At 38.3% G+C, this 72,089-nt stretch overlaps 4 protein-coding genes and 1 pseudogene across 10 annotated transcripts in view; 4 read left to right on the top strand and 1 right to left on the bottom strand.

Annotated features, from left to right (window-relative positions):
* The window catches only part of gab3 (GRB2 associated binding protein 3), a 14,928-nt gene extending 11,864 nt beyond the window's left edge, over window positions 1-3,064 (top strand). For 3 of the 5 annotated variants that reach the window (XM_028594654.1, XM_028594653.1, XM_028594655.1), the window contains exons 8-12: window positions 26-275; window positions 584-674; window positions 919-1,003; window positions 1,288-1,407; window positions 2,121-3,064. In XM_028594654.1, coding sequence (XP_028450455.1) covers window positions 26-275; window positions 584-674; window positions 919-1,003; window positions 1,288-1,407; window positions 2,121-2,240 — 666 coding nt within the window. In that variant the 3' untranslated portion in view covers window positions 2,241-3,064. The remainder of the gene's footprint in view (window positions 1-25; window positions 276-583; window positions 675-918; window positions 1,004-1,287; window positions 1,408-2,120) is intronic. The other 2 variants (XM_028594657.1, XM_028594656.1) reach the window with 2 other exon arrangements.
* Window positions 3,065-3,689: 625 nt separating this feature from the next.
* LOC114566321 (APC membrane recruitment protein 1-like) lies at window positions 3,690-9,961 on the top strand. Of its 2 annotated transcripts, none has more exons than XM_028594649.1 (2): window positions 3,690-3,920; window positions 5,824-9,961. In XM_028594649.1, exon 2 carries the CDS (start codon window positions 5,925-5,927, stop codon window positions 9,036-9,038), a length of 3,114 nt encoding a protein of 1,037 aa, XP_028450450.1. In that variant the 5' UTR covers window positions 3,690-3,920; window positions 5,824-5,924; the 3' UTR covers window positions 9,039-9,961. The 2 variants fall into 2 exon arrangements, with proteins under 2 accessions (XP_028450450.1, XP_028450449.1); XM_028594648.1 differs by having other exon boundaries at window positions 3,690-4,156.
* A 1,679-nt stretch (window positions 9,962-11,640) lies between these two features.
* On the top strand, window positions 11,641-21,365 carry zc3h12b (zinc finger CCCH-type containing 12B). The gene is made up of 6 exons (XM_028595904.1): window positions 11,641-11,895; window positions 17,555-18,349; window positions 18,492-18,631; window positions 18,856-19,090; window positions 19,477-19,583; window positions 19,701-21,365. The coding sequence occupies exons 2-6, from the start codon at window positions 17,718-17,720 to the stop codon at window positions 21,119-21,121; spliced, it is 2,535 nt and encodes an 844-aa protein (XP_028451705.1). The 5' UTR covers window positions 11,641-11,895; window positions 17,555-17,717; the 3' UTR covers window positions 21,122-21,365.
* Window positions 21,366-33,931: 12,566 nt separating this feature from the next.
* Window positions 33,932-53,151, top strand: LOC114566733 (moesin). 2 transcript variants are annotated; one of them, XM_028595413.1, is made up of 13 exons: window positions 33,932-34,295; window positions 43,206-43,289; window positions 44,886-44,981; window positions 45,126-45,400; window positions 45,529-45,612; window positions 46,684-46,830; window positions 46,959-47,055; window positions 47,146-47,309; window positions 47,658-47,788; window positions 47,916-48,076; window positions 48,217-48,309; window positions 49,724-49,957; window positions 50,811-53,151. In XM_028595413.1, the coding sequence occupies exons 1-13, from the start codon at window positions 34,284-34,286 to the stop codon at window positions 50,973-50,975; spliced, it is 1,743 nt and encodes a 580-aa protein (XP_028451214.1). In that variant the 5' UTR covers window positions 33,932-34,283; the 3' UTR covers window positions 50,976-53,151. The 2 variants fall into 2 exon arrangements, with proteins under 2 accessions (XP_028451214.1, XP_028451215.1); XM_028595414.1 differs by lacking the exons at window positions 33,932-34,295; window positions 44,886-44,981; window positions 45,126-45,400 and having other exon boundaries at window positions 43,231-43,289.
* A 4,413-nt stretch (window positions 53,152-57,564) lies between these two features.
* LOC114567011 (N-acetyllactosaminide beta-1,3-N-acetylglucosaminyltransferase 3-like) lies at window positions 57,565-61,790 on the bottom strand (annotated as a pseudogene).
* Between the last annotated feature and the right edge of the window lie 10,299 nt (window positions 61,791-72,089).

Here is a 72,089-nt window from a genome sequence, read left to right as displayed (position 1 = left end):
GACCTCGTGATGCTTTTTTGTTCAGCAGCCTTGTTTAAATACCACACAAGTTCAAAGCTACCAGGATGAGTCATATGTCCCCATGGCTTCCCCGTCTCCCTCTGTTACCACCATTGAATGTGATGGCTACATCCCCATGAGCCCCGGGACATTCAGTTTCCACAATACAAACTGCAACTTTGAGTCCTCCACTACTCTCAGCACACCAATGCGTCAACCTGGAGATGTTGCGCCGCCTCCAATCCACCGGCATCTCAAGCCTCGCCTGAGGAGAGGTGAGAGTCATAACAGTCCAGATTGGTTCACGTGACATTTTTTGACATTGTGTAGAAAACTGAGCTTTTATTTCTACTCAGCTAATCAAGTCCGTGGCTGGGGGTCTTCATGATGTTTTTGAGTATGTGGTCTTTGTTATACTTTAAACAGGGTTTACAAATGTAACGTAAATAACAGGCTTCATGCAGATATCAGATTTTTCCACACAATGATCTTTACTACTTGTCACCGTTTGAAAGCTGGCCCTTCTGTGGCTCATTAGAGAATTACAGTCAGTCCAATAACTTTGCCCTTTCTGGGTCCACAGCTCGACCTCCACCTCTTGACTTGAGAGGCCTCTCTACAATAACAGAATGTCCCACTCATCTTCCTTTGAGCAGAGCAATGACTGAATCATGGTGAGGGAAAAAGTATTTATCCACAAAGTGTAATAGGAGGTTCCAGACAAGTGTTTTGGTTATGGGACTGCCATTTTGTTTACAACTAGATCTCATTATATCTTTACATTTCGACAGGATAAATCAAATTTTTTACCTTGGTTCTAAAAAGGCTCACACAGCTTAAGGCTAATGTCCTGTTTCTCTGTTGGTTGCTAATCTGACATAATTCTTCTATTTTTTTGTTTTTATTGTGTAATTGCAGCTTTGCAATGAACTGTTTACCTCTTGATAGAAGAATTGAAAACGTGGACAATCCACGAGATGAAGACACACAGTGCACTCCAATGGTAACTACTTACAGTCGTGAAAACACATTTTAAACAATACATATGTAGTGTTTAGACTGACTCAATGCAATTAATGCTATCACCATATCAGAGACTTGAAGAGGACTTTGACTGTGCATTTCTATGATTCTTTTCATGCACCAATAAGATACTGAGTAATGTGTCCCAATTTGGCTTTCCTGGCTAGAAAATTGATTAAATTTTCTTTAGTTAAACGCCATTATTAAACATTATTGGAACAGTGATGATTCAGCAAGGTCTTCATTTCTTTCTTTTTCTGACAGGAGTCAAGGCAACATTTCTGTGTCAACTTTGATGGAACGGTTCAACCCTGGGCGAGAAGATCAAACCTTGACTATTTGTCACTGGATTTCAATTCTGCATCCCCCTCTCCTGTGCAGAAGGTATGTTATGATCAGATAAATGTGATAGATCAGATACATCTCTAAGTACAGACTCAGTGTTTTGCACCATTGTGCAACTGTAGCCTCTGTGGACAGTAACAGACATGGATTGGCCAAGACTCTGACAGTGATTACGTTACTTTGCTATTGCTATTACTTTTTATGTCACCCTTCCTACCTTCACTACCTATAGGCTACAAGCTTTGGGTGTTGGTGAGGCATTCTGGGAAACAAATGAAGTCACTGAAGTGCAGAGAGAACAGCTAACACCACACATGAATGATTTTTGACATTGTAAAATTAATTTTCTTAAACTTTAAACACACACACTCAGCAGTATTATTATTATGACCCATGTTACTATTTAAATGACCAATAAGTGCTCACTGCACAGGTACAAAAAACACCAACAACTTGTCTGTAAGCAGTGACAAAAAAACCCACATCTTTCAAGACTTGTTACTTGTGATATGTTGAATAAGTTGACACAAGACTGCTACTATTATAGTACTCATGAATTTGATGTTGTACACATGCAATGAGAAATGCATGATCCAAGAGATTTGTACTTTAAGAGTTCAGCACACTCAGGAACATCACTAGTTCAAATACAATACGTGCAACATGATTGTTTGTTACAAGTAAAGCAGAACCATGTTAATTTTGGAAATATATCACTCACTGTCTCCTCGTCTCTCCCGCACTATGTCCAGCAGAAGTCCTTTCTGTCTGATGATCACAGAGTAGATTACGTGCAGGTGGATGAGAAGAAGACTCAGGCGCTGCAAAACACCAAAATGGAGTGGACAGATGTCAGGCAGTCAAAACCATAAATGGAACATACCTGCTGAAAAAAAATCACTTGGTTTCAAGAAATAACACCAGCGAGGAGGACAGAAGAGGACCAAAAACTATTTAAAAGCACTTTGAAAAACAGTATTAAAAGTACAAGAGTAAATAAGCATTTAGATGATTGTTTGCCTAGTGGAAACACAAAACTGCACTGTAAAACTTGCACTCTCAGTAGATCAATTTTGTAAATAATACAAGATTGTGCACTGTATCACAATGATCTTTACCGTAGCATAATGTCTTACCAAATTTTGAAAAGGGCATAATATTGTTTCATTGTAAAAAACGCATGTGAGATTTGCTGTAAATGTATGTAATAATTGTGATTGTAAATAAGACAACTATTTTAATGATAATAATTATTAAACATATTAAACATTATGATGTTTAAATGTCTTTCCCTAATTATGTATCATAGACCAAAATGATCCATCCTGATTATTCTCCTGCTCCTTCTGTGACCTTCATATTGAAGATGTTTTCACTTGTTTTGGTACTGTGATTACTCTAAGAGATTCTGGAAACATGTCATAGAAATTGTTTCCTGTACATCCACATAACCTCCCCTTGAGGTTTGAAAATGTTATCTTCTGGTTTTAAGAGAGAGGACTCAGAATATTTTTTGTGTGTGTGACAAACCTTATCTTGCTTCTAGCTAAACATCACAACCAGGACTAAAAATTCAATAGAAGCTAAATCTTTTTTTTATTTTTTTTTATTTATTGTGTTTTGTTTATTTATTTAATTATATGATGTATTTTGTCTCATGCACATGTCTTCCCCCACCAGCATTTTCTATCTTTTATGCTCCGATAAATATGTAACTATAAATAAAGTTTTTATATATATATTTTTTAAACTTTCTAAAGGTGTTTTCTTTAATTCACAAATGACACACCTGCATTTTTTCATTAAACCTGTCCTAAGCAAATAAAAAATATCCCACCTCATCAAGGTTCCCATAACTACACAGGAACATGTGTAATACAATGTGTACCATGGACCAAACAATTAGATCTATAGATAGAATGATAGCAGAGCATATAAATACAGGTATGGATATTTTGGCAATCATACGTTTTTTCAGATTAAATATTTTATTATTAGTATAATTATTATTATTATTTTTTAAACTTAATCTAAAGAACACACGCACATCAACAGTATGTAGCTACGTACACAAAACTGCCCATAACAGAGGGGCATAGGCCTATACAAAGAAAATATAATAATAAAACAAAAATGTATTATAAGTCCATGCGAAATTTATCAAACACAAAATAAATCTTTATTGACTTCTAATTGTTAAGGTCTCTTACTATTGCAATATTGATGAAGTTCGTGATAAGTATATTGTGTGAATGTGGAATTTTCGTAACAATAAAATAACACCTACACACATGTTGCGTCACTAGCATGCGCCCAGGAGGGTCACGAAAGGAGTTTTGGGTAAATTACCTGAGAAATCGGTCATCATCATCAAGCATTTAAACGCTGATCATCTGTAGCAAACTTCGTCCCATGCGTGGCTAAACTAGACTCATTAATCCAATACCTGTGTAGTTGGTCTGCGTATTTATACCACACTGTTTTGCTGTGATGTGGTTTAACGTTACCCACTGTTGGACTCACATTACAGCCACAAACTGCAGGACACGCTGGTGAGTGGGATTAACGCTGTTAGCAAGCACCCCTGTGCTAGCGATAGCTAACGGTGGCCGTAAACAAATGAAACCGTATCTGGTGAAAGCGATCACCGGGCCCAAGCCGACTGCAGTAACCCAAAGTTAAAGTAAGCATTAGCAGAAACCATGCATTGACACGTAACTTCGTCTCCTGGCCGAGAAAGCAACACCAGCTCCGTGCTGCAAGATTTTGGCTTTAGCTACGCTAGTTGGTAAGTTTGTTTACCTTGCGACTCAGTTAGCTCTATCGCTTGAATGTGCTAATGTCATTTAGTTTGGTTTTATATGTAAATATGAACACTTTTTAATAACTAGGTCTGTTAGTTGGATTGAATTCAACGATATCTACACGTCTATTATCTTTGCAACGGCTCTCATTTAAAGTACGTTTTGGAGATTATTTGACCCACCTTTCACCGCTGGTCTTTATAATCGTAGAGTGACTGTACAGCTGCAGCATAGTTGCATCTGTAGCCTGCTGCTTTATCACCTAGGCTTTTAGTTCCAAATTGAAGTCACCGGCTTACGTTTTTTATTTTATCTTTGATTGACCTTCAGTAAGTTATAGCTAAATGTGTAACTAAACATAAATGCACTCAATAGTTTAATCTTGGTCAGTCTTTCTCTGGCATGCATGCACGCACATTTAGATGTATAAGGTTGTATTTATTGGTTTAGTTTAGTTATATTCTCCCAAAAAACAATATACATAACATACTTGCAGAATATATATATATATATATATATATATATATATATATATATATATATATATATGAAACAAAACAGAAATATTAAATGCAAAGACAATAGATTCAGTATGAGTATAGATTTTTATTTTAATTGTTTTACACGTTTATTTCACACATCATCAATGTATCATTAAACACAATTTCATAAGGTACCTAAGTAGTTAAGTTCCTTAGGCCAGCCTTATTTCACTAGTCTGTAGTTTTGCAGTTGGGGCAATTTTTATTTTTGTTTTTCCCATTAACCAAAGTCCTAGCCAAAGTAGCCCCACAATAATATTGCAGACACATTCTTATATTTATTTACGTGACTTTCTTGACAAAAGATTGGCTCAAATGACTTAATGGAGAGTGGGCCCCTCTCGTTCTAAGTCAGCAACAAACAATGTAAAAAACAGAAGGAAAACAAATCTGCAAAATAACACAGGATATATGAGAACCAAAATAGGCCATAGCAGACAGACCCCATGGACCAGGGAATACACCAGATCAGGTGTATATGCAGAAGGTGCCTAGATAAAACATTACAACTTTTTTTTTTTTAAAGCAAGCAACTAACACAACAAGAAACCACAGAGGCATTACAATGGAAATTCAGGCAGGAAAGTCAGGGTTTGTGTTCACTTCAGGTGAAATGATTACAAGTCACCAGAAGGGAAGACAGGCACACATGGCCATACAAAGCCATAACCCACACACTGAAATGAGCCATACAGACGTCGAGTTCACATAGAGAGAATACAGGGGCAAAGAGTCTGGCTCATTCAAATCCAGACTAAATCTGAGAACATGTTTAAAAAATATGAAGTACAGATTTAATTTTTTTTTTGTATAGGGTTGAGTAATTTTAAATGACAAAAAAAGTGACTCATCCCCGGTAGGCTAAACCAATTGTACACACCTCAGGCAAAGACTTGTCTTCTCACATCTTGGTATGTCATAATACACTAGTAGATGGCAAAAATAAAAAAAGGCTGATGGTCACAGTGATATAGAGGACACTGGTGAGTTTTAGAAATTCTAACCATCTAATGGAGGTGATGTTCAAAGTCTGCAATGTGAATGTTTCATATCAGTGTGGCAGAAATTTGAATTGAACATTGATTTTGGTCTCAACTATCTCAATACAGGGCTCATACCAGATGAAGGACACATTCACTGCAGTGATCCTATCAGCTGAAAATTCAGCTGCCATGCCTTCCGTTGGACTGCTTTTGTAAAAGTGGTCGCCATGGCTTCTCGTAAGGTAGACGAGCTACCAAGTGACACCAAGGATTTGGCTTCAGTCTCAGCGCAGAGTTCCTGGCGCGGCCACGATGACATCACAGAAGAGCCTCAGCCAGATGCCATGAATGCTACAGTGAAATCCCAGAAATCTGGAAAATTTAGGAGGACTGCCCTGACATTTTTTGGAGTTCGGAAAGGTATCTGTATTTTACCTAGCTTCTTTGGAGGAAGGAGTAAAAATCCGAACAAGTGGTCTTCTAAGAAAGGAATCCACAAAAGCAGAACACATGATGGGCTAAGTAAGGTTAGTCATGATGACAATCTGAGAAGTGGGTACACCTCAGCAGGAGATTTTGAGTACCACGACCAGAGGGTCTCTGCTGGAGAGCTCCACAGCAGCTGTCACAATGAATGTAGTCCCCACACCGCTGACCAGAAATCACTGACTCTTACCCGGCAGAAAAGGGGTTTTAGGAGTCTTTTTCAAAGTTTTAAGTATCACAGAAACCATAGAAATGTTGCTTTGGATAAAACTGAAATGATTGCAATGTCCTCTCCTCGCTGCAAGGAAGAGGTGCCTGTTGTCCAGGACAACACCGTTCAGTATGTCACGGAGTGCCTGGGATCTGAACCTGATGTGCCTGATTTTGCAGATGTTATATGTGACATTTCCATTGGTCCTGAATGTATTGATGCTGATGAGGTGCCATCCGAGAAGAGTGTGGAGCAAGACAGCCCAAAGTCTGAGCTCAATGATGAGACATGTGATGAAGAAATGGAGGAAATGAAATTGATGGCCGTAGTTTCCAGTGAATTGAAGGAGAGTTCTAGAGGACGGAGCGAGCCTTGTCTGAAACTCGAGATGATGCCTGAGCCCATATTGAAGTCCGAAACACCTGCTGGCTCATCGGATCAGCTAAACCTGATTTATGGAGACGTTGCGTCATTAAAGAGCTTTGATTCACTCACTGGCTGTGGGGACATCATTGCAGATCAAGAAGACGAAAGCATCACAGAGAGCACAGTGTCTGGAGAAAGGAGCAGAAATGGAGGAAAGCGGGCCTCTTGTTACCTTACTTATCAGGGTGGCGGCGAAGAAATGGCCTCACCCGAAGATTTGGATGAGGAGTGTCTACATGATTTCTGGGGAAATAATGCGTCAGAGGAAATTTGCTGTACTTGCAGCCAAGATCACACTGATTTGACCGCTGACTTGACAAGTTCTCACAATATGGACTTACTGAACAGTAACAGTGCACAGCAAGCCAGTGGCATGGATGTTTCTTCAATTGCTGATGTGTTAACTCCTCAAAGTGAGCATCAAGAATCCGTTCCAAACAGTGACGAGGGCTACTATGATTCAACTACCCCGGGACCAGATGACGGACAAGAAAAAACTGACCGACTAAGGGCAGAGAGATTACCCAGGGACAGTTACAGCGGTGATGCCCTCTATGAGCTTTTTGCACCTGATGAGAGTCTCATCAGTCCACATTATGAAAACAAATCAAAACTGCCCAGTTCAAAACAGTGCAAGTATTTAAGCGAGCCAGTTGATGTGACAGATTCCGGCTTTGTTCCAGACATGAATCGGTTAAAACTAAGTGCTGAACTGTATAAAGTTCACGATGGCCGAGAGATGCTGAGCACATGCAGTAAGTCCTCGGAGTTGGCACAAAACACGGTTGGTCGTCAGGAAATCGCTATGAATAAAAACCGTAATTTGAATTCAAAAGCCCACGCATCGGTCAACAAGAATGATATAGAACCAGATGGATTTGATAAAAAGGGAGTTGCGCCTGCTTCAACTGAAAAAAGAACAAAATCCCTGAATGCTGACTCTGAGAAAAGGCACAGCAGCGTGTCATTCGGAAGCACATCTGACCCAGATTTTGAAACGTTTTGTGAACCCAAAGAGCAACATCTCGAGGAAAACAAGCCCGTAGCTTTACCATACAAAAATATCAATTCTCAGTCTCCAAATGATAACAATGACTTGGATGACGGGCAAACTGTGTGTTTCTCTCAAGCACTGGTGGACTACACAAAACACTCTCAGATGCTGAGTAACCTGCACAACAATGTGGATGATTTGGAGACAAACTCTGCCTTCACTCCAAATATGCAGGCCTTACCTACCATAGTCACATTTGATGTAGTGGATATGCATAATGAGGGTGAATATGATGAGCAGATTCACATGGAACTGGAGGAGGACATCTCATCGCCCTATCAGGAATTTGAAGAAAGCTACCTACAAAAAGATGCATTTGCTGAATGTGACTATCAAATGTTGGACCTGTATGAACAGAACCTGATCAGTAATACATGGGCAATTGCTAGTCTCCCACGGCACCTAGGCCTTACAAGAGTCAGTCAGTCCATGCCTAATCCGTTGTCTCAGGACAGGAGAAGTAGGTCTCTGGACACAAAAAGCCTTGAGTTGAAGATGCCTGACACATACAGAGAGAACAGAGCTGCTATCGTTTCTTGTCCTCAAACTGAAAAGGACTCTGAAAGAGATTCCTCACCGTATTACAAAAAGAATGTACTCGTGTCTGTGTCGGAGGTTAGAGACAGTAGCAGCATTATGGCCTTATCGTGGCAAACAAGGTCAGAAATGGCTTTAAGCCTTCCTCTGACAGATGGGCAATTCACTGAGAAAGTACAGAGTCTCAGTCAAACTCAAGTAAAACGCAAAATATTTTCTAGTTCATCCAGCAGTGATTGTCCTAACAGCACACTACAACTTTGCTCTGAGGTGTCCGACCGAGTGTCCTGTGATTTAATTTCACAGAACACAGAGCTGTACAACAGGCAGTATCGCCTTCCTTCGCAGTCTGATTCTTGTTTACCTCATAGCACCTTTGTTTATTCTGGAATGACGGATGATGAATCAGATGATGTTGATGAGGATGTTTTTTGTAAAGCTGCCACTAATTTGCAATCCTATAATCAGTGTGGTAAAAGCAGACCAGTGGCAGGTAGAGAAGGAATATCTCATACTGGGAGTCCCCTGAATGCAGGTGTGTCTAAAGATAAAATGGCCGTCCTCCGTGAAACAAGGACACCCAGGGATGTGTCCTGCAACACACTCCCCGATGCAACCTTTAATTGAAACGCTATGTTACATCCAAAGGAGTAATTGTTGCTTAATTTTTTTTTTACTTGCACAAGATATTCATTTGAAAACATGTTGCACACTGTGAGAGACAGGACATGAATTGAAATTTTAAATTCTGAAATGTGCCATCATGCTGCGTCAAGTACATGGCTATCTCATTGGGAAGTAAAAAGGGATTTTTCTGCATTTGCACAGTAACAGCTGTTTGTTTCACACAGGCCACATATGTCAGTCTATTCAAGGTGTTTAAGCAAGTTATAGTTTAATTTGCATTGCAAATGCTGACAGATTACAGATTCATCTCATTAAGCTATTGAATTTCACTAGAATGAGTATACCCATATGTAGCCTCAGTGTCTAGGTCTCAGTAGTAATGTTACACTGTTTAATGGGTATATATTAGCCTGGTCTCCATAGCACAGCTAAACAGGGCTAGCCAAGTCTTGCTTACCTTGCCAATTCCCCCGAAACATTTGTAGGCTTATGCTTTAACTGCCAGCTTATGTTTATGTTTAATGCTTTTTCATAGCCTCCCTTTACTCAAGTGAGCTTTATGTTGGCCTGTCATGATGCTCAAATTGACTGTTTTTAGGGTTTACCTCATTTCAGGACAGATTGGGTTTAGGAAACAACAAACAGAATATCTCAATTTGCGGAGAGGAGTAGCTCAATCCACAATGCAAAACATGTCTCTTGTTATGCTGTTATTGTATTTGGCTTAATCTCAAAACATCAGCTAGTTCATCCCCGAACAGGATAAGCACGTATAGGAAATGTCAGATGGAGTGATAGTTTTTGCAACGTAACTTCAGCTGCCACTTCACTTACATACTGTACATAGCTATGCAAGGCCTATCTACGACGTTGAAGAAACTGCCAGAGATAGATAGAGATAGATAGAGATAGATAGATATAGATAGATATAGATATAGATATAGATATAGATAGATATATATATAGATAGATAGATAGATAGATAGATATATATATATATATATATATATATATATATATATATATATATATATATATATATATATATATATATATAAATTAAAAAATGGTGGTGGGGAGAAAAAAAAAAAAAACAATTAGTACCTACAGGTCTCAAATTTACTGTTTGCATTTGGCCTTACTGTGGCTGTTTTTTGTTGTTTAGCTTGACCACCTGTGAAGTTTAAAAATCTTACTGAAATGATGAACTCCATTATTGCATTACTGTAAGCTTGTGGAAAGAAAACGTAGTTTGCTTTTGTTTGGATTTTAAAATATGTCAAAAGATAAACTTTTTTTATTATTTTTTTTTAACCTTGTATCATGTTCTTGTGCATTTTGTGTTTGATAGGTCAGGTTAAACGGTCAGATGATGTTTTTTTATAGTGTAATATTGAACAAATGTCAAATTTGTATTTATATTCTCAACTACTTGTACACTGCAACATTGTATTCAGAATGGTTATTACAAATTGGCACTAGTCTTTTTGTTTGAGTTTTCTTTTATAATTTTGGATTTTGTTTGTCAAATTACACCCATGTTACATGAGGGGATTCCTCTTGAAAATCTGTCAGTTTTTTTTTTGTCAGAGTGGAACACTGCCTTACACTAAAATAAACACAACAAGACATAACATTTTTCCATTTTTATTTTCTGTCACGTCCACATTTAGGGTCATGCAGGAGCTGAAGTTTATTCCAGCATCCATGGAGCCAAAGGCAGGGAAACCTTGGCAGATCTTTTGTATTGCTTACACATTGGCAAACCCATTCACGTGGACAGTTATAAGCAGTTTATTGTTTCAAGTTCACCTAAACACCTGAGTAGAACGTGTACACCAAAGCGCTCCTGTCTTGAGTATGCATGTACACCATATTCATAATTTATTTAAAAACATACATGACTGCTAGGATTTGCTAGATCAGTGTATCACAAATGGGTGTTCTTCAGAGTACAGCAGGTCTGTGTGAAAAAAAAAAAAAAAAAAAAAAAAGGAAATAAATATTTGTGCATATAAATTCCTAATATAATTATACTACATTCATTAATTTACTGATGCATTCTAAACATTTGACATTTAGCATTTAAGAGTTTTTTTTTAAGTTACAAGGTTGTTTTCAGTAAATCAGACACTGATGGCGCAGCGCTGGAATGTACCTCTTTATTAAAGCTTTTTTTTAATTTATTTTTTTATCCCAAAATTGTTCTGCGCTTGGCAAGGGGTACTTGGCTAAAAACATATTTTAGGGGCTACGTTATTGAAAAGCAGTATTGAAAAACCACTGTGTTAGATCACGCTTCTGTATTCAAACCATCAACCTGCTAGGGACTGCCAATGAAAATTAGCCTGCATGGCTAAATCTTGCACATTTACATGTTGGGCTCTGTGCTTATGTTGATTAATGTGCGTTGTCCCTTTTAAAATAAATAAATAATAATAAAAAAACTAGAACAGAGCAGGTTTAGCTACTGTGGACTCAAATAAAAGTAGTACATTTCATTAGAATATATATATTCCGATTTGAGTTCATGATAAAGTTACTCCCATTTCAACTACCCCCTGTTGGAATCTATGACAAATCTGTCCTTGCTCGTTTGCAATGCTCAGTGTTCTGGTAAATGTCCATACAAAAGCCACAAAGAAAGTATCACAAAAGCCCTGCCTTGATGAAACGTCTGACTAGGTAGCATGGGGCAGAAATCAAATTTGTAGCGGTGGAATGACCCCGGTGTCTTTACATCGCTTAGCTAGACTACTTGTTTCCCTTGCGTTATCTGGCAACCCTGACCAAACTGCGACAGCGCCAATGGCAGCAAAACATTACTGTTACAGGCGAGGAGGATGACAGCAACAAGGTAAGATGAGCACCGCCTGAAGTCAACGATAGCAGTGATATATGGGCAGATTATGTAGAGAATAGTGCTGTGTTGCTGTGGTTTTACCCCTGTTGAAAATGTTAAATGGTCGTCAACTTTATCTCAAGTTACAGTAGTCCGGCAAAAATCTTAGCACACGATAGGCACCTAAAGCTAATGTTAGCAACCAGACGTTTAAATTAGCCTGTGGAGCCACTGTGCGTTAGCTAACTAAACGGAGACCGGGTTGCCTGACAAGCTTGGTAGTTAGCGTTAGCTTGCAATAGCCATCTAATCGCTCTCTGGCCATGGACCAACAAGATAAACCAAAATAGGCCGGTTAGTTTATTTAGCTAAAATGTTGACTCTCCAGCTGGCCAAGTAACGGTAAACTAGCATGCTAGCGTCTGCTAACCGTAACTCGGGGCCTAGCAAAGGATGTCAAACCAGTTATCTCTAATCAAATTCAGTCACAAAGGTGGCGTCGTGTGCAGTAGTAATGTTGTAACGCTGTGTATTGTAAGTATAAGATCTTTCTTGCTGTCATATTGTTCCTCCCTTTCATCCCTCTCAACTCATGATGCTGCTGCCAATGATATCAAGCACTTCAGTTTTTCGATTGACGTGTCAACTATCGTTAGTTAGCTAATGAATGCGAAAATATAGTCCACCCAGTTTAATTCAACAGTTCGGGAGTTGTGGTCACTGTCATTGGGATCAATGCGGTGTTTGAATTTGGTTGCACATTCATGTAGTGTGCTCTAAAGTCAAAACTGGTTGAATATGAGAATTCAGTTCAACCCTCACTTTCTTTTTTCCTACTGTTAATACCCCCCCTGCTAAAGGGATAGTTTTTACTTTGAAATAATTATAGTTTCCAACGTATTTAAACATATTAATTGGATATGGCTCTGAAAGTCGAAATTATGTTTAAAAATCTAAACAAATTAAGGAGAAGAAAAACCTTAAATTGTTTAAGTAGAAGCTCAAATCAATAGAGGAAATGTAACATTACATACAATACACTTTAAAGAATGGGAAAGTATGAAGCAAGTTGTTGCCCAGAGTTATATTTATGATATGACAGACAGTGAGAGACAAAATAAGTCTAAAGTGAGATGGGATCATAGTGCCATCATATGATCAATGTAAATAAGGAATAGGATTATATTAGTTTTTCTGGGTTGCATTCCCTGGGTGAGAGTTTACTATGACTCGTGACCAGAAACTTACACTCTCTTAATTATGTTTGTGTGTGTGTCTGTTTGTGCTTTTAAGCTCAGAAAATCTTCAAATGCGTTAATGACGGAACAGTGATAAGGTGTGGCAGTAGCCACTGTTCAAGAGCATCTCAGTTTTGTAGTTTTGAATCGTATATGTCAGAAGAACTGTGTTCATGCAGAGTACTGGAAACCAATCTTGTTTTCCGTTTTTGTGCTATCACAGTTTTTTTGTTTTTCTTTACACTTACTTGCATTCTGTCATTGGTTGGTTTCATAAAATAAATGCTGGATTGTTTTTGTACAGTGGTGGCTGCACATAACCTTCAGTTTTTATTAATTATATCAAAATCAATTTGTATCAAGATATCTGACTAGCCAAGTGGTACATGTATCCAACACTGACTATAGTGCAGTATAATACTGCTTCATACTGGATATTATATAGGGTCAGCAATGCAAACGATGGCTTCAGGGACCTGTTTCACTTGTTGCTATGAAACCTAACCACACGAGCCTGTGCATGTGCAGAGAGAGTCTGGAGGCCTTGCTGAGTCTAAGCCTGTGTATCTGGAGGTGGAAGGGAAACGATTGGAAGAGCTCTGCTCCCCTAAACATGTATTGATATGGTCATACGTGTCTTGAATGGCAGTGGGATGTGTGATTTCCACAAAAGTGCCTCAACATCCTTCCGTTTTCAGCTAGTTGGTTAAAAAGTTCAAACCTTAGTATGTTCTCAATCCATGTCATACAAGTTGTGATCAGCAGTGAGACAGTGTCTGACAACAGACAACTGATGCTGCTACATAGGCTACACACTGCCATTAAAAGGTATGCATTTGTAGCCATAGTTTGACCCTCAAAATATCTTATCAACCTTCAGGGTCTTCCATAAATATCAGTCTTGTGTATTACCTGATGATGGTGCTGCCATTTACATTGTATTTTCTATGTCATGTCACTTTTTATTGCAAAATATACTGCCTCAAGAGTTTTAGTGTAGAGTTGTATTTTAGCTGTTCTGCGTTTACTGGCTGCCTGAAGAGAGATTCTGTGTTTGTGTTAGTCGTGACTGGTAAAAAGGAGTTAGCTGATGACAAGGCTGTGTTGCTAAGCAACGCACATCATGGGCTGTGCCTCTTGAAGCTCGAAGCTGGCTGTATTCTACTCTCTGCAAGACTGGGGGAAAGTGTAGTCTAGTGTTTCTGTTAATTAATGCACTTGTTGTAAAGATTATTTGATGACCAGTAACCATATGTAAAAATGTACAATTGGAGCTGTTAACAGTGTTGCATGATTATACTGCAGGCTCTCCTGAAGTCCTATTCTGCTTTACCATAAAACCGCTTTGTTCCCTAGGGACTTCTGTTCAATTCAGATGTGTCTGTTAGGGTTGGAGGCGCAGGGATACACTGTTCAGCCCACACTTTGTCTCAGGTTATGTTAACTCATGGGCTCACCCCATGTGTGTCTGGCTTGAATGTTGCTTGCTAGACCAGTAAGGCTTTTGTGCACATAGAAGCGAGGGTTGTTCTGCAGCACATTAACACATTTTGTGCAGGAAGACTGTGGTTTTCAGTTTAACACCGGTTAGCCAGGGACCAGGGAAGTTGGGCGGAGACTTTGCTGTCGGTTTCATCTATATTTTATTCCATATTGCACCTACAAGCAGGGCATCAGTGACAGTTCCTTTGTTTTGTATGTATTTATGTAATGTTAAAAAGTACCAAAGTGAATTTCTGTAATATTCAGATGCTGATGCTATTGCCACACAACTTTCCCTCTGCATACCTACTACAACTAGGGCAGACACGTTTCACAAATGCAACACTGCTGTAGATGCTTTGCTATAGTTTAAATGCGCAGTTGGTTCCAGCTTACAGCTTTGAGGGTTTTCCCTGCCTATCTAACTCAAAGCAGACCGGGCCTGGACGAAAGGCATACCTGCCTCTCCTAGTAGTATCGAAACATTTCAAATGATAACCAGCCTTAAAAAATAAACAGTTGTTTGTCACTGATGTCTAAAATTAGGCTATTCAATAACTTACCATTTTTATTTACAGAATTAAAATGAAGAGAAGTGTTCTTTAATAAAAAAGCCTGGGACAGAGGAGGAAAGAGAGAGGTGACCGGTTATAATTAGGCTATTTTAACATATTTAGACTAGGACAGTAACCCAGTATAGGGAAGTTTAATTCACTGTCAATGTCTTCTACAGTCTAGTCTATATCCTTGATGTTCCACTTCCGGGATTTCTCTGTTGCCTTGGGCTTCCATAGTGTTGACATTTTAAATGCCGGTCGATTCATGAGTAGGGTTGGGTACCGTTTGGATTTTTACGATTCCGATGCCAAACCGGTACTTTTAAAACGATTCCGATTCCTAAACGATTCTTAAACCGATTCTTGAAAAATGACAAAAAAAAGGCTTTTTTTTTTGAGTTTTTTTTTTTAAATTGAAAATTATTTCAATTTAACAATATATTAACGTTTAAATATTATAACTAAACCTAAGTCACCTAACACATAACTACAATAATTTAACAAATAACACTTACACTATTAACAAGTAACAACAAAATAAATGTTGAGTTGGTATGCCAACCAGTTTAAAACTTTAGCAGTTCTTTAGCAGAAAATGGGCCTTCTCTGGCAAGATAGGACACCTCTCCTGACTTATGGCATGTCCTGCACAGGAGAAAACTCTCTCGGATGGTGTCCAAGAGGTCTGTACACACCCAGGTAGGAGTTTAAAAGGGCAGACAATTTGAGCGGGCACACCACGAGCGGGCACGTGCGCCACACGGCAGAAAAGGGAGAAAGAAAAAAGAGTCTGCCGGAAGGGAAAATATTTCAGTCGGAACCGAAATTCGCGTTCTAATCCGGTCCGAATACTACCGTTTGCGTAGGAACCGGTACCATAGTGGAAACAGGTTTCGGTACCCAACCCTATTCATGAGGACTGTGGTTAACCCTTTCATAGATCCAAAAAGCTAGCTAGACTATCTGTCCAATCAGAGTTTTCTGTTGCATGACTAAAACAACTTTATACATGTTCCACCAAAACAAGTTCCTTCCGGGCCTATTTTGCAGCGGCACCACAGCTTTTCTCCGGCCAAGACAATTGTGATTGGTTTAAAGAAATGCCAATAAACCAGAGCACGTTTTCCTCCCATCCCGGAATGCTGTGTGGACTAGCCAGACTCTCCTCTAGCGCGCTTTGGAGGAGGGTCTGGCAAAGCGAGACTATCTACGGTCTTAACGCTTTCTAAATAAACCAGCCAGCCAGATGAGACATTTCAGGGTCAGTCTGGGACTCAAACCAGAGAAGGGTAAACGATGATTCAAGTTACTGGAATATTGAGGAATAGTCTAATAAGTAAAAATGTATTTCTGTTAATTTTCATATTTAACCGTCAGCACAGGAAATACAGAGCGAATGGCTTTGACCCAGCATGGCCGGAATCCAATAGCTGGCTGATGAACACACCTGATAGGATGTTGTGTGTCCTATGCTGAAAACACAGTCCCTCACGTCATGTTCATTTCGTAAAGCAACCGCTCTAAGGATGCACACACAAACTATACAGCTGTAGGGCAAATCTGCAATAAAAACACATGCACTTACACTCTGTAGCAATTTTTAAGAATCAGTGAGTTTGTAGGTGAGACACAACATTTCACTGAATAAGAGGAGCGTTAGTCAGACAAAACAAATAGCCTGCAGACATTGCAGACTATTTAACCAACCAGTTTCACCAAAAAATGAAAACTAAACAAAAGATCAAACTTGGTGTTTTTGAACCCCAAAACATCATATGTCCCAATTCAGATCCTTTTCCTGAGCTGCTGTGGTTCTTTTGGTAACTTGTTTATTTGGGCAGGTGACTAATATGACTAATTCTATCACTTGCCCAGATAGCAGTGTTTCCCACAGTTGAAGAATGTATTGGTCTACCACAAGTGGGGTGGAGGTTGAGGAGGCGAGGTAGCTGAAGACAGTAAGACTAAGTCTACATTAAGCTGATTTGCGTCCACACATTAGCATCAAATGCACAATATAGCCTGGTTGTTCTCATTTCAAATGTGTCTGTTTTTTTGTTGTATTAAATAGTTGTTTAATTGTGGCCCATAAACATTACATGTTAACCAGCAGTCATTCCCATGCTGCTGCGCAGTGGTGATAAAATCGGCGGTGAATGTGTAAAAAGTTTTTTATAATTTTCTTTAAAAGCTTCTTCTATCTATTCACTTTCAATCGCTTTTCCAGTCAGACTTGAATGTAGGAAATGGAATTACAAAATAATCCTTTTCAGCGGGCCAAACAAAATAAAGCGTATTTACTGGAACAGTGGGAAACAATTTCTTTTCAAAATTATTTTAAGGTTAATTTACTGTTAAACATTACTAATTGAAGCCTATCTTTGTGCTCTCTTTCAGGGTTTAATGGTTTGATTTTGCCTGCCCACATAAGGGAGAACGTGTTACTTTTGCTCTACACAAAGAGCCTGTTGCGCTAAAGTCCAGCATTCAGTATGGTTCCCTGGTTGCGGTGGAGGTGAGGAAACATGGGGCGGAAATCTGAGGTGTCAAGACGAACGTGATGACAGTATGGTCGATGGTGGAGAAGCTCAAAATGGAAAAACGCCCATGCAGGGAGGAGAACATTGACTCAAGCAAGGCCCAGCATGCCAGTGATGATTCTGAGGACGGAAGCAGCTCAGAAAGCGAATCCGAAGAGCAGCAACACCAGAGGGTTCAGGTGAACAACAGCAGGTGTAAGAAGAGGGAGCCCTTAGCTGTTGCAAAACCCCACCGACAGCTCTGTCGCTCTCCATGCCTTGACCGGCCCAGTTTTTCCCAGAGTAGCACTGCGCAAGATTGTCGTGAGGATGACCCCAGTGCGGGACCCGGGATCAAGCCTGCCAGTGGCAGAGAGTACCAGACTAAGATGGAATTTGCATTGAAGTTAGGCTATTCGGGAGAGCAGGTGGAGACAGTGCTCAACAAGCTTGGATCTGCTGCGCTTATTAACGACCTTCTAGCAGAGTTAGTAAGGCTTGGAAACAAAGTAGAGCCTGAAATTCAACCCTGCATCAGTACGGCCACATCAATATCACGGCCCCCCTGTGTTAAGGAGACGGTTAGTCCAGAGGTGTCGGTGGAAGACGACTCTGTGGATACCTTTGATAACCTCAGGCCCATCGTCATTGATGGCTCAAATGTGGCAATGAGGTAAGACACTAAACATACTCAACATTTAATTGGTCTTTGCTTCATGCAGAATGCACTAAGTCCCTGAAACATTTGCCTCTTACGGATGTCCATTTCATTATAGGTAAAAGTAGCCCTTAAACTACATTGTTTTGTTTTCTAGCCATGGAAACAAAGAAGTATTCTCTTGTCGTGGTATCCAACTTGCTGTTGAATGGTTCTTGGAGAAAGGACACAAAGACATCACCGTGTTTGTCCCAGCCTGGAGAAAGGAACAGTCCAGGCCTGACGCCCTCATCACAGGTAGTAAAGCTTTTTCAAGTTATACTTAGTTGATGGTAAGTTGTAGTTTGTTGTAGACCTTGTGGTGTGGTCATGGTCCACAAGAAAGGTGTGCTAGGACACTTCACACGTTTCTATTAATTGATAAATTACTATAATATAACCTATAATACATACAAAGTTTTCGATGGAATTATGACCAGCTGTTAATAAACACTACAACTTCCTTGAAATTTCTCCTTCAGATCAAGAAGTATTACGCAAACTGGAAAAAGAGAAGATCCTGGTTTTCACCCCATCTCGGAGGGTTCAAGGCAGGAGAGTGGTGTGCTATGATGATCGCTTCATAGTGAAGCTGTCTTATGATTCTGATGGAATTATTGTGTCAAATGACAACTACAGGGACTTGCAAAATGAGAAGCCGGAGTGGAAGAAGTTCATAGAAGAGCGTCTCCTAATGTACTCATTTGTCAATGACAAGTAAGAAACCGTGATTCATTCTTATGGCAGCATAATTATATAGGAGTGCACTCTAGGACTCTCTCAGCCCCTGAGTGTAGTCAGATTTTGAGGATTGTTTAAAAAAAGATAATATCTCTCCCCCACTACAATACAAACAAACTTTACATCAAAGTTTGCAGTATAAATAGTTATTTATTCACTACATTTTAAGACTGTTTAGGTGTGAATATTATACACTAATACTGTTTGCAAAATCGATTTAGTGATTGTTTTATGACCTTTTGCTAATTGGAAAAAAATGGGGAGACCAGTTATTAGGCCTATATTTTGTTTTGTGGCTTAATGCTGGAAATAAAAAAGCTGACATTTAATAATAACATTTTCTGAATGGCTATTTTGAATAGGTTTATGCCACCTGATGATCCATTGGGAAGACACGGTCCAAGTTTAGAAAATTTCCTCCGCAGGCGTCCTGTTGTTCCAGAGCACAAAAAACAACCATGCCCCTATGGTAAGGAACATATGAACTAAATGTCTTTTCAAATCAATGTCTGTTGCATGTTGCATTTTTTAAATAATTTAAGTGTGTACTTTTCTTGACATGCTCTACTCTTTCTTTACACACAAGGGAAAAAGTGCACATATGGACATAAGTGCAAGTACTATCATCCAGAGCGTGTCAACCAGCCACAGCGGTCAGTGGCTGATGAACTACGGGCTTTTGCCAAATTGTCTGCGGTGAAGACAATGAGTGAGGGGGCTTTAGCTAAATACGGTACTGGTCCAGCAACTGCAAAGGGGGACAGCAACTCTGAGGTCAAACATGTGGCACCAAAACGTCAATCTGACCCCAGTATTCGCTCAGTGGCCTGTGAACCTCCCGAGGCGCTGTCCGTTGCTAGGAAGTCTGAGACAAATTCAGTGCCTTCCCTTGTGTCTGCTCTCAGCGTGCCCACCATGCAGCCTGTCAAGAGCCACGCAGCTGGGGCCTTGAACACACGATCAGCCAGCAGCCCAGTGCCAGGTTCTTTGCAGTTCGCGCACAGTTCCATGTCTAGTGTACAGTACCCTCCTATTTTAGTTACTAATAGTCATGGCGCCTCTATTACGTACGGTGAACAGTTCCCAAAGTATGACTCGGTTAGCGACCATGGTTATTATTCACTGCACAGTGATTTTTCAAACATGAGCATGAGCAGCATGCATAATGTCGACAGTTTCTGTAGCATGGAGCACGAGCATGGTGTGTATCAGAGAAATCCCAGCCACTGCCCTGAATCCTGCCTCAGCCATTCAAACAGTGACTCCTTCTCCTCTTATGGGGACCTGTACCCGAGCTCCATGGACAGTAGCTTAGAGGAGAGCATGAAGGGGCAGCAGCAGCAGTCTCCTGCCCAGGGTAGGATGCAAGCTTTCTCCCATGGGTTTCGTCATGAAGCACTGACCAGAGTACAGAGTTATGGACCTGAGGAACCCAAGCAAGGCCCCCGTAAGCAGTCTGGATCTCATCTGGCACCACGTATCAAGCATGTGGCAGTGGGAGCCAGGTCCAGCTGTCCTGGAGACTATCCCCTCACTCAGAATGTCCTCCCACCTTTGTCCTCACAGCCCACACGGTCTCTTGGTATGACTCGTATGGACAGCATATCCGATTCAAGGCTGTATGATAGCAACCCAATGAGACAGAGGCGACCTCCACTGTGCCGTGAGCAGCATGCAAGCTGGGACCCTCTGCCATGTGGTAATGAGTCCTATGGCTATCATTCATATCCTTTGAGTAACAGCCTGATGCCGTGTTGCGAGCGGGTGATGGTCCGCAGCATGCCAGACAAAATGGAACAAATCTGGAACTCACCATGGGAGATGCCATCTGCAGCTGAACACCAGGAGCGGTATGTCATCCCAGACCACCAGTATCAAACATATCGGAACCTTTGTAACATCTTTCCTGCTTACGTAGTCCACTCGGTAATGGAGAAGAATCCTCATTTAACAGATCCACAACAACTTGCCGCCGTCATTGTTACAAAACTGAGGTCATGCCATTAGGCAGTTAATGTTATAAAATATTTCAAAAGTGATATGATAAGGGAAATACAGTTTTTGGTTGCAAGGATAGATTGCAAAGATAGGCACATGTTTAGTGTTGCTGCATGTGCAACATCTGCCCTCAGGAGTTTTTTTTTTTTTTTATGTCTCGGGTGGGATATCAGATTTTACATCACTAAGATGAAGTAGGGTTGGGTATCGTTTGGGTTTTTTCCGATACCGGTGCTAAAACGATACTTTTAAAATGGTGCCTGAACCAAATTTTTTTTATATATATATATATATATATATATATATATATATATATATATATATATATTTATAATGTATATAATATAAAATATAAAAAAGGAGCACAAAACGACAGTTGACAAAATTAAAGAACGGCTTGTTTATTGCTAAGGCCATATGGTCAAAATTAAATAATTGATTAATAATGTAATAACAATAACTTATAACAATGACTTATTTCACCAGTAAATTGCTGGTAAACGACAAAAACAAGCACCAGATGGGAAAAGGGTATTTTACATTAACTTAAAATGCACCTCAAGCCTAACGAGTTTCAAGTGAACACACCGTCTGTGTTGTTTTTCCGGCAGCTGCAGTCAGACTGTTACGTCTCGGTGTTGGAATCCTCTACAGGGAAATGCAGTCACACTTTACACCGCTTAACGTACGCTGTCAGCATTTTAACCATTGTTAAAACTAGTAGCTAACGGTAACTTAGCGTCCCATGCAGCAATGCTTCTGAAAAAAGAAAAAAAAAAGTCAGGCACAGACATTTTTGTTATTATTCGGTCTCATTACTGCCGTTTACGTCGGAACCGGTGCCCTATCGGCACAGCGTTTCGGTACCCAACCCCACATAGAAGTAATCCGCATAGAGGAAGGTTATCTCAAATTGTAAGATGTTTCACATTTGAAAGTTACGTTTTTATATGAAGTGTGGTGCAGTTGTTATAAAGTATCACCTCATTTAGAATTCTGGTTCATAACACATTCATACTACCTAAGCAGGAGCTGCATAGCAGTACCATACAGTACCTTTGTACCATATCCGTGATTAACTGAACTTTTGTTGAACATCATTCATTCTAGAAAATATATTTACATTCAAAATATACATTTGGCAGGACTGTTAAATGGCCCTTAGATCAAATCAGCGTTTCTGTTGATTTGATTGATTACGTTATATGAAAATTATGCATGTATCCCTAAAGTGTTAAATAAATAATCACAGGAATAAATTGTGTAAAATATATAAATGAAACAACAATCTGTGAAGTAATTTAGGAAATAATTTAAACTCTTATTTTCAATGTTTTGCTTAAGAGTTAATATTTATTTCATAGTAGACCTGTAGTTTTATTTTTTTCCTAAATTCAGTTTTTCAAAAATGATTTTTTTCTCCCAATGGCACTTTGTCTTGTAACTTTTTATTTCATGCCACATTTCACGACAGGGACTGGTGTTGTCACCGCCCTCTCACCTTTCAGCCAATCCCATGCCCCCTGCCTCTCTTAAACTAGCAAGCTCAACAACTGCTACCAGATTTAGCTAGCTACAACAATGTCAAAGTCAGGGTTGTGAGCATGGTTTATGATTTACCAATTAAAGTGAAAAGCCAGTGTTAACAGCAGCAGCTGTCACTGGTTAATTCAGAGTTACCTCAGCTGCTTTTAATTCTAAAGAGAGACACAACTCTGAAGAGCAAATAGACATGGAGCCTTATTCTGTTATTGCTCAAGCCAAAAGGAGCTAGCTACCACTGCTAACACTGGCTCTTTGACGCTGAGTAATAATCCAAGTTTACAAGCCAGCCTAGCTAGTTAGGCAGTTAGCATTAGCCATCTTGACAACTTTGGAGTTGTTGTTGTTCTAGGTAACAGGTGCTAACTGGCTAAATTTGGTAGCAGTTGTTGAGATTGGCTGAGAGGTGACAGGGCTGACAACACCACTGTCATGAAACATGACTGCATGAAATAAAATGTCTATCAAATAAAACTTGACGTGAAATAAAGGTGTCACTGGGGTAATACCATTGTGAAATAAAAACAGAGTTTTGAATAAGGCTGTCTTATAATAAAATAATAATGAAATAAAAATGATATCCAAAAACTGGAATAACATTTCATAATGAGTTGAATTTGAATACTTTTGTAAATTATCTCACAAATTGTTGGTTCATTTATATAAATTATTTTACAGTTTATTCACATTTATTTCACACTGTCTTTTTATTTAATTAATATTGATTACGTAATTATGATGGCCAGCTGGTTAACCAATCCTAATTTGAACCTAACTTTAAAGGGGCTGTACTCCCATTCAAAACATTAATATTGCAGCAAACAAATATTTGGTATAAAAAAATATAGTGAAGTAATGACGCAGGTGTAGGTTTTTCATGTATTGGGGAACGGTCCGTGAGAGCCGCGTGTACAGCAATCGCAGCCTGCTGTTTTCTTTTTTTCAGTATTTATCGTACAGCCCTTTCAACCATAATGTAATTCAAACTAAAGTAGCTAGCTAGTGTAATACGGAACCTTGTGACAATGTGAACTAAGTGGAACAATAAACAGGTTAGCTACATTGCAACGCTGTCAAGACATGAAGTAATAACATATTCTACAATCGCCTTATTAAATCTGACATAAGAGCACATCAACATTTGTACATCATGTAGCTTTTATGAAGATCTGGTTCAGGCCCTGTGAATGTGTTATGAAAGGCATTTTAAGTGTTTCTGGTGCAGTGGAACTATAAATAACCTTGCTTAGGTCTGACTTTTTTGTGCATTTATTTTGAAGATAAGTATGAGGGAGGTAGTAACATACCTCACAGCATGAACTATGACATTTAATGGCCTTATATCTGAATGACCTCACGCTTTAGTCATTGTCTGATTGGTTTCAATGAACGTCTTAGTCATTGAAGCCTCCTATTTTCAAATGTAAAGCACTATCTCAGTATCTAGAGATATATTTTCTCAGCCTCACTTAACAAAGCTACTATTTTGGTAGAATTTGACATTGCACAAAGCAAGCCAAAAAAGAGATTTGACTTGTATACATGTGCACCTATATATGTACATAGAATCACACAAAAGCCATTATTTCGAAGTCATTTATAAGCTGCTAAATAATGCCAAAAAAATATAGAATTTATATAGTGTCAGTATTCTACATAACTTAACATTTTGGTTCACAGAATCAATTGGATTACAGTATAAACTAACCTCTGTGTTTGGATAATTTCCTATGGTGTACTGTATAGTTACCTTTCTGATTTTATTGGATGCTACATCCAAGATTTATATATTTGTCAAATTTGTTGTGCTGATTTCTTTTCAATGTGAAAATATTCAAAGTATCTTTGTTTCAAACAGTAGCTCTAATGGACTTCTTCAAGTTGTCAGTCGAGCATTGTGTTTTCAGGAGCGGGTTCATTGTGTTTCAAAGACTACTTTTACATGCACTTAAGCGGTCTGATGCTTTTCAGCTTTTCTCAGTGACCTGATTCCTGATGCATACATGAGAAATGAGAAGCCTTTTATCAGTTTAAAGCATTAACAAAAACTTGGTTAACCCAGCTAGATTTCTGATGGAATTTGGCCGTTTATGCACTTTCTAAAGAGTTTTTTTAATTATCTTTTTTTACGTGTGCTTATATGCATGACAGAGATCCAGGACAGGGAAAGTATCATCACTGTGGCAGTAAACTAGCAGGATTAAAGGCAATATTCTCACAAATGCCCGTGCATCATTGCATCTAGAACACACAGTGTCAATTGCCCTATTCTAAAATGTAAATGCTTTAGTTTATTTAACTTTAGCTTTGTCTGTTTCCACAGGTGAACAGTAAAGAATTAGTTAAATGTAAACACATGCACACAGTCAAACATGCTATTCCATCCTCACTTTACTGTCAGTCCGAATGCTCCAATCAAAAAAATATCAATCCTATTACTTATCAAGTACTTATATAACATATTAGATACACTTAAAATGTGGAGGAGGGATGGGAATAATCTGCTTTCTGGCAAACTGTGTGTAAACTGTGGTTTTATAGGTATCAGACTATTGCAGTGCATCTAAACCAGTTGCCCAATTTCATGCCTTAACCGGATTTCTGGCAGTAACCTGGTTTCTTATGTGCATGTAAAACATAGTGGAACTTTGAGAACTCATTTCACTGGGCAGTTATGTGACTTCGGTAGGAACAAGTGGTAGAAAAGTACTTTTAGAGATGGAAACAGTGTTTACCATCACAGTTTAAATGTTTGCACAAGTATTTCTGCAACAGACTAAATATTTACCTGATGTTACATTTGTCAGATAAAATGATAAGAATCTGGCTGATACGGTCAGGCCGTGAGTTAAATATCGGACTCATTTTGTTATATCTTGTAGAGTGTGAGGTTTCAATAATTATATTTAAAAAAAAAAATGAAGTGAATGCTAAGAAAGCATGTTGAAGATGAACTTTAATGTATGGCTTTTTATGGGAAGCTGTCTTGCTCGAATACAGATGTACATACTGCGTACATGCAGCCAGTCTCCAAGGATCATGGAAGGGTTTGGCTGTGCCTTGCAGCACATTGCTCTCAGGATGCTTTCAATTTTCTAGTTTTCAGTCTCTCCCTGCCAAAAACCAGTGGTTACTGGCAAGAGTCTACTCTGATCTAGTAGTGATATATTTTGTGAAAATCCTACATGTAACATGTAATACCTTAAAGTTAGTTATGTACAGTTGAAATGTGGAGATGGCATTGCAAAACTTTGTACTTTTTGTGTATATTCTTGTTATGCACCTTGAGATCTAGAAAAGTGGGCTAAGAGGATGGCTTTACGTGATGCAGCTTTAGAAAGATGAAGTAATGTTGGTGTCCGTAAGGGTGCCCATGCAGCCAAAAACAAAAATGGCTGCTTTTTATTGTACGCTGATTGTCTGGCAGTTGTTTTACATTTTACCCGTGAGTGAGGGTCTAAAGATGCTAATGTTGGATGCTAATCATGACATCTGGTATGGCCTCCGGGTCATCTTATTCACAAGACATATTAACTAATATTAAGCACATTCATGCTCCCAAGAGGATTACCCCCCTCCCCCCCTGTTTTTAATGATCCATTGCCTTGTCTCTACTCCCACCCTCAGGACAAAATGCCACATGAAACATTCAGTCGACTAATTGAAGAGAGGTTGTAACATGTAAAGCCAATCCTAATAGCAAGATCATGCTTCAAATGCATTTAAAGGGAAATGCCACTTAATTTCAGGATTCAGGTATGGTACCCCTAGGCCTGCTATTGGATTGCATGAGCATTACAAATTTACAGTATAATATGTCATGCCAGTAAAAGAGAGGAGCTCCCCCCCCCGCCCCCCCCCAGGGGGAGTTTATTTGGTTGGTGTTTTATTATCTTAATAAATAATTAAAAACACGGGGAAGTGATGTTGAGCTTAAAGTCTAGAAAGTTGGGCTCCCATTTGTAGTAAATGGAGCAGCACGAGACGCCACAGACTCGTATATTTGTCCTTTTGATTTAGAAAAGTGTTCATGATTACAAAGAAAACTTGTCTGTACATTTTTTAAACTGAGTGGTATTACTCTTTAACAGGGCTAATTATGTGAGCCTGACTTTGTCTCTTTATAATGTTTAGGTACAACCATGGTTTATGAACAGACATAAAGAAAAAAAAAAAAAAAACATTTGAATGTGTATTGCCCAAATCAATTTTGGGCTTTGCTGACTTTGTTTTTTTCATGAAAAAAGACAACCTAAGGCCACCTAAGGCCGGCTGTCTGTTCATGAGAAGGTGAAACAAACTGCCTAAATGTTTCTTCATGTGAAACAATCAGATTGCAAGGCTGCTGTCAAGGTTGTTTCTGGCATTTGGCTAAAAGTTTGCGTGCCGTTCTTTTCCCTTGAGATAATTGAATTGTCATAGATTAAAACAAGATTTGTTTTTTGTTTTTTAAAAGTACTAGTAGTATGCTGTCACTGATAAAAGAAATAACTCTGAAACTATAAACATCAACAACAAGATTGCTGGCCAAATTACCATCACTAGTGTTTTGACTTTAATGGTAGTGGAATATGTTTCTTGGTGATCCTTCTTTAACCTTAAACACTGGAATAGTCAATTGCCCTGATGAGCTCCGAGTACATTTCCTGAGGTGTGTTAAGGAATTACTAACTGTAAGCCACTACACAAAATCTTAAAAAAAAAATCATTGAGTGATGTTCACAGACATCTCAGAATCATCTTTATTGGCCAGGTTTGCGCAAACAAACAAGGAATTTGACTCCAGTTAATCTATTCTAGCTGAAGCAGTTTATGACAAAGTAAGCTTTGTACAGCTACAGTATGCATGGGATTCCTGGGCTGTGATTTACAGTCCATGAAATGTCAAATCAATTTAAACGTGGATAGTTATTGTTTATAAATCCTTAAAACGTGATTAGTTTGTGGTTTGGAAAAGACATGCACACATGATTTAATTTGAACTGATTTTGCTCACAAGCTTGTGTGCTACTATTTCTGACACATTGCTTGCACGTCTCTGTCATTAGATAAAATGCACTCATGGACAATGTGGGCTTGACAGATATGTGCCCATAATGCTGACATATTATTGATCGTAGACTTCCATTGATTTTTCTTTATTTATTAGAGGTATCTCAGTTTTGTCCCTGTTCCTAACACCATTTCCAGAAATAATTGGTTTTCGTTGGACAATAGACTACTTCCAGTCTAAAAAAAAAAACTCCCTATCGCTACAAAAGCCTTAATGTACCAATTCAGTATTTTACTGCTTTGTTGAAAGGTTACACTAAAGGCCACAATGGTGTCCCCACCCTTCCTTTTGAAAGTGCCGCAAACAACTAAGCCACAAATGTCTAGAATTGACTTTTGCTTGTTGATACAAATTGTATCTATACCTTGAATGTAACAAAATATGAAATGTATAATATGAAAATAGTTTTATTTAAATAAAGGGGGGGGAAAAAATCAATGCCATAATGTTTGTGACACTGTGTGTCACTGGGAGTAGCCCATTGGTATGTACTAATTCTTAACTGGGTACAGTAGTTAATTTACAGGGACATCATTTATGTGCTATAACAGTGCACAGATACCCTGTGTGTGTGTGTGTGTGTGTGTGTGTGTGTGTGTGTGTGTGTGTGTGTGTGTGTGTGTGTGTGTGTGTGTGTGTGTGTGTGTGTAAATATATATAGAAAGCAATCTGTAAATGTAACAGTTACCTAAGTTGTTCAAATAATTTCTGTGTTGTAACCTGTGCACCCCAGTTAAGTGCATCTATTTCCTCTGAATTGACATGTCCGCTTTATGCTATTTTAATGGGAATTTCAATATTTTTGATTATATTTTGCCTAATAAAACATGCCAAAGTTATTCTTGGGTGGCTTTATCAAACATCATTTCTTTTTTCAATACACGGGTTGTAATGCACGAATTCTGTATTTCAGGGGACAAAGGATTTATTTTCCACACAATGTAAACTAAGGGTAACTTAACACCAAACACAAATCTGTGTCTAGCCTGGCAGTTAAATAATATATAAAATTGTCATTGGCTGGACAAGAAGCAGAGGGCAGTATTGGTAGCATACTGACACTGAGTGGTAAACCCTTCCAGCTTTTACTCAGGTTTGTGTTTGATGTTGAATGCTCTTTCGAGATACAGATCCTTTTTAAAATGGGAATTTATTGGAATGTTTGACAGTTGATTTAATGTCTAACCCTGTATGTTGACAAAGCAGATGTGTGTTGAATTGCGATTTATTTCTACTGTTGAATGATGCACCAATTGTAATTTCAGAATTTAGGTATCTTGAGGCCAGTTTGCATACTGTTGCCTGAAAGCAACAGTCTGTAGGTTTTCGCTGGCCCTCTGGAAATTAGACGAGTGCTGTTTTCAAGATGTTAAGGCTGATATTGTCAATGTAATATTAACTTAAGTTCAGAATCCGTTAATGGCTAAGATCAAGACCAAAGTGATTTTTGATGTGCAAACATTACACACCCGTTATAATTGGTTCAAACACACATACACAAACAGTTGTGGTCAAATAATTGGGAACCTCTTGACGGCTTTGGAGTTTCTGCTACCATATCATTTAAAATTTGAGTTGTTGGTGTACAAACAAGAAGAGGTACATATATTTGAACACGACTGTACATACATACACTGTAATACTCAGGTTAAGTCACACGTACATTTTAAATCACATACTTGGTTGTTTTCTAATATTGAGAAATGCAGTGGTCATGTTTCTGAAGTAGGTATCCTGTTTGAGTAGACCGATGTGTCTGCAATGTAACAAAGGAAAATATCGAGCAAGTTTTTTTTTTCTGTGTTGTGATGATCTGCAGTATTGTAATCCACTCTGACTGGATAGCATTGCTTTTATAGACCAAAATATACAAAAATAAACTATTTGGGTCCGTAGGCTCAAACAAAATGTAAGTCTTAATGACAAAATGTGTTTCTCTCCATAAATAAAGCAACGTTCTGTTCAAACTGTGTGTTATTGTTTTTAATGAGAGGAAAGAACAAAATTACATATTAAATTGTGATGTCTGATGTAAAGAAGGGTAAGAAAATATTTCCATTTGTTGGATATATCGGAGTGCATACTGATCCATATTTACAGCTCTCATCCTCCAGCAGTGTATGCATGAAACATTTCCAAGCCTTTTCTGTACGAACTACTCAATAACTGTTACACTTCATTAATAAGTTAGCATAGAACCGAACAAAGTTTAGTCATACTGAAATAATACCATCGTGCTTTATCCACGACAGCTGAATAGATGGCTTGAAACGGTTGCTCATTGTAAACAGTCTCCATTGTTTGTTAGAGGGAGGTACACATATGAGGAACAATGTATCCAAAGAATGTAATGTCTTATTTTAGAGTAATGGTCTCAAAGGTTTGATGGTGTGGCAAAGCCCTGTTGAATTAAAAGCAGTTAATCAAAACCAAACGGTAAACTTGGTACTGCTGTACATGTAGTCAAACATCACCAAAAGATGCAAGTGTTTGCCAAAATGAAAGCAGGGTGTGACATTTCTTTTCTTCTGTGTCCTTTTTGGGGGATGTATAGGCTAAATGCTTTCATACAGAATCTTTGAGGTAGATAAGATTCAAATCCATCTTGCGTTCGATTCAACTTGTATAGTTCTTCAGAAGTTAGACCCAAGCGAGGCTATGTTGTCACTTTTCTGTTTCTAATGCCTTCAACCCCTCTGTGTATGTACAGCAGCTGTAGTTGTGCAACAGGTTACAAAGCACGTGCACACTATCTGCTGGGCAAATGGTGTAATGGCTCAGGGCATGTCGTTAAGACAGACAGGCATGTAAAAAATGATTTTACATCAATTCCTTTCACAAACAAACACTAAAATGGCCTGTTTAACTAACGCTAACCAATGCAATAAAAAGGCTACAGCTGCTGAGACCTTTTGTCCCTAGCTGACTTCCAACAAATCATAAATATAAATGAGTGAATTAAAGCAGGACATCTGTTGCAGAAGGAAATCTTGAGTTCATCAGCTGTTGTTTTTACACCACCTACAGTAGGGCTGGGCGATATGGAGAAAATCAAATATCACAATATTTTTGATATATATATCGATATACCTCAATATCGATACCGCAACGATATTGTAGTGTTGACTATTGGTGCTTTCATAAAATATTTCCACAATGAGATTTTTGATAAATAATTATCAGTAATGTGGATATAATGTCTAAGTGGGTAAAGGCAAATAATATAACAGTTCCAACAGTCTGGTAAGTTCAGAAAATGACATCACTTTACTGTAATGCAGCCTTTAAAACCAGGAAAAGACACCACTTATGTCATAACACGATATTACGATATCTAAAATCTAAGATATCTAGTCTCATATCACGATATCGATATAAGATCGATATATTGCCCAGCTCTAACCTACAGCATAGTTTACTGTGAATAAAAGGCAGATTGTATAGACTGTGGTGCAACCCACAAACTAATCATGATGAAGGAGGATAAGACAGGTCTGTTCTCTTGGCCAGCTGAGTGGTTTTGACACAAAAAAAACACAGGTCTGGTCATCATTAACCTTGATTTTAGAGAACTACATGTCATCTTGCCTTTGATTTGGCTGCAGTGAGCAGCTCATTCAGTGAGTTGAGACTGTGGGAGGTCATCCTGCCCTGTGAGTGTAGGGATGAGTCAACATGCAAACGCAGTGACGTCTCTGCTGTGCTCTCCCTGGTAATGTTAAAGCACCAGCCAGCCTCCAGGGATTCCTTCATCTAGTCATAGCTTTTATTTCCAGGTCAGTCACTTTTAGAGCTTAAACCTTTGAAATGATCATTCAAATATGTAAATAAAAGAGTAAAGTAGCAAATAGATTTGTTGGAGGCCATGCTGAGAGTTGAGGTTAAAAAAAAAAGAAACATACATCAAGTACAAAAACAAGGATAGAAATGCTGGACAATTCCAGTCAGCTTAAGAGACATCAACTAAATACCTTGGTGACGTGGATGCATGTAGCAGCAGAAATGGACTAAAGAGAAGCTGAAAGAAAACAGGTTAGGGGCCGCTGTGGAGGAAAATGTGTGCTAGTGTAACGATTTGAGCTGCAAAGAAAAGAAGACTGACAACTCTGACAGTGTTGGCGACAAATTCTCAATCTGGTGTGACCAGGAAGTTTCATCCAGAGCAGCCACAGACAGATGCTATATATCAAGCGTGTATTACACACGAAAAAAGAAGGCGTATTTTGGTTTACTGAGCAGTGGGGAAAAGTGTGGTTTGATGAGTCATCGTGCTCTATTTGGCGCAAACCGAAAGACATAAAGTGGCATAAGGGCTGATAAAGCAGTCTGGACTCTCTGTTATGGTGAGGGAAACATTTTGTGACAGTGGAGTTCCCACGATGATATTTACGGTATCTCTCTACAGGGCAGAACGGACAATTTGATAACAACGGAAACAACTTTAACAACACACACTGTTACCCAGGTCACCACATCTAAGCCAGAAGTTTCTGTAGCGGTGCCTGGATGTTTTCCATCATTACAACACAATTAGTAATATGTGTGATAACGGTGATTGTCTCCCACACAGTTGTTCCGGTACAGATAGCCTGTATATATGTTACACATGGAGTTCAACAAAACAATGTAACCTTTCAGGGAAAAGGCCATTACTGCATGATTTAACTAAATTATTATTTCTGCTTCAACTTTGGTCATACAAGCTGAATACTAGTTAGGAACATAAGGCTGTGAATGTGCGACATCATTTGTTGGTCGTCGTTGATATTTTCATCAGTTTTAAGGCTTTATACCTCTTGACATTTCACTTTACTTTGTGGTTTGGGCACTGATGATTTGGTCTCTTGGAGCTCTGTTAGTTGTAACTACAGTAGTGACCTGTTTTCTAACTTTCATTCAACCCAATATAACCCAACTTTACAGAAGTGAAATTGGTATGCATACCTTAGAGCAGGGGTCGTTTTTTAGGCCAAGGACCCCTCAGTTGAAAAAGAGACGGAGCAGGGACCCCTTACTACATATATTGTATAAAAATATAAAATATAAATTGCATATTAAACTGGGCCTACAATAAAGTATAAGGCGTCCTAAAGCCTTCACATATACCTTTTTATGGTGCATAAAATACTAAGCTGTTAAAATAATAATTGTTGACATATTCATATATATCATGTTATAATGTTAAAATACGGCACAGTGAATCCTTAAGCTCTGTGAATGGCTACCTTAATGCTACCTACTGTACCTCTAGGCCAGTAAGCCTATCATCAATGTTGTGTAAATTAAAAAAATGTCAAATGTTTGATTGAAGTTTATTTGTTTAACTATGGAACAATTATTTGGTGGCCCCCCTGCAGCAACTCTGAGGACCCCCTGTTGAAGATCTCTGCCTTAGAGTGTAAGTCATATTCCATGCACCATTGTGTCTACCTCTTGTAATTACTTAAAAGTAACTGTCATTATTGATTCAAACCCTCTTTATCTGGATGCAGGTGGAGTATATCTTCACCGTCTCTACATGGCCTCCCTTGGCACCACCAGGACCACACTGCTCATTGCATTCACTTTCTTTTTTTGTGCAAAACTGAAAGAGAACACAGATCAGTGTCAAACACATAGACTATATAAAGAGATCAGACGCATGGAAACGGATGAATTGAAAAAGTAAATGTTGCCAACCAAACACACACTGACAATTAAGATGTTCATGGTACAGTACATGATCAGTAGTATACTGGGTGACCTAGACACTATCATTTTAAATAAAATCAAAATATTGATTTGAAATATGTTCTTATAAGCTGAAGCAAAGACCAAGAGATTTAAAAATAAGTAGTATTAGTTCAATCTGTGCGTAGCCTATAGCTTTTCAGCCCAGACGACCCCTCCTCTAAACCACAAAATGGAATTTCATGATTACTTATTCTCTATCATATTGTTTGTGTTGTTGGCACACTGCACAAACCCTTAAAAAAGTCTGGTACTCTGATGTTTTATTTAAAATGTATAAAAGTAATTGCACCTCTTGTAAGGCTGCTTTAATTGGTATTCATGTGATGTAGTCCACATTTCTATGTTCTTATACATGAGCAAGAGTTGCCTATGGATCTGTGTTAAACGTGTCTGAGAGTGAAAGTGCTGGTAAACTTTTTGGCTGGGCGTTGAGAGGCAGTAGCCTACACTGCAGCCATGATGATGCGGCTGCTGCAGGCGGAGTCTGCTGGCCTGAACCCTCTTTCTCTGTCTGTCTGGCTGCTGTCCTGTCATCGGCCTGGGTGTGGTCTTGCAGTCAGGGGTACCGTTAGCAGGAAATCAAGCTCCAGTCCATTTCACTTTAAGGCGAAACAAAGAAAATAATACTCTCACCGCGCTTGGGGCTGAAAATAGTTCTTCCTAGTCAAGCTAAAAGTCACGTTTGTGTCCTCGAGACGGGAAGGCGTTTGATTGCCGCCGTTGTTCTGATGGGAAAAAAGTTTTCTGCTGGTCTCGCTAACTAGCTAGTCGTCTGATTTAATAACTTCTTCTTCTTTTTTTTTTTTTTTATAAAACCTGAACCGGACGTTAAAGAAAGGAAAGATGCCGAAGACGGTAAGAATGAAAACTGCATTTCGTTATCATGTAAAGATTAGCGTATTTCTATTGTCTGCATGTCGACCTCTCTCCGGCATCCCTAAAAAATTACAAATGGAACTTATTATTTGAAACTGATATTTAATATTAACCTTAAAATAGCCCTAACTGCATCCCTGGTACACATTATGGCGTTTTAACATCCTTTAAATTAGCTACATCCCTTCAGAGTCACCCGGGGATTGCTGGGGTACTTTCCGTTATGTGTGTGTGTGCGCGTGCGCGCTCCCGCTTGTTTGTTCATTAAAACTAGCGCCTTTAATCAGATAATTCATTCAGCCATTCGGGTTTAGTACGGCACGTTATTACGTTACTATGAGCTTCTCTCCTCAAGTGAAGAGCCCGTAATCACATTTATAGAATCGGCTATCGGCGGAAGCGGCTGTGTGGCATGCAGTAGCAAACGAGCTATAGGCCTTCTTTTCACTCAGGTCTAACAAGGAGGGATTTGAACTGTCATTCAGGCCAGCTGTGCTGCCCAAATCTGGAGCAAATGGAGGCAAACTTTAAACAGGGAGGTGGGCATAAGGGGAGGCAGAAGACAAACTATTATGCCTTATTGTTACTGTTAAGAAAAGAGGCCAAAAATGTTGCTCTGCGCTGTGATACCAAATGAAGAAGCACCCAAAGCTTCATAGATGTGTGCTGGTGTAGCTCTGAACAAAGAAAAGGACGGCCACACACTCACACCCATAGAGTTGACTCTTTGTTTTATTCAAACAGCACTAGAATAGGCAAAGCCCAAGGTTTCAGCTCATGCCTTTAACCACCTTGCACAACCAGAAGTGAAAGTGGTGTCTAAACCATCTCTGCTGGCTTTGACTCAGCATAAGGCTTTTTGAATTAAGAAGATAGTATATAAACTGAAATCTGTGTGCAGTCCTTCTTATCCACAGTTAGTTCAGAGATGTGATACCCACATGCGCTCTCGGATAATAAAAGGAACATTATGATACAAAAAGAAGCACACATGACATGACCCATGGCATGAAGCTGATGCTAAGTACCAAGCCATTAAGATGTCACAGTGTAGATACTGTAAATCATTAAAGCACTATCTTGATTGTGCGTTAGTGTAATTGTAAAAAAAACTTGCATGCATGTATATTTTATCACTGCTGACTAGAGGTGTTGAAATTAATCAATAATCGATAATCGGCAGGCTCGTAATCGATTATTTCTGTTTACAATGTAATGTAGGCCTAACAACATTTCTGTTTACATATTCTGTAAACAGAAATGTGCCATGTGCTCAGTGCTGTAGTTTTATGTATCCAATTTATTTAGTATTAGAGCACTGCATAATGTTTTGTTTTTGAAGCTTGAACAGCTATGAATTAAATATCCTACATCCTACTTTAATAGAAAAATGTATTTGACGCATTTGACTGCTGACATATAAACCTTACTTGTAAACCCCCTGCCCTTTCAAATTACAAACAGAAGTACAAATGGTACCAAAGGTTGGAGCTGCTTTCTTCCTGCAGTATTGTTTCTGCTAGTACTCCCTCAATATTCTTTCTAGCAACCTGAAAAAATGCCATAGCATTCTGGCATTTGAAGTGCATACTTAAAGAGCGTTCACTACCCTCCTCTTCCCGAAAGGAATTCCTCTAATCACGTCAGCGTTTTAGAAAAAAACTTTACAGCCCCATTTTGTTTAAGCCAAATTGTGCAATTGGGGCAATTATCAATTCATGAATTAGTTATTAGCAAGGAATTGTCACATTTATTCATAAAATGTTGCTTTAAATTTTATGTGCAGAAGAAAAAACCCATTGTGACACATTATTGATCAGAATCATAGAAGGTCATTATCCTGTTTGTAGTAAATGGAGCTCAACAATATCTGCAGTTAAGGGGGACTTTCATGTGTTCTGTACTGCACCGAAGCTGATGAGCATTAACATTGTTTATATTTTCCACTGCAAGTGTTTACTATGCTTTTCATATGTATTTGTAGTTAGCCTCGACAACACCAGAGTAGTTGCCTGTAGTATGTGTAGCAGCTACTGAAGTAACAGCTGGGGACCTGAAGGACCTCTAAATAATCTGTTTGGCAGTCACGATCAGTTCACGAGCACACAGACACTGCAAGCTGCAGCTGTGTTGCAGAGACCTTCGCCTGTACATACTAAAAAGAGGAAACTAGTAGTGGACAGAATAGATGGTCAAGAGGAAGCAGCACGATTTCCTCAAAATAAACAGCGATAAAAAAAAACGATGACCAAATATTGTTGTGAGATATGCTAGACAATAATGCTTATATTCATTAATGAGCAGCCTATGATGTGTTTCCAACATTAAACATATAAACTAGGGGACCACTAAGAGAAGTTATAGTGCAGCAAAGCCTAAATACATCATGCTATATGCTGTCATCCCGTCCCAGGATCAATCATTGCACCTTCTGTTGGATTGTGATATCAGTGTTGATGAAGTGGTCTGCTTCCTTTAGTAAAGCTTGCAACGCCATGTGAAGATGCAGTAGACAAGGAAGCTGGGTGCACTGATTCAGCAAATGATCCAAGGTCTCACTGTGCACTTAGTGAAAGTTATTTCCCTGATTTGTAGTCACATCTACAACAAGCCAGCTCAGGGAGTAAAATCCGTGGCTTAAAAATTGTTTTTCCATTAACTGTTTTGGTGGTTTAATTTTAACTATAACAACTTTGACATTTCACAAAAGCAGTAATTATTGAGAAACTCTCCTCTTGGCAGTGCTTACGTTTCCCAAGGAAGTCATGTTGTGACTCAAGGTTTCTGCACTTACATCAGTTCTTCTCTGGTAATTTCCTTGCCTGCTGCCTTATAAGGACTTTCACATCACAGTCTGGCTGTTTTCTCCTCCCTGCTCTCCCCTAGCGTGGTCTTCAGATGCCATGCCCCACTTAAGATTGCATTACAGCAGTGCAACAAGTTCAGCACTTGCTGTAGGTCTTTGTTTATTAGTGTCCTTTTACATTTTAGTGGATGTAAGTTTTGCATCATCAATGGTTTAGATTAATTTGCTGTGACATGTAGTGCGGCTTATTTGCTTTTTTTAACGGAAACACTCCCAATTTACATAAACTTACGTTTTAAATAGGCCATTTCTTCTCAAGCACTAAAACAAAAATAATATGTTGTAACAAAAAAGTTACATAGTTAAATTTCCAGTTTACTGACTATATTGCTGAATGGTCCTTAACAACAGTTTGCTCTCTTGTTTTCCTACTTGCTGTTTGAACAATAGAACCATTTCAGTGTAAGTACAGCAGACAACCAGTTTTCGAATTTCACAACTGGTAAATAATGTTAATCATATTAACACTTAACACCTTTTTATCCACAAATACAGAAACCACCTGTTATTATTATTATTACACAAAACTTGAGCCTGACTTACCATTTTAGCCTGTTATGTAGAAATTACGACAGCTGCAGTTTTCTTGTTAGGTGGACCAAACTTTTAACAAGTGTGACCATGGAGAAATGGTAAATGGAAAGACCCAGCGGTATGCAAGCAGGGGATTAAATGAGTGTGTAGTGCACATTGCAGAGAAGATTAACAGTGTGTAGAGGTACTGAGGTGGTGGAAAAACTGCAATCAAAACTTTTTTACACAAATAGCCATTTCAATATTTTCTATTTGGAGGGTGTGAGAAAATCAAACTTCTGAAAGTAAGTAAGTCTTTGTTGTTATTCATTTATTATTTATACTTTTTATGTAGCATACTAGTTATCCTTGGTTTTTGTCTATTTCTAAAGCTGCTGTTGGAACAAAATAAACCATTTTCTGTTTAAATCATCTAATGTTTTTTAGTGGATATAACCTGCCATTACAGACATTAAATATTATTACAATTTGATTTTTCATTGACATGAGAGATGAATAAATTATGGTTATTTGGCCCTCCATTGTAATGGAAGTGTCTAGTACAACTTTCAAGCCAGACAAGTTCAAACTGTGTACATAATAAAATAACAGCATAAGCAAAGCACTACAGTAAGCATTAGTCCACATAATACTCCAAACACAAGAGCCTGTGGTTTGTATCAGTGGACATCTTGTGTTTATGTGGTAAACGTGTCCTTAATTATTACTACACACCAAACAAATAGAGCATGAGGCTACTCTACTCGACATTTGTCTGAGTGTCACCAGTGGAAGTCATACTGATTGGGCTGAAGGGATTTTGGCAACTTGTAGGGATTGAACTTTGCTTGAAAATGGAATTAGGTATATGAAAACATGTATAAGGTATGCTTTATAAAAATGTATATTGGAAAATATAGTAAGACAAGCATTAGCACCTCCATGTTTCGGCATAGCCTTTTTGTTGGTTTTACACATTTTTGTGTACATGGCTGCAACAATCTAACACAAGGAGTTTGAACCCAAAAACAGACTTGGCAGACAAAACCCAGTAGGGATAAAACAGTCCATACTTGGTCAGTAGGAGGCTTACAGTTGGCAGTATGATGGCTGGCACAAATGCAGGGGTCAAAAGGAAGGCAGTATGTCATCAGAATAACAGCAGCCCGAGCAGAACAAGTGCTTGAAAGCTCAGCAACATAGTCAATTTGGCAAGGAGTAGTAGCACCCGATATAAATAACAGGATTATTAATAATGGGGTTATGTGGGACAGGTGTGCAAGCTGGTCGCCATACATAGGTGAGCTAATAAGAGTCAGTCAGCAGGATGTAGCTGAATGGAAAGGATGAAGCATGCTAAACAGCTATTTCGCATATATTTGTTTCTATTTCGGTATTGTTAATTTATTATTAATGTTAAATGTTTGTGTATGTATGCACCATTCCCCATTGATTCTGATTCTGATTCAGCAGGCTCTACCATAATGGCTGTTTTATTAGAAAAAAAAAAAAAGAAAGCCATTTTATTATGGTTATAATGACATTTGATTCATTTAAACAAGTGGTCGTGGGAAACAGTTCTCAAAGACCCTTTGCCTTTGTGTTTACTGTCCCCTGCTTAGAGAGAAACCTCATCCTCTTCTCCATCCTCTTCCTGTCGCCAAGTTTGTTCCCCTTATCCTTAGGGTTTCTTCAGTGTAATGCTACGACGCACCCAGCACAGGACCACAGGCTAATCTGGATAGTAGACAGGATGAGAACAGATTACCAAAAGAAGAGTACTTCTGTTTTTACTTACTAAAATTGGAATTGTTTTTTTGTAGCTTAGATACTTTCCTGTTGGCTCACTGCAAACTCACTTCTGTAGTGGAGGGTAATATGTGTATATTGGCTTTAGAGGATATAAACATGCTTGTTGTTTTGCTCAAGTCTTTTTCACATGATTTCCCTTGTATTGTTGGCTTCAAGCAATAACATATCAAGGCTGTTATGCTCTGCTTCACACAGACTTGGTTATCACCGTCACATTTTCCCACATATTCAGCTTGGCATAAGAACTGTTAACTGTACTGTATGCTGATCGGAGTGACAAGGTTAAAGTGTAGATTTCCAATACTAACTGTACTCACATTTTATTATAACTGTTCCACCTGACTGGATGGAATCTGACCCCCATTTCAAATTTAGTTGCCTCTGACATCCGCAGTTTGTCTTTCTGATAGGCTGTGAATCAGGTAGTGTATGTCAGTAGTGCGGTTGCTGTGGTTACCAGGGTGGATCCACTGTTAAAGAGATGTGTAGCGTATAAGCTGAACTTGTGTGACTGTTGTGGACAGCATGACTTAGAAGTAGAGCTGGGCAATATATCGATATTATATCGATATCGTGATATGAGACTAGATATCGTCTTAGATTTTGGATATCGTAATATGGCATAAATGTTGTCTTTTCCTGGTTTTAAAGGCTGCATTACAGTAAAGTGATGTCATTTTCTCAATTTACCAGACTGCTGTAACTGTTCTATTATTTGCTTTTACCCACTTAGTTATTAGATCCACATTACTGATGAATATTTATCAAAAATCTCATTGTGTAAATATTTAAGTAATAGTCAACACTACAATATTGTTGTGGTATCAATATCGAGGTATTTGGTCCAAAATATCGTGATATTTGATATTTGATTTTCTCAATATCGCCCAGCCCTACTTAGAAGTACGACTCAGATTTAGCAACCGTCATGTGAAGTAGTTATGTTTATTGTATTTGTCACACGTAGGATGGTCTTTGGCCTGCCAGACACGTGCTGCTATGCTCACTTAATGCAAACATTTTTGTAGTCTGGATCAACGGAAGTACATTTCCAGGATAATTGCCCGGCGCGATGTCCCTCACCTTCCGCTCTCTGTATGTTGCCGTTCTCAAACTCCGTTCGCTTTGGTAAGCAACAAAAAACTTTGAGCTAGCAGGCTAAAAGCTGAAAATGGCAAGTTTTGAAGAAATATTTGGATTGTACAACAAGGCAGCCCTGCTTGGTTCTTTCAGGGAATGATTGTAAATATCCAGTAGAGCCAGCGTCGCTGCATCCAGAGCTTAGCACCACCCGAGACGATTGTGATTGATTCAAAGAAATGCAAACAACCCAGAGCGTTTTTTTTCTCCGTATCCCAGAATGTATCTGTGGTGTAGCCAGACCTTACTCTACAGCACTGTGGAGATAGGTCTGGCAATGCAAGACTAACATTTTTGTTCCCTCTTGCTCCTAAAACCACTTAGCGGTTGGTATCTTCTTTGTTGTCTCGGCTTTGGTTGGAAGGACTGAGGTTGTGAACAGCAGACAGAGATAACACTGGTGTAGGAATGTAATGGTGGTGACTGAATGCTGGGATGTCGAGGGTTCCCAGGGAACATTTTTACTATTAAATCTTCTTTCTGGAACGTCTATGATGATTCTTTTGTTATATGGGGATGTTCACATAATATATGTTTGTTTAAAGTACATCTCAGTGGAGAAAAAAAAGTATGCTAGACTGTGTGCTCTGGGCTATACTGCTTTAAATCACACTGTTCCAGTGTTATATTGGTATTGGAATTGGTCTTTCTAAATGTTTAGCTTCTTAGAAGTTGTTAATAGTGTTGGTGTGATAAAAACAGTTAAGAATAGGTCATGGAAACTTGACTCATGGGCCTGTGAGGGGTGTTTTTGAGCATGTGCTAATAATAGTGTGTTTAGTGGCCATGAGAGACACACCCTAACCGGGCAGAAAATGTGCGATTGCGGTTCCTTTTTTTCATGCAGATTTAGCTATTCTGACTCAGGAATTGAAACCCCGCAGGGTGGTCATGAACTGAACTCTTACCGACACACTAATGAAAAAGTGTCACATTAAAAAGCGGTATGTCTAGATGACTTGAGGCATCTGTGTTGGAGTGTAGGCCCATATTGTAGGTTTCACTGCAATTCTTTCTGCTGGTGATGACAGGAAGTGACAAGAGGGGCAAGTATCCTGAGCAGTAAATGGGGTCCTGCTGACATGAATGGGAAAGAACGCAACTCTAATCAGCCACGCAGCTGGGAAATAATACGTACCATTGTTGGTCAGGGCAGGCGTGGGCCTCAGCCTGCAGAGTTATTTCCCAATAGACATGTTTGCTGCTTTTTTCATCATCTTTTAGAGAACAGAGAAAATTAGAAATGCCTATATGGTTAGTTTGCTCTGTGCAGAATGAATTTATTCTCTGGGCAACCTCATTGAGGCTTTAAGGTTAAATAAATTCAGTCAACCCATGACATATAATTTTGCAAAACACAAACATTCCCATTCTCTTAAATAAGAAGAGCCTCACTGGCTAAATAAGCAGCTGTGTGTTACCTGAAGAGGATAAACCTACTTAACAAAGTCTGTTCTTGGTCCATTCTGCTACCGCGGATAGCTTAGCAGAAAGCTGACAGGTTGCTTGATACATGACAGGATGTAGGCAACTCTCATGAGAGCTCAGTGTTCAACAGCGGTGCCTCAGCCACCAGAGGATGTGGTTACTTCCTGTAGATAAGTTCTATACTGAGACAGAGCCAGATTGTCAGGTTTCTATACACACTGTTGGGCCACGAGACATGATCTTTCATGAATTCTACATATATCAAAATATGGTGTGGTGATAGTGTGGTTGGCTGATTGTTCACAGTAGGCCTGATCTGACTGTGGCGTTACCTTGTTCTCCAACAGACGCGGCTGGTGGAGTGTGTGCCCTGAGGGTTGTCGGTGCAGCTTTGCTGCTTGTGCACAGCCAGGTTTATTCAAAACCTGCCCTAAATTTAAAATCTGACAAACCACTGTATGTAGAATTATATGTCGGTATATAATCTTTTCATTGTTCTTGTGGCATTCTATTGATTGGATTTTCTAATACTACCACTGGGGGGAAACAGTGAGCAAATTCTACATATAGTAACTTTAAAGTGCTCATATTATGCTTTTTGGATTTTCCCCTTTACTTTATCGTGTTATATATCTTTTTTGTGCACGTAATAGGTTTACAAAGTGAAAAAGCCCAAAGTCTACCCCAAAGGGACTTACCATCTCCAACAGAAAACATGTAAACCTATTCTGATATAATCTCTAAATACAATTATGAACCTGAAAATGAGCATAATATGAGCACTTTAAGTAAAGTTTTTTTTTTTTTAATTTTCAAGCATCAAAGGGATAAGACAGCTGTACTTTAAGACAGCTTTCTTAAGCTGGATGTGAGTTGAGTCATTAAAAATGGGCTAAATGCTTAAAACAGAAGGAATACATTGATCAGTAAATTTTGACAGCTCAAAGAGGTAAACAATCAATTTCTTTGAGAGACAAAAGCCAATAATTTCCTGGTCATGCCAAGAATAATAATAAAGCTCTCATTTTATATATATAATTATATATATGTGAGATACATTGACTTTATCTAAAATGCGTTCTTTCTTTCTTTCAAAATCACTCATTTGTCCATTGTGCTCTCTTCCTCAGATTAGTGTCAGAGTCACTACAATGGATGCTGAACTGGAGTTCGCCATTCAGCCAAATACAACAGGAAAGCAACTCTTTGACCAGGTATGAAAAACTGATGACTTGTAACCAGTGTTATGTGCTTTCCACAGTAACAGAATTTTGAATCAAACATAATTTGGAAGCACAAGTTATGGATTGTGTTTCTTTTTGTGTGTAATATTCTTGGGAGTATTTTCAACCCCTAAATTACTGTAAAACAGTACATGACGCTACAAGCAGCATGCTTTATTTTGAAATACAGTGTAACTACCATACTAATTACTGCAATAGTTCTATAACTTAGTATTAGGTACATATCAATTGCCATTGTTAATGCAATATATTTTATTTTCCATTGTAAAAACACATTGGATATAATACTGATATATATATATATATATATATATACACTACCGGTCAAAAGTTTGGGGTCACTTAGAAATTTCCATTCCAGACAGAATACCAGCAGAGATCAGTTGCATTGTTTTTTTTAATCAGGGAAGCAGTTTTCAGATTACATTATGTGCTTACATAATTGCAAAATGGTTCTCGACTGTTGTAGACAGAAGTGGCTGAAGAAATGCTTGAAATTCCATGCTTTTTGGTCTAAACGTCATACCCAAATTAAAAGTGGTACAGCTCCCATATACTTTGACACTTAGGGGTGTGCCTGATATCCTTGGAAAGGAAACACTCAAGTTGTGTCAGGGTGATTCTAGGCCTTACTGACACAGAGTTACAGAGGCTAGAATGGAGATGCTTTATTTCTGTCCAAGTTATTAATCTGTAAAATTATTAAAATACACTGCTGTAAACACATCTGACAGGTGACAGACAACACAGCATTAGCCACGTCTCAGCTTACTACAGAAAAAAATTCAGAAGCTAAAAGACTCAAAAATGGATTTTATATGAATTCTTTTCTACAAATATGTCTGTGCGTTTTTTTATTTCTATTTGAAAAGTGCAAATAAAAAAGCCAAAAAACTACAAAATACAACACTTCTCAAATACACAAACAAACCCACATCAATCACCTTTCCAATGATATCATGCACACCCCTGAGTGTCAAAGTATATGGGAGCTGTACCACTTTTAATTTGGGTATGACGTTTAGACCAAAAAGCATGAATTTCAAGTGTTTCTTCAGCCACTTCTTTCTACAACAGTCGAGAACCCTTTTGCAATTATGTAAGCAAATAATGTAATCTGAAAACTGCTGCCCTGGTTAAAAAAAACAATACAACTGATCTCAGCTGGTATTGTGTCTGGAATGGAGTGGAATGGAAATTTCTGTGACCCCAAACTTTTGACCGATAGTGTATATATATATATTACTGTAGTGCAAGGAACCCATTCATGTTTACCAAACATAAATGGGGATGCAGTCAAATGTATTTATTTATGTTTTTATTTTTGTCACATGGAGTGAGTGTGTTTTTTGGTTCCAACAAAGCACTTTTTTAATGTCTCAGAATTATTAGTATTCGTGTTTTATGTTTGTAAGTGTGTATGAAACAAACATACATTAGCATGACAAACGGTAAATGGCACCTGTTGCCTGGGGCTCACTGTTCATAAACCTGTTATAGAGCAGAGTGTGCTAATGTTCTGGTGAGGAGGCACATTAATAATACTTCGGCTTTTATATTTTTCAGGTTGTTAAGACCATTGGGCTGCGAGAGGTTTGGTACTTTGGACTCCAATACCAGGATACCAAGGGTTTCTCTACATGGCTCAAGCTCAACAAGAAGGTGAGCTCCTTTGTATTTTGCTTCATTACAGTGTCTCATACACAGTTTTGCCTTTCTCTGTCAAAATTGAGCTACTCTGTTGAAGTCAAGTCTATTTACAGAAGTATAACCATTACCCCTCACCCGTGTCACGCCTTATTTTAGGTGACAGCCCAGGATGTGAGGAAGGAAAGCCCGCTGCTGTTTAAGTTCCGTGCCAAGTTCTTCCCCGAGGATGTGACTGAGGAGTTAATCCAGGATGCCACGCAGCGGCTGTTCTTCCTGCAGGTAAAGGAGGGAATCTTAAATGATGACATCTACTGCCCTCCAGAGACAGCGGTCCTCCTGGCCTCCTATGCAGTGCAGGCCAAGTATGCTGACTACAACAAGGAAGTCCACACACCAGGCTATCTGTCCAGTGAACAGCTGCTCCCTCAGAGGTAACACAGCTTTATATCACCGTTTCAACCTGGCGCTGAATGTCAGATAGATGTCACCTTTCAGCCAGCGTGTTTGTACGAGTTTCTCTCTGCATGACTTCTGACGCTCGGATGTCTCATGTTCTCAGAGTTCTGGACCAGCACAAACTCAACAAAGAACAGTGGGAGGAGAGGATTCAAGTGTGGCATGAAGAACATAAGAGCATGATGAGGTAACAGCTGAAACAAATGCTATTTCAAGAGAACCTTTTGCACTCTTACCCCAAAATACTGACTGAAGTGTGTATATTTGGGAGATTATTGCACCTGACTCCAGCTGACTGGAGTGTGTGTTAAACTATTTCTTAGTCTCCTCCTTAAGCGGGATTTATGCGTCTGTGTTAAATCCATGCTGTAGGTACATGTAGATAGGGACCCTACGCCGTAGCCTGACGTGCACCTCTCAAAAGATTTAACTACCCGTCGCGGCGACGCAGACCGCAACAACTATGATTGGTCTGCTTGACCGTGGCTTGGTAGCGTTGCATTTCCTCCTACTCATATCCATGGTCTCCTTCTTCAACATGAAATCAAGGAGAGGGTTAACTTTTCCTGCGATAGCTTTCCCACAGTGGTCAGAAAGCACTGGGGAGACACTTTGTTTCTCCTTCTACGCCCCCTGAGTCGGTACTCGCTCGGAAGGTAGTCCCCGTCACTCTCTCACTCGCTCTACCACACACCCACCAGCATGCACACATGCCGGGTCTGCTATTCTCTTAAATAGATACAGTAGAACGACGCAGACACCAGCGCACAAGTATAAACTTCAGGCCACTTACGTTGTTGGCCGCAAACAGGACACATTTGAAGCTGTGGTGAAGAGGAGGTCACTGAACAAACTGTTATAGACATAGACATAGACATCGCAACTGCACTAAGTGCAACTTGCACAATAGGTTTATCTACATCTTTATCAATACTAGTGAAGTAGTTGTACATTTTTATTCCCAACTTGTATATATTTAAAATATTTGTTCTTGTATTCTATCCTATTTATTATTTCATTTATATTGTATCCTATTATTTCATGTACAGTATATTCTGTATGTGTGCTGTGTGTCTGATATTTTGCTGCTGTAACACTGTAATTTCCCATTTTTGGGATCAATAAAAATCCATCTATCTATTGATGACTGATTGTAGACTACCCTGTGCTTCCAACTCAAAGAAAGATTTCAGGCTTTGGTGCTCCTTAATCACTCTCTCTGAAGCACTAGTTAAAGACAGGTCTTATTTGTCCACAGAGAAGAGTCCATGATGGAGTATCTGAAGATCGCTCAAGATCTGGAGATGTACGGAGTCAACTACTTCAGCATCAAGAATAAGAAGGGAACAGAACTGTGGTTGGGAGTGGACGCTTTGGGGCTCAACATTTATGAACAGAATGACAAGTAAGTGATTCACATCACAACTATGTGAAATTGCCATGAATGCACTTGTTCAGCATAATTTGTGTTTATTGTCATTACTAGTTCCTGTCCAATGTAATACAGCAGAGTTTTTGCATTGTCTTCAACAGAATGACGCCCAAAATTGGATTTCCTTGGAGTGAAATCAGGAACATTTCCTTCAACGACAAGAAGTTTGTCATTAAACCAATCGACAAGAAAGCACCTGTATGTTAACAACAGACAACGTGTTAACAATTGATAAATCATCTGTCTATGTATCACTCCTAATACAAATCCCTCATTTTGCTGTTTTAGGACTTTGTATTCTATGCTCCGAGACTGCGCATCAACAAGCGCATTCTGGCTCTTTGCATGGGCAACCATGAGCTGTATATGCGCCGCCGAAAACCGGACACCATAGAAGTGCAGCAGATGAAGGCTCAGGCTCGGGAGGAGAAGAATCACAAGAAGATGGAGAGGTAAGAGTCACAAGCTGTTGTCAGAGAAACTACACTGCTGTATGTGACTCTTGATGTTGGCAACCATTTAGTAAATTCAAGGAAATAGCCCAGTACTATAAACATACCAAACATGTAATAACCACAGTTTGTTATTGACCAATATGACCTGGTTTAAAAACATCATTTGATTTCTACCGCTGAAGCCCTGCATTGTGTGTGTTGGCTGTGTGACTGCAGGGATGTGTAAACTAGTATATTATAAATACCCTGTGAATAATATGGTGATCATCTGCTCGAAAGATCCTCCTGATTTGCTGTATAATCCATTACATCTTGTATCTTGTGTACGGTTTCTGTTTCAATCAGAGCTCTGCTGGAGAACGAAAAGAGGAAAAGAGAAGTTGCAGAAAAAGAAAAGGAAAAGATTGAGAAGGAAAAGGAGGAATTGATGGATAGATTAAAGCAGATTGAGGAGCAGACAAAAAAAGCCCAACAAGGTGTGTGACCCGTCAGTATTCAAGAAAAGCTTGTCGTTGTGCTGTAATGAATAGTCACAGTGTTTTTCTTCTCACATGGCGCTGACCTTTAGTGCTTCTCTGTGTTATGTGATGTGTGTCTGCACAGAGTTGGAGGAGCAAACACAGAGGGCTCTGGAGTTGGAGCTGGAGAGGAAGTCCGCTACGGAGGAGGCTGAGCGTCTGGAGAATGAGCTGAAGGGTGCTGAGGACGCCAAGATGGCCCTGCTGCAACAGTCCCAGAGCCAGATGAAGAACCAAGAACACCTGGTCAGTTATTAAAAACTATTTGTCTAACAATAGGCATTCAAACTAGAAAAAATGTAAGGCTTTAATGGCTGAAAAAAAATGTGTGTTCTGATTCTTCAAATATCAATATCAAGAAATTCTAAAAGAAAGTGTCCTTTTAGGCGACAGAGTTGGCTGATCTGACTTCGAAGATTTCCCTCCTGGAGGATGCCAAGAAAAAGAAGGAAGATGAGGCCATGCAGTGGCAACAGAAGGTATATCTGAGTTACTACTTGTTTTTATTGTAACCCAATAGTCTTCTTCCTTTGATCGCAGTGATAGTTATAGTTAGTGGAAATAAAAGGAGAGTATTGTATACTTTACAGTACTTTAGAACTGATGGCATGAAAAGAAAGTGTTTGTTTGACTCTGAAAAGTCTTTTTACATATGCAAATAACTTGCATCCATAGCAGCGTTAATAGGTAGTTACATACACAGTTACACAGCTACATTTCTTCTTCATCTTCCCCCTCTTTTAGTTGATAAAAACTAGAACGATGCATTACAGCCATCATGTGGTGAGAAGTAAGACAGACAGGCAGCCAGGTCACTTCGGTGATTCTCACGGTAAATCTCTGTTCTTAAGTTTAGTTCACCCAGGGGTACAGTAATTACTTCATTGCTCCACTCAATATTTTGTGGTTAGGAAGTCATGGGACAACATAAATTCAAGTTATGGCACCTGTGTTGTGTGATAATCTATGTTAGCATTCAAAATGAGCTTAGTGTGGACATGGCAGGAATGATATTCTGCTGATCATGTTGTCCCTCCCTTGTGACACAGTGAGGACAGACATTCCTGAGGACTTGTTGTTGTTGTGTTTCTGGGGGAGGGGTGGAAGCTCACAGCTCGCCTCATGTCTTTTTTGGTAAAAACCATGTGCCAGCCCACCCCCTTCATTTTTTTTGGGGCAGTGTGACTCATGCTGACTGTGGTGGTGGTGACGGCTGTCCTTGTGTAGAGGAAATCCTGTTGCACCATTATGATATTCTGTCTCCTGTGCTAAGTGGTGGTTTCCATGGTGTGCATATTTGGCAAACAGTTTAGTTCCAGTTGAAATTCCAGTCTTACTCATAATTGGCTCTTAGCCCCCTCATACCAAAAGCACTCTGATCAGTTACAGTATGTTTTTACTTTCTCAGTAGCTTTCATTTTTGTTCAGGTTTTTTTTGTAGCACAAGTTGTCCTCTGATGCCCTGTGGCTGAAGTGGATTGCTAGTGTCTTAAATTCATTTTTAGTGTCCAAAATTATAGAAACTATGTTGCGCATCCAGCATGGGAGAGCTGAAATGAAAAGTCAATTCATTTTCTGTTGATGGATCAGTCACAGACTTTTCCTCTAGCACCACCTTGAGGTTGACATGTTTGGCTTTTAGAGAAATGTCTCAACAACCATGGGATGGATCGTAATGTCGTTTGGTGCGACTTTCATGTTACGCTGGATGAATGTGTTGTTTGGCCAGTGTAGAAACAGTAATACTTTATAAATAAAAAAAACAAACTGCTGTTGTCAGGTTTTTTTTTTGGACACTAACTACATTTCCATCCATTAAGTCTCTGTTGAAATTGTAGCGAGCCCTCTACATATATCACACAATCACCTCATTGGCGCTCTCTGTTCCCTCAGGCCACCACGGTGCAGGAGGACCTGGAGAAGACCAAAGAAGAGCTCAAAAACAAAGTGATGGCGGCTCACATCCAGGAGCCACTCAATGCAGAGAACGAGCAGGATGATGAGAACGACGAGAGCAACGCTGAGGCCAGCGCAGAGTTCACAGATGCCGCCACGTACAAGGACCGCAGTGAAGAGGAGCGCATGACCGAGGCTGAGAAGAACGAGCGTTTGCAGAAACATCTACTCGTAAGTCTTTGCTCATATCTCATATATAAGTCAAGTTTGATCTGTCATTAAATTATTGGATCAAAAGATCAAAAGGCTAAGAATTTTGATCTTATAAGACACACATGCGCAAGTGGCTTTTAATCATTAAAAGAAAATAAATAATTGGCATGTGGGTCTCATCACAGCTTTCCTTCCTTCAGTATGTCAGTTGACAGCTTCAGTGTTGCAGTGCATAAAATTGCACCGGAAATTAGGGACATTTGCACTTCTCATGAAGTAGACTATTAAGATGAATCTATCATCTGTTGTTGATTTCTCTTTAATAAATCCATTTTAAAGATACTGCTACAGTCAAGAACATAAATACAGAATAGCTATATTACAATAAAAAGTATGTAAAAAGACACCAACAAAATAACAAATATGTACAATATGTAAAGGGTAAGAAGGAAGGCTGTACGGTTTAGTGCAGGGTGTGCAAAATATTGATCAGGGTATATATAAAATGTGCAATGGTCAGGGGTAATAGTCCAGGATGTGTGTTAATGTAACATGTAGTGACTGTGGGTGGGGGGGTCAGAGTCTGTCAGTGGGGGTCCCGGGCCTTGTTGATGAGGCCCACTGCAGTCGGGAAGAAACTGTTCTTGTGGCGTGAGGTTCAGGTCCTGGTGGGCTGCATCCTCCCGCCAGATGGGAAGGTTTCAGAAAGTTTGCGTCCAGGGTGGAAGGGATCGGCCACAATCTTTCCCGCCCGCCTCAGGGTCCTAGAGGGACGGCAGATTGCAGCCAATCACCTTCTCAGCAGAGCAATGGCGTCCATGATAACACACTGCTGTGAGATGCATTAATACTGTGGTGACTGTATTTCCAGGCTTTAAGCTCAGAGCTGGCCAACGCTCGGGACGAGAGCAAGAAAACAGTGAACGACATCATCCATGCAGAGAACATGCGAGCAGGACGAGACAAGTACAAGACCCTCAGACAGATCCGGTCAGGAAACACCAAACAGCGCATTGACGAGTTCGAGTGCATGTGATGTCTGCATGCACCAATGCAAAAGCCCGCACAGCTGGGCCTTTCTGCCTGGACTGCAGTCCTGCCTCACACAAGCTGTTTCCTCTGTACCCAAATAAATCAGATCCACATCATGACATGGTTGCACAAGCACAGCATCATTTACAAATATGGATCTGGGAACCTCCATTTGTTATCATTCCTAACTTTGAATTTAGGCATGTCACTGGTTGAAAAGGGACATACTGTATTTTATTAGTAAATTCCTCACAAGGGGTTCATGTAGCATATTAGTAACGGGCTCATGCCTCATTTCATGACACATTGAGTAAGCATTTTTAATTTCTTTATATATTTCTGTCACGTTTTTGTATCATGATTTCAAAATAAAAGGCTCAGAGACCAATCCCAATCATATTTCAGATTGAAAACTGTGCCTGTAGATTTATTTCTGCTGTACGCATGCAACGGTTCTTTGAAGCAAGCTGGATTTTTCAGACTGTAATATTTCTCCCATGATCCGCTGCCCATAGTTAGAAAAAAAACAAACGCACTGTAATCTGTCTATGTGGAGCATTAATTCAGCAGTATTATTTTTTTGTAAATTTACTTTAAATTGACTTATCATTTCAGTGTATTCTGAATCTGCCTACTGTTACAAATCAGTATTTACACCCCACTCACAAGGTGATATTAAAGATCAATTTCATTTAAATATTTTGTCTGTTTTTATATTTCTGAACACCTTCGAGTCGGTTTGCAACTACAAGGCTTTTGTGTAAATGTTGCTGTTATTCAGTGTCATCATGTATTTGATTCAGCATTCACTTTATTAAACTGATAGGATATTTGAAGTTGATTTTACTGTACCTTAAAGAGTTTTACCCTAGTTTTGTACCTCTGCTTTTATTTTGTAATTCTGCTCAACAGTTTGTTTGATAATCAAAATAAAAAATGTTTAGCATATAACCAGTACAGCATTAGGAATTACACTGTAGTTGTCACACGTCAGGTTGGCTTTTCTTGGTGGACAAATGCCAATATAGTCATCTGGAAGGATAAAAAGTATAGTTTAATGTAACATGCTCGGCCATGTGTTTTTTTCACAGATGAGAACTTTCTTTCCACAGCATCTTCATAGAATTTGATTCATAGAATAAAATAATTTCATTAAACATGCACTGGAAAACCATAGCTTGACTTTGCAAAATGAGTCAAGACAGACTTATTACTGTCCAAGCTGGGCACTATTTCCAATGCATGCATTTTTGATATACTGTATGTATTTAATTACATTTGTGTATTTTGTAATTTGGATTTTTCAGAAGTGATAGAATTATGTAAGGTGGAAAACAGACACCACTGAGGATATTTTTTGTATTATAAAATCTAGAAGTACTTGTCAGTGGTAACAGAGTGTGATTAGCAAGAACAGCACTTTGAAAACAGTATTTTGTTGTAAACTAATTGAGCAGCTCACTGCTGTGATAGAACGCTGATGGAACAAGCAACACCCCAAAGCCTGTGATAGGACCAATGAAAAGCCAGATGCAACAGGAAATTCTGTTCATGGTATGTTAATGGAAGGCAAAAATTTCATGCATAAAGGTCTTAGATATGGCCAAAACATTTTGCATAAAAATGAACATAACAGCCATCGTTCCAGATTACATTTTGCCATTCGGACGTGTGAAGGGTTTTGTTAGTTCTTGGATATTTAGAAATTAGTGTTTGAAAGATGTATTTACGCTATTTTGCAAGTAAAGGTATTTTAGATTTTTTTAAATTAGATTTTGATTTCTCTTATTGAATAAGCTTTTGTCATTTGTACCAAGATGCATTTTGATATACAGTATTCTTGCCCATTGCTGCGTATAGTTGTTGTATCTACCATGAAATGTAAAAATGCGGTCGTTGCTATTTTGGATAACTTTCCATGCCTTTGACAATAACTTGTATAATGTTGCACTATATGTTCTACCTGAAGCGCCATGTATTGACAGCCTTCTTTTAACAATCAAGTGTATTTTGAACCCAAGTCGTAATGTGTGAAAAAGAAATGTATTGACATATTAGCTACTCAAAAAGGGCTGAAACATAATATTGTAAATTGACAGACAGTGCCTTGCCCAGGTTTTTCATCAGATTTTGCTGCTTTAAGTCTTTTCACCAATGAATAAAAGTCAATTGAAATTGTATTTTTATTACCAGACTATTCTATTACAACTGCTGTTGCTACCATTTCTAAAGTATAAACCTGGTTTATTTGTCGTGTCTCATAAGCACCCTTATACTCTGTGTATCTTTAAGTTAATCATGACATACAGTACATGTAATATTTTACTATGTTTATATTATCTCTATATTATCATTAAGTTCCCATTACAGCGGCTGATGGGATTCTAGTTGCAGTCTTGCAATGAGCCACATGATGGCAGTTGACCCTCAACTGCTGTCATCAATGAGGGTGACATGGCAGCAATTTGAAAGTGATTCTTTTTATTCACTTCAATGAACATTTGGTCGATGATAACTTGATTGTCATAAATATAAATGTCATGTCAATTGATAGTGAACTTATCTGTACAAAGATTTAAAGAAATTAGGTTAATTTTCCTCCAGTTTAGCAAGTTTTTTCAGAATAGAATTTCAAAACTAGCACGATCGCCAGATAAGAAAACATGGCTGTACAGGACATCCGGACCACAACCATCCAGACCCTCAGTACTTAATTATTTTAAAATGCTAAAACATTATGCACTAAAATATCTCCTACAGTTGTTTTTTCTCACTTGGAAAAAGACTCCATATTTTACAATATATATATATTAAATTTTATACTGTGAAATAGCCAGTAAAATAAAGGCTTTTTAATTTTGAAGAAGATTGCCTGAATTCCCGACCCCAAAGAGCACCCTCAAACAACTTCCTGAGCACCCTGGACTTGTTTTGTCTTTCCAAGACTCCATATTTGTTGCATTTTTGAAATCCTACCTGGAGCATTCAGGTCTAAACCCAAAACTCTAATATATATTAAACTCAGGACTGACAGGCAAGCAAATGAGAGACTCTCTGTTTGTTTTGCGATTTAAAACCCATGTATCTGGGAGCAGCTATCATTTGTCATTAGTTTATTAAATGAAAAAGAAGTGAAACTGATTCTTTTTTTACAGTATGTGGCCAGCATATGACACAATTCAATTATTCATGGTAGCTTCATACTTCTAAATATTTCACCAAATATATGGTAGTAAGGTAGTCATAAGAATGATCTGCTTTTTTTGTAAGAGGAAATTCAGTTAATTGTTGTCAAACGACTGGATGAAAATCAACCATGACTTTCTCAACACCGAAGGGCGGTGGTGCTTTTTTCATCTTCCACTTCCCCATTATTTGTGGTATTAGTGGCCTGAAATGGGTGTTGAAATGGTTCACACTCTGAACTGCCACTTACAGATAAGCTGCGACAAGTGTTACTGTCTGAACAAAACTCACAGTATCTACCCGCATGTTCCACATACACAATGACTCAGGGTCTCTGTAAAAAGCTTTCCTCGGTTCATCCTTCTTCAGGTTGTTACTATATCCCATTGCCCTTCGAGTCCTTTGCTATAATACCTTATTCTCAAATTGCCAAATATCTTGTTCTGAATGTTACCAAACCAGGGTTTTGTCTAATGACTGGAATACTTAACCCTTACACACTACTGGTAACTCACAAATTTACAAGATTGTACAGTTTGGGAGGGAACAGAAAGTATTTTTAAAAGGGCAGATATTGCTAAAAGCCATTTTGTTTGAAGATGTCAGACTTACAAATGATCAGTATTTAACATTAAAATAATGTTTGATAAGACTATCAAGTGGGTCACACAGATTTTATACACAGACTGGAAACAAGTAACTGGAGTGAAACTTTCCATGCAGCACAATGCATTGGAGAACTTTAATGTTTTATGATTATTGCTTTTCTGTTTTTTTTAGGAACAAATGTATTGAATACATTATTCTTATCTTAAATCAGAGAATTATTTCTTTAGTGGTGATAAGTAGCCTAATGTTTAAAATGTGTTATGTTTCTTTGCATGTTTAACTTAACTTAAGCATGTTAACACAACTTTCACCTTGTGTAAAAACTTAAATAGTTTAAGGCAACAGGTTTCCACTCAAATTTCTAGTAAAGTCGACTAATTCAGGATAACATTGTGGATTTTTGTGGATGTTGTATATGGACTGTGAAATGTTAAAGCAAACGTAGTGCTGCAGTGCAGCATTAGAAAAACTAAAAGTTATTTAAAAAAATATCTTCCATATAACCCACTGATATATCCTCTTGAAATGGCAGCATTTTAGCAGCATAATCTACAATACAATACTATACAATAATATAGTATACTATACTATACTATATTATCAGGGCCTAAAGTTAACTTTTTTGGCCACCAGCCAATGTGGCTAGTGGATTTAAAAGCAATTTATATATTTTTGTTGGCCTCATAAAGATGAAATACAGGAAATGCACAAGATCTTTCTTGAACTTTTTAAGAATATATATATATATATATATATATATAAATATAATATTTTACTCTCTTTTCCTTTTCTTTGAATCATCCTCATCTTTTTGTTGGTTGCTTGTTTCAGCCCAGTAACGTGCCGCCACATTTTTCAGCTTAATACTATACTATACTATACTATAATATAATATAATATAATATAATATAATATACTATACTATAGCCTACACCTTCCAGGTGTATTCACTTCCCTTTACACATGTAGATGGTATGTACTGTGTGCTGCTGCTATGCTACTATCTGCATTGTAGACCTTAGCATTTAGTGAAAGGGATTCACATACAGAGCTGTACTGTATTGTCCCTGATTGGCTGAGAATTGAGGCATTTGGACAAGAATCATTATAAATATTCGTCATAGGAGCTTCTAAAGTGCATGATGTTAAACATCGATGTGATGAGGGGGAGATGCTGCATCACAGTTGCTTCCCATACGGCACTCAGCACCGCAACTGTGGTGGGAGTTGTAATCTAAGATCAAATTCAGTTTAGTCCTCCCCTCCCTACTCCAAACTATCTGGGGTCACCACAGCCAGCCTTTCTCTTCCCTGTATTCCCTGTGGCCTTGATGTTTCCTCCCTTGCATGCTGCTGCAAAGAGATTGATGGAACATTTTTATTAGCCTGGTACACACAGGTACAGTACATTGACTGAGCTGAGCATCTACCAGAACAACAGTCCACTCTGAACAGTGGGTATGCAATATATTCAATGTTTAGTCACTTTGTGTGCGCAGTTGTGGCTGCAGAGGGAAGTCCAGTGAGTGATTCGTAGTGCATTATTCCAAAGTAACATGAGGAAGTTACACAGCTCTGTGCAGAGTACATTCTGGTCCTTGCAAAAAAATAGTGTGGCAATAAAAAGTGTGAGGTGTTACTTGGACGTTTAGGAGTCCAGACATTATGAAATCATGGCATGGACTGTGTGCTGGGTGGGCTGGTTACGTAGACTGACAGGAAGCTGTTGGGTGCTCTTTGTCAAAGTAAAGCAATGTTTTATACCATGGGAAGGCATTTGGTGCAGGTGATACTCCTTTTTTTTGCCCAGATCCTTGTAGCGTTCCTGCACAGGGGGGGTCAACTGATCAGACCACCAATCAGCAGTGTAGACTAAACGCTGACACTTGTGCTTGAAGCAGGAAGGAGCAGATGATGGCCAGTGACGCATGAAGAGACATGGTCCAAAATGAAAGAAAAATACAACTGACATTACCATTAATGGAGGTACTGTATCAAGAATAATGTGATACAGAATAATACAACAGACCATACCCCTAATTTGAGTTTATACTAAATTTTTAACTCTATTCTTCAGTTCCTTCCCATAAAATACCATCTATACTCTACACTATCTGATCTGAAATTGTCATTAATTAAATCTCACAAGGGATTCCTTGATTTTGAATATTATAAACCTATATATGTACATACAGTTCCATACGCACGTTCTGAGCACAATAGTAAGAACACATGCAACTGTTGAATTCTCTGCAAACCATTATCTCTAAAGCTGTGAGCCACTAAAACCTTCAACTGCATTTCACAACCATGACATGTTGACACTTTATTTCCACATATTTCCTGAGAACTAGCTTTGCAGTTATCTTCCTTGTTTTGACTTCCTCTTTGCAGCTTCAAAGCTCAATGGTCAAACGAAGTGTCTTGTGCACAGTGTCATCATTGCGAGAGAAAGGGGAGCGTTGCAATCGGACTCGTCTGCTTCGACTTCAACAGAACTGATCACTCAGGTAACAGATTGGGAACAACTTTCTAAAATGTTGTGTATACCAAAGACAACATCTTAATGAAAAATGGGAAATGTGTGCATGTTTTTTTGATTTCTTTGTTAATGTTGGGTTGGACCGCTACCAGTGTCTTGTTCATTTATTCCACAGAGCCATCTTTAATGTTGCGAGATCAGGCCCCCCACTTAGTGTATTTGACAAGCTGAGTTGGACACTCTGTATCACCGAGTGTCAGTTTGTCAAATACCCCAAGTGAGGTGTCACTTGTCTACAAATATAACCCATCCTGGGTTACTCCACAGACTGACCAGCCTGCTCCACAGGGTAATCTACCCATAGAAATAACATTTTATTTTATTGTCATTTCTATGATTCTACCACACCATGGCAACGGGCTCGGAACCCTTTTTTTGTGAAACTTTTGAGTATATAGAAAAGGAACAAGGTTGAATGTGGTTAAAGTGGTAATAGTAGAGACACATGCTTAGTTATTGTATTATCCGTTTAACTGTCACACTTAAATTATTGTCATGCAAATTATTATTATTTTATCCAATGAGATTCCAAATAAGTGTAATTAACGAACCAGCAAAGGCTTCATAGAGATGTTTGAATAATGCAGGTATGTTAATAGATTTAATTGGCCAAAAAAGCCAACCCCAATTTTTGAAAAAATAAGTTTTTCAGTCTCTTTATTTCTAGGCTTATAGAACTGTCACTACTCATCTCAGCCAAATATATAACGCAACATATTGTAATTGTCTGGCCAGGTAAAGCCGCTCTGAAATTCCATCATTTGGTATGTTTGTTATGTGTTCTTGGATCATTTTATCTGTTTTTGAAAATGTTTTGAAGCAATTTGCTTCCAGAGGGATACGGAGGTTATAAAAAATGTTGGTTAATAAGGTTATGAAAATTTTTGGTCACTAAGGTAATGAAAAATGTTGAGAACAACCTAAATGTGAGGTCCGAGTTTGATAATGATCTGTTGCCAGATAGGAAAACATTAAAATGGACGCCAAATGTATTTTATCATATTATATATGGCTTTACACACGTCTTGTGTAAGAGCAAATCCTACTGGAGAAAATGATCGGTATCTACAAGACTGAAGGGATGACCAGCCTCTTATGAGACTCCACATCTCTTTAGGTATTGGCCTCATTTCTCACATTTATTTTAATAAATTGTTTTATTTAAACTTAACGGAAGTGTTCTTTCCCTGCCAACATGCAGAAACATGACTTTGAAATTTCACTTCAAAAAGTGATCAGACTTTGACTTGGGCGACATGCAGAGGGGAAGATAATAACCCAATAAAATATACAAGGCCTAACGTGTCCTCTGAATCTTTTGAGGGCAATTTATGTGTGATAACACGATCTGCCAAAATGCATCAACCGTGTATAATAAAGATGAATGAGGTGCAATTTTTACAGGCCGATCTGTGATGTCTCAAGGGTTTTACTTATGTTCTAAAGCTGCTGGAAGTGCTGCAGAAACTTATCATCCAACTGACGACACTTATCAGTCCACTTTGCATTTCCTGTTCCTGTGAGGAAGTGCTGAATTGCCTGTATGTGTAAGAACAAATGTATATGACTAAGTTCTTCCTGTTTCTAACTCCCAGTGAGGCTTCATTGTCATAAAAGTAAAAGCACTAAATTCAGTGGTGGAAGAAGTATTTAGATCCTTTACTTAAGTAAAAGTACTAATACCACACTGTAGACATACTCTGTTACAAGTAAAAGTTCTGCATTGAAAATGTTACTTAAGTAAAAGTATGTAAGTATCATCAGGAAAATGTACTTAAAGTATTAAAAGTACTCAATGCAGAAAAATCCTCGCATTTTAGAAACTTCAACGATCAAATAGGTAGGATTTGTGAAGATCCAGGACTTAGCCAAAAAATGTTAACATCGACAACTTCCTCAGTCCCTCCCCCCTTTCAGCTAAAGCCCAAAACGGTCTCCTAAGCCCCTCCCCTCACAAGGGACAATGAATGCATATGCATGAGCAGTGATTGACACCCCCCCTGGCCTTGATTGGTTCATCTGAACAGGGAGCTGTTCAGATGAACTATAGTTTCAGCAACTATGACAGAAAGTCTTACCTACTGCACCTTTAATCGCTAATCATTTCAGATGTACTGGTAAGCCGTCATATTGTTGGGTATTTAAATGTACGTATAATAAAACATCACACAGATTTTATAAAAAATCTTGATTTGTAACTAGTAACTAGTAACTAAAGCTGTCAGATTAATTAAGTTTCTTTCTGAAATGTAGCGGAGTAGAAGTAGAAAGTGGCATGAAAAAAAAAGACTCAAGTAAAGTACCTCCCATTTGTATTTAAGTACAGTACTGTAAGTAAATGCTCTTGGTTACATTCCACCACTGACTAAATTGCATGACACATATTACTTCTATGTGCCTCATTGCATTGGGAGGCTGCTAACACTAGCTGCAAGTCATTTTGCCTTTGCTGCAAAAATGAAAGCATCCATCCTTCCATCTGCCTCGTGGGTTTGAGATGTGGATAATGTGCAGTTGTGTTTTGTCTGCACAGCTTCAGGCATAGCTGCATATCTAGTTTTTGAGGCACTCCGACATACACTTACATTAATTGACTGATTTCTGGCCATTTGGCCGTTTGTTTAATTCCAATTAAAGTATTTTGAGAATAACATTTTTTAAATAGTTTAGCTCTGCAGCCCAAACCATTATCATGTTGCTCACATTGATTTTCAGATAACTTTTTTTGAAGGTTTTCCAAATGTCAAGTCGTACTGTACACTGTAACTGAGTCTTGTCTAATCTCCAAGGCTGTTGGAAATGTTCTTAAATTAACATTGGCCTGACGCAGGACTTCAACAAATGTTTTATAGCCATCTGAATAACTCTGAGTCTCTAAAAGGATGCTTTATATATTTTTTTATTATCCATTAAACACAGTACAGACATCAACAATTAGTGCATTTTCTTCAAAATAGTCAGTTGACTTCATTGCACAAGAGCTAAGACTCTCTAATAAGGCTGCCAAATTGTGCATTACATTGTGCTACTGCGATTCTGTTTCCTGTTTTTTTGCAATACCATCTGATGTCAGTGTGAATTGCAGAAAAAAAAGTGTCACTGTCTTCTGTCTCAGACATACAGTTAGTGTCTATCACCCATTTTTTTATTACAAGTTTTAATGCAGACTCCAAAATTCTCTCTGTATCTGGTGGATTCACACTTATTCTCAATTATAGTGAGGGAAGTAATTCAGGTAATATGTGATCAATTGTGACAGCTGTGTTTAGGAAAGTGTTAAAAATCATAAATAGTATTTTGTTTCAAAATGCCACTAGCTTTTCTGGATATCTTCTATATTTCCTGTCTTCTTTGCTGTCTTAAGTCATGCATTTGTTGCTGTAATTCTACCAGTAAGTGGTGGTAAAGCTCTATTCTTTGAATTTGTTGCTAACATGAGGCCAGTTTCACATTAAAGAGTCTGATATTGAACACAATACACAAAGCAATTTTTATTTATTTATTTGTTGTTTATTTGAATACGGACAGATACAAAAAACACAGATTATTACATAAAGAACAATCCGATGCTAACATGTTCAGTTTGTCGAGACATTTATTCTTTACGGCAAAACAAAGTTCAAATATACAACATGTATGATCATCAATACTGCCATAACACAGACTCAAAGACCTTCTTTGATGCGGGAGGGTGTTGAGAGAGCAGTTCAGATCACAGATTTGCAATGGCACAAAAATAAACTATTTTTAACTTTGCAGAGAAAGGTTTTAGGAGTGTGAATTACCCATCACGGAGCAGCAGACTCAGATAACCGACATTATAAAGATACTGCAAAGGGTTATCTGTGTTAAAACTGCATGGAGCATCAAATCTGTCGGGACCTCTGTGTTTTTTTCTTTTACTAGATTGAAAAGCAGTCACTGTAATACCTATACTGCCATGTTTTAAATATACTTTACATGAGTTGCCAGACAAAAGGAAGGCCCCACCACAGTAGGAAGGATATACTAAGTCTGACTCCTCCACCTGAACTGGAATAAAATACTTTTTCTGAGGCAATCGAATAGGCCCAACATTCTGAATCAAATGGCCAGTAAAGAGGTGTTTGTTTCCATTATTGACTTTTTTCAGTCTCTCTTTCTCAAAACCAGCGCCCGTCATTCCTGAGATGAAGATCCTTCGGATCCAAACACCATTGTGTAACCTCTCGTTAGCCCAGGCTTTGCGCAGCATCTCTCAGCGATCGTGATTCCCAGGGGAGCTTCTGATGACTAGTAGACTTCTGCGGATCCATCAGCTCCTCCACATTTTTCAGGAATATCTAGTTGCATGGGGAAATGTCGGCAGTCTATATAGTAGAGAAAGTGTTTTATATGACCAGGAAGGGAGGTGAAGTGTGATGTTGACAGCAGGCATGTTTTGTTCGCATCTTGGCCAGGAGTAGGACGTATTTGTGGTTGGTGTCTTTGTTTGACTGCCATCCTTTCTCACATCCAGGTGGTGGCGGACGGTTTTGTAGTCAGTTGTAGAATCTTCATGGAGATAAAGGAGCATGAGAAGAGCTCCTACCACCATGCAGGTTCTTACTCTTGTACATTTCCTCCCAAAAACTCTGCTGAAACAACAGAAATAAAGAAAGAAATCTCATCAAATTGTCTCTATCTGACATAATATTTCAATGACTACTATTACTGTACTAAGTCAACAGACTTGAGAGGCGCACAACATGGACCCACCTCCCCCACTATGAATGGCAGGTCTTCAAGATTCGTAAGCAAGTCCAGTTGCCTTTGACTTAATATGTCCAGATGTGAACACAGGATGTTCTAAGTGTTTGGACAAATGACACATGTTGTTTTTCTGTCAGTCTCAAATACAGAGACATAAACCATTCTTGATTTTTCTCAGAAAATGTTCTGTTTAGGTGAAATGGCTACGATGATGCCTTCAACTGTGCATTACAGGTTTTGAAAAGAATGGCTGCTTCATGAGCATGCACTTTTTCATAGCATTGATTTTAAAGTAAATAGAACTCTCAACCTGAAACAATGGGAGATTTTTTTGTCTTGAATTTGAGCCTAACAGGATCCATCAATAAAGTCATTCATTACTATAGTATAATCATTTGGAACTAAGCATGACCACTATTTTTCTTTTTACATTTTATTTTATATACATTTGAAAAAAAAAAAAAAAAAAAGAAATCTCACGTACCCCTTGCAGTAAGTATCCCGATTTGAGAAACGCTGAGTTAGAGGCACAGGTTCACCCTCCTCATGTCCATACTGCAAAACACCCTGGCCAAGGATTAACTCAAGCTCCAGTAAAATGTGTTGAATGTGATTGGCGAGATACTTTGTCTTTTTTCCCCATTATTTAAACAACGGTTGACTGAAACACAAATAATTTGCCATATACATTCATGTTGCAGAAAAGCAAACTACTTAAGGACCTTTGTACTCAGTGGTTCAGTGTGACCCCGTTCATTGTAAATGTTGCACTCTCAATGTCACTCTGACTTGTGCTTGGAGGAGCCAAGCATCCTTTTGGAGGAGACTGTTAATTGAGGTAGAAACATGGTTGAAGGAGGATTACTTGTTCCCTGCCTGCTGCTAATAAAGTCATTCAAATAAAAACATAATTGAGCTCACATAATTACTTTTTCAGTGACTGGCTGAATATCATTATGTTCAGTCATAGCTCATGCAATGATACTTAATAAGGACAATATTTTAGCTTGAGGAGAGGATTTTGGGTAAAGTATGTCCAGTATAGGACAACAGATGGGGTTGCTATTAGATTTTGGACTGCTCTTGTTGGACTTTTTCCACAACTCTTCCTTCTAATGCATAACTATATTTGGTCATTTGGTCCATTTCAATAAAACACAGTACATTTACGTATTGAACAAAATACTGTATTATTGACTTTTACATTTTGAGTGCCAAGGTTGAATGTAAGGTCATGAGACAATCTGAGCAAAGTTTGGCAAAAGGGGAAGGTGTTTATATATCTGTCAAATGGAGAAAACTTGGAAAAGAGAGATTCATTTTTACTTAGGCTGCTACTGTCAAAACAAACTTTTAAGGCTTGATCACATATTTAAACTCTTATTTTGTAACATACTGTGCATTTACAAAGCCAGAAAGAAAACTCTTTACCTTTAAATGCTCAAATAGTAAACAGTTAAATGTATTTTTCTCTTACAGAAGGTGAAAGAAATTCCAAATACTTTTCTTTAAAAAATAGGCACATTGTAGTTAGACATTTGCCATCATTCCTCTATTGGCTCAGTTGCTTTACTCCACCAAAGTGACCCAGAGTTTGCAGTCTGACTTGAAAAGACAGTGTTTAGCCCTTTACTACTGCACAAATAACTTTGCATCACAGCTTATTTAGCAAACCATGACGGAATATACTGTATTTTTTTCAATACTTTGGTTTATAACCAAATACCTGCAAAACTAATAACATTCCAACCAGCCTCAGTTGTATGCAATGACTGTAAATATGATATATAACCCTCATTTTACAGACGGTTGTATGTCGTGTTAAGATGGGGAACATGGTAAACATTACACCTGCTTAACATCAGCATGTACGTCATTTTTAGCATGTTAGCATGCTGACATTAGCATTTAGCTCAAAGCACTGCTGTGCCTTACAAAGCTGCTAATATGGCTTGTCTTGTTTTAACTGTTATAATGGATTCCATTCATTTTATTGTACAATATAAGTATGTATTAGCACCATCTTAAAACTCTCTCACTCTTTGAGTTGTCTTATCCATGGCCAAAGCTACATTAACATAGTGAGGTCATGCCATGACACACCTTATGGAAATGAATGGAAACCTAACTCAACTGACCAGCTAACACATGGCTCTACTGCAGCCATTTATTAAGGGTGGGAATCACCAGAGGCCTCACAGTACGGTATCATCACGATACTTATGTCAAGATATGATATTATTGCGATATTAAAACACATTGCAATGTTCTGCGATACACCTTTTTTCCAACTTCCGATTTTTCCCAATTTCAAACTATGTCCCCAAAAGGAAACTTTGTCAACATCTGTTTTATCTAGAAAGATACATTTCTCTGTTTGCTCATCTCACTTCAATTGTATTGCTGCAAAATGGGATTGTCAAGCAGACAAACTGACCAACACCTATATAATAAAAGATTGATACTTGGTGTCTGTGTATCAAAACAAAATTGCCATGGAAAATATCGCGATACTATGCTGTATCGATTTTTCCCCCCACCCTTACTATTTATGGTTGAATAGGCATTGAACATAATTTGTTATAAAAGCTGCCTGAGGACAACCATAACTAATGAATGCATGGTGTTTTGCCAATAAATGATAGCAGGATGATTAGCCTCAGGTGAAGGGAGACAGGCCTGCATAGAAAAGGGGATACTGTGCTAAAGTATTCCGAGTTTTCCATATGAGCCCTGTGAAATCAAAACAGACTACTATTACCACAATAGCTCTAAAAATTAATGCTTTCTTGTACCTTTTGGTCGTAAAGATTTTCCGAAAAACTGTCTTTATTTTTAACAAGCCATTTGATTTGACTTTGTGCACCAAGTCATTTCCAATAATATTGTTTGTCCAATAATATACTTTTTGTGTTTTTAAATGACCCAAGTAAGTTGAAATAGGGGATTTTAAAATAATGATTTATGATAAAAAAAAAATGTTTTTCATCACAATGTTTGTGTTCAGTTCCTTGAATAAATGTGCAATATGTGAAAGTTTCCAGCAACTAGGAGTGTGATTTGATTATGCTGATAAAAGTGACCTGTATACTATAGACCTGCTAAAATGACTGACCTGCAGTTCCTTGATATTTGATATTTGATATTTGAACTTAGAATTTTGAAACACTGCGTGTTGAATTACTAAACAGTAGACCTCATTTTCAGGTAAAATTAATGTCATCTTTGACTTTGGTACAACATAGACCTTTTTTGACATGTTTAGGTGTTAAGACTTCATTAGCTCATATCCCTCTCTACATTTCTTTCACCAAGTCTGAACAAATCAAATAAAATTAGTTATTATAAAGCAATAAAAAACTTTTTAAAAAGTTTGCTTTATTTGAAGAATAAATTAGATGTAAGATTTTGAAATGAAAAAGCAAAATGTCAGTGACAAGACTGCTCATGTTGGCATACAGTTTCTAAGAACTGTTTCACTGCAAGGCTTACTGTGCTTACACCATTGTATGAATTTGAAAGATACTGTATTTATATAAACAGTCTACACTCAGGGGTTGTACATAAAATTAGCTTCGATACAGCAGATACAAACGACCCCATCGTCTGAGAGGTCAACAAAATGCACACCTTTGTATTTTGGGGAAAGAGGACGTTAAAACTGTAAACCCAGATTTAGTTGCAATTAAACTTTTTAGTGGTCACTACTTATTCTTACATGTTTTGTTAAAAAAAACATATTCATTACTAAATCACATTAGTTGTTTGTAATAATCAGCCTAAGTATGCAGTGCACAGATCATATTAAGCAGGGATAACTAAGGATGTTAAGTTTCTGTATGGGAGGGGCGGGGTCATTTGAACTGTTCTGTGATGCAAAGGCTCATGGGAAACAAAATATATGTTCTGAACGGTTTCTGTCCTAGTTAAAGTGTGTTTTATTATTGTTCTGTTAATGTTGGGTGTGCATTTATGCATGGGTTTTAGTTTTGTATGGTTGATTTAATGTTCAAGTTTACCTGCATTCATTGTTGCACCATGACCGAGACCCGGGTGGGGACTGATGGCTTCTGGGCAGTGACAGCGTGTAATTTACAGATTAGAAATCAGTAACTGCGTTCTCTAGGGGGAAGGTCCCTTTTCAGCACAGCACATTGGGAAATTTCAATTTTTAAGTTGCTTGTTTTCCCTGCTATATACTTTGGAACAAATGTGTTCAATACCTTGTTCTTCAAAATAGATTGTCACAAAGAAAAAAATCATTTTTATGTTAGCAAATTACTTTCATAGTAGTGAGAAGTAGCCTAATGTGTTGACTTAACATGCGTATCTTAGACAACATGACTCCAGAAAAAATTATTTTACTAATGCACGCAAATTTCTAGTAAAGTCAACTAATTCAGGATGACAGTGTATTGTCCCATTCCTGCTGATACAAAGGATTATCTGGATGGGTTGCAAAATTAGCAGAAAGAACACGTTTATTGATGCAATAGATTATAATACATTGAGTTTCTTTCAGTGTCATTTTTAAAAATTGACAAATGAAATCATTCTTGATGTCTGTGGTCAAATTAACAGCTTGAACAAATGAGAAAAAGCAACTGTGTACGTCTGTGACTTATACCTTAGTCTCATTTCACATTCAGATTATAGATTTGAAATGGTTGCTGAATGCCCTTTTATTCAGTGTGAACATGTGTGTCCTGGTAACACTGTAGATGTCAGATTTGGAAGAACAATGACGCAGAGACATTTTAAGTGTAGTTAAAGCTCAAATGCGTGCAGTTCAGGTGTTAAAGCAAAGACTGCAATTCTGCAGAAATTGCCTGGTCTTGTAAACTATAGCCTTTTGCCACAACGCTGAGCTGTTACTGTAAAGAGTAAAAATGCAACAGTGTAAAATGCAACAATGCTACTAAGAACATTTAATATCTCGTAGTCAGATAGGTTTAGTAGACACCGGTCTCTGGTGCTGAAGTCACAGGCTTTGTATCTGTATTATACTGTCTGGAAAGACCAGTGTCTCGATGTCTCATACCACAGAGTGTGTGTGTTTGTTTTTGTGAAATTTCTCAATGTTTTGAACACCACAAACAAAAGCCCATTCATTCATTCTATTTTACGTTGATCCATTTTTTGGCCTTCACTTTGCGTTAACTTCAAATCACAGCTTCATTTAATAAAAACAATACATGGAAAATCCATCACTTCCTCTTGAAATGATTGATGACATACTCTTTGACTTTGTAGTTAACAAAGTCTTTGAGCTGCAATTGTCTGCATTTACAGTATCATCTGTACAGTGTATTGTTAAAATGCATTTCCTCTATTAGCCACTAGATGGGTACAAGGAAAGCCACATATTGTACTAAAGTCCTGAAGAAAACTCACAATGTCACTGTGGTCGCAGTAACAATGTTTGAAAACCACTTTATTAAAAAGATGTTAAAGCTTAAAGAGAGGTGTGTTTAGGAACGATTTTGCTTAATCAAGCATTTGTATGAAATTGGTTCAGACCAGTAAATTATTCAACCATTTTTCAAAAAACTAATTCCAGGCAAGCTCTAATAGCAAATGTAGTCATGTTTTGCATTATTTCAGCCGATAAAGTTGTTCAGGCAAACTTGGAGTCTATCAAAATTAAAGAACAAATTAGAACAGTACTGTTTATATAGCAATAAACAACCTATTCCTCTCTATTTCTCTGTGCAAGAAAGGCTTTGTGTCATACAATGAATACAGACACAGTCGAGACAAAGCACATTGCTCACTATCACCTGCACTTAATGTCAATTATGGCTGAATCTGATGTTAGAAGATAGGCAGATTATATTGTCTGCTTAGCAGTTTGGCTTTTTTATTGTTAGTGAAAAGCACCTGGATGAAGGAAAACTAATTTCAAGAATGAAGAAAAACTAAAGCAAAAAACACAAAAATGTATAAGATAATATTTAAAAAAAAAAATGATTTTTTATGTATTTTGACTGCCACACAGCTGCTCCCATGCCATGCTCAAGTTAAGGACATAAAGTACAACCGGTGACTGCAGAGTTGGCACCTGTAATGTAATATAAATGTCACTGTTAATATACTTATAATAATATATAAAATGCTTTGCAACAATTATAGCAATACAGTAGGCTAAATGGTCAACAGATAAAAGTAAACTTTTTGTATTTCATAACATAGCAGAACTAAATACTTAACTGTTTCTCAATTGTTTACTATTCAAGTACATGCAATGTCACACTAACCTCATTAGGTTTCTGCTTTACACAAATTCATAAACATTACATTGTACGACAAGTTCCCAGCTTAATCCTTATTACACCAATTTAATATTTAAGTGTGATTGATGTAATACCTGAGTGTATGTTACAACTAAGCTTTATATCTAGATGAAATTACAATATGAGAATGGAGAGTAATGAAGGAGATGTTTATGGAGACATTTCAGTGTATCTTTGCATGTTTCCTGAATTACAGTACAGACGAGAAATTATGGCTCTACACATTACAAAATATTTTCAATGCACTTGTTTGTGGTTTTGACAACATCAATTTAACTTCACTAGCTTGCCTGGTATAATCATGTAAATCCAAAATAGAAGTACATTGTTTGTATAAGACCACCAACAATTTAGTAAGAAATATTTAAATAAGTAGTGAGACTTCCAAACTGTCTGTTACTCTGAGCCAAGACAAACTTTTATGCATGTCACCAACATGTGTTCTAAGAATAACTAAGACCAATAATTAAAGGTGCTCTAAGTGATGTGATGCGTTTTTTAGGCTACAACATTTTTCGTTACATACAGCAAACATCTCCTCACTATCCGCTAGCTGCCTGTCCCCTGAACACACTGTAAAAAAACGCAGTCTCTGAAGACAGCCCAGGCTCAGGTTTGTTATGGTTCGTTGTGCAGGTTGGCGCGGTTTGTTTTTGTTGCCGTTTGTGGAGCCTGGGCTGTCTACAGAGACCACGTTTTTTTACAGTGTGTTCAGGGAACAGGCAGCTAGTGGATAGTGAGGAGATGTTTGCTGTATGTGACAAAAAATGTTGTAGCTTAAAAAACACATCACATCACTTAGAGCACCTTTAAGAGTACAGAGTACTGATTTGTTCGGAACTATTCGCAATATCTTAATGTGAGTGTTGGGGGCACTAGTCCAAACTAAAGACTAATGACATGGCCACTTGTCGCCTTATATTTACCCTGAAGCACTTCCTTAACATTGAAACACATTTCCCCATCTTATTCATAATAATTGTATAATGCTTTGACCATGACAATTTACAGTCAATCATTGTACCCAAAATTTTAATGAAAATTTTAATATTCAACTTAATTTTATATGTGCAGTAGTAGGGGGTCCCTGTCCATCTCTCTTTCAGTTAAGGGGTCCTTGGCTTAAAAAACGTTGAAGAGCCCTGCATCAGACAAAGACATGAACACATTCACACACACAAGGCAAGAAGCCAGCAGGGGGCAGCGAGAGCAGGTCAAGAAGTTAATGGTAATGTTGACGGCTCTGATTATCAATGAGCCATTTCTTTAACTGGATCTTAAATGTACTATATGTGTTATGGGGGTGAGGTTCCACTCAGTAGCTGCTCAAACAGAAAAATCAGTTTGTCCAAATACACTTTTCCTAAATTGAATGATACAATCTCCCCTCGCTGCACCTCTGGTTCTGCTGTGATCAGCTGTTTGGATGTTGACAAACTGGTGGAGAGGAGGGGATGATAAACCATGAATAATTTTATAGACAAGACATAGATTTGAATATTTGACCATGTTTTCCCAGTTGAGTAATCTGTGTTTTTGTAGTTTCAGTTTATTGTCCAGGATTTAAAAAATGTTCGTTTGTGAAGTGACTTCAGAGGTTTCAGAGATGTAACACTAGCTTGTGACCAAATGGGTAAACAGTAAGTGATATGTGAGAAGATCATAGAGTGCATGTACATTTTGGCTGCTTGCGTGGACATTTGATGGCGAATGTATCTAAAGTTACTGAGGTTGAATTTGATTTGATATTTGTATTCTGACACGATCTGCAGCCTTTCCCCTTACCTCTTCTTATTTGTTCCACAACTGACTGAAAGACTTCCTAGTTCTTATAGTATTTCAATAGTATTGAATTGTCAGTTTACATGCAACCTTTTTTCCTGGTCATGATTAATGGTAAATCATTTGTAAAAAATAGCATATGCATGCTCATGAAACTGTTACATTTCAGTTTCTCTAATACAAACAAAACTGTGATGAATTAAATCAAATGCAGGATAAATGTGTGTGTCCTTGTTTACGATGCATTGCAAAACTGATCTTGTCACCTTAAAGAGAAGCTATTATTGACTGCAAAAGCAGCAAAAAAAATTACTAGCGTAAGGAAAGCCATCTTGAAAACTATGGCAGCAAATGCTTAACTGTCTAAAGCTCAACAAAAGAGATTGATGACCTCCTAACAGGATTATTGTGGCATCAAACCACAAAACTACAACCTCAGAAATTACCAGAGAGTTGCAGAAATGCATCTGCGTCAACAAAAAAGGGCACATAGTGGCCAAGGCTTCTATAAGCTTCAGTCAGGCAATGCCTCTCTTTCTTTCCTTTCCATCTCATCCATTCAGTTTTACAACTGAGAGATTTGGAGCTGAGTTTGGCATGGGCCTGTGTGTTATAGACAAACAATTATAACAGTATGAGTTTCAAAACAGACCTACTTCTTGTTAGGTCATTCCCTTTTTTTAAGGACAGAAGGTCATGAATGACTGCCAGACAGAAATGTCCCCGATAAGAACGCCGACTGCAACATTTAACACCTGCATTTTGTACTCTGTAGTAGCCTTGCTTAAGCTGAAGCCAGTTGAAATGGGAGTCAACCAAACTCACTATGATTTTTTGAGAGACTTTATAACTGTGCTCAGTGCAATTAACTTGTTAACTTGCCTCCTAATGTTAAAAAACTTTATATTGTAGAAATAAAATATGCAAGGTAAAATGACAGAATTGCAGTGCAGTGACATTAAAATGTTCCATTTGTGTTTGCTCTGGTTTAAACCTCTCAGGCTCCACAGTGTGAAAACCAACATGCAAATTACACTTTCCCTGCATAACTATTTGGCAAGAATTCACAATAACAACTTAGTGTCATTTTTCCTTTTTCTGATAGTATATGAAGCCTAATATTACCCTCACTCTCGAGCTAAGAGTGGCTGGAGATAAAGGCGGGAATGTGTGGGAGAGCAGAGAGGAAAAAGCAAGGTTTCTAAGAGGCAAAATGCTAAGGCTGAGACATGAGCTCGTCTTCTCCTAAAAAAAATAGGGAAGTGAAAATTCAAGGTTACAAACAGCATGGGTGTTCCAAGTTTGGTCCCCAAACCCTCGCTGGGGAAACCTCGGATTTAGCAGAGTTTCAATTTAAGTTTATAACGCACATATGCGTATCAGTTTCTGTCATTGCTCATATAAACACAAACATTTGAATCCTGATTTCCTTCAAGGTAACTAACAGTAATATGCGCCTAGATAGAGAGATTTAAAATAAGTCCATCCTTTACTTCCCCCAGTTTAACTGGCTTCTAAAGGATCTTGGTTCTTGTCCACTGGGCTTAACGGGCTGATCTGGGCATCCTACCAGTTTATCTCACAGGCCGCTGCACTGCAGAGATGGTTGTCCCGGACAACATCAAGGTAAATGTGGATCAAAAGGAGGGATCCTTGGCCTACATGTACTGCTTCGTAACAAGCCAAGGCATCACCATCGATGAGGGTTTTTGATGCTGTAACACCCAAACACTTACACTTGTGGCCCTAGGTTACTGATAATGTAACCTATAAAACTAACTTTATGTTTCTTCTTCATATTATAAATCAAACTTCATAATCACGTCAACTAACTGACTCTCGCAAGTATTTCTGTTTTCAGTTGGTTAAGACAAAAGAGTTGATGTTTTCATGTTGGTTCTTTATCTATTAACGTACGCGGCTCAAAGTTCAGTGTACTCAAGAACAGGGCTTTTGGCTTTATTGGATAGAGAAC

This window comes from Perca flavescens, chromosome 13 (assembly GCF_004354835.1).
Source record: "Perca flavescens isolate YP-PL-M2 chromosome 13, PFLA_1.0, whole genome shotgun sequence".
In the NCBI taxonomy this organism is placed as follows: domain Eukaryota; kingdom Metazoa; phylum Chordata; class Actinopteri; order Perciformes; family Percidae; genus Perca; species Perca flavescens.
The sequence above is the reverse complement of the archived record's forward strand: the minus strand, read 5'-3'. Positions and strand labels throughout refer to the sequence as shown.

Coding starts and splice junctions, on each gene's coding strand:
- LOC114566321 (XM_028594649.1), top strand. CDS start 5,925: ATGGCTTCTCGTAAGGTAGACGAGCTACCAAGTGACACCAAGGATTTG.
- zc3h12b (XM_028595904.1), top strand. CDS start 17,718: ATGACAGTATGGTCGATGGTGGAGAAGCTCAAAATGGAAAAACGCCCA. Junction 19,091..19,476: donor TACTCATTTGTCAATGACAA/GTAAGAAACCGT, acceptor TATTTTGAATAG/GTTTATGCCACCTGATGATC. Junction 19,584..19,700: donor AAAACAACCATGCCCCTATG/GTAAGGAACATA, acceptor TTTACACACAAG/GGAAAAAGTGCACATATGGA.
- LOC114566733 (XM_028595413.1), top strand. Junction 44,982..45,125: donor GGCTCAAGCTCAACAAGAAG/GTGAGCTCCTTT, acceptor GCCTTATTTTAG/GTGACAGCCCAGGATGTGAG. Junction 48,310..49,723: donor CCATGCAGTGGCAACAGAAG/GTATATCTGAGT, acceptor CTGTTCCCTCAG/GCCACCACGGTGCAGGAGGA.